The sequence below is a fragment of the Lepisma saccharinum genome, chromosome 29 (genome assembly GCF_977018435.1).
Source record: "Lepisma saccharinum chromosome 29, izLepSacc3.1, whole genome shotgun sequence".
NCBI classification, from domain to species: domain Eukaryota; kingdom Metazoa; phylum Arthropoda; class Insecta; order Zygentoma; family Lepismatidae; genus Lepisma; species Lepisma saccharinum.
Window position 1 is genome coordinate 48,355,701 of NC_139257.1, and position 56,872 is coordinate 48,412,572.

At 37.7% G+C, this 56,872-nt stretch overlaps 1 protein-coding gene across 2 annotated transcripts; it reads left to right on the forward strand.

The window, feature by feature from the left end:
- Positions 1-1,812: 1,812 nt before the first annotated feature.
- Positions 1,813-46,128, forward strand: LOC145981526 (beta-alanyl-bioamine nonribosomal peptide synthetase ebony-like). Of its 2 annotated transcripts, none has more exons than XM_083114826.1 (12): positions 1,813-2,009; positions 21,192-22,306; positions 24,422-24,589; positions 27,332-27,528; positions 33,681-33,776; positions 34,305-34,392; positions 36,072-36,287; positions 39,107-39,269; positions 41,005-41,130; positions 42,701-42,838; positions 43,690-43,873; positions 45,835-46,128. In XM_083114826.1, exons 1-12 carry the CDS (start codon positions 1,912-1,914, stop codon positions 45,970-45,972), a joined length of 2,727 nt encoding a protein of 908 aa, XP_082970952.1. In that variant the 5' UTR covers positions 1,813-1,911; the 3' UTR covers positions 45,973-46,128. The 2 variants fall into 2 exon arrangements, with proteins under 2 accessions (XP_082970952.1, XP_082970954.1); XM_083114828.1 differs by lacking the exon at positions 1,813-2,009 and adding an exon at positions 9,058-9,106.
- Positions 46,129-56,872: the final 10,744 nt, after the last annotated feature.

Sequence of the window (56,872 nt, forward strand, 5' to 3'; positions counted from 1 at the left end):
CTTTCCCCCATATATTCGATCTCTGAAACATGATGAAGATAATTCGTAGCTCATGTGATGTCATATTGTTAAATCAATGGGATTCATGTTTAATCAATGGGATGCATAGTGCATACGGTCCCCTAAAATTGACTGCCAAGTCAAGTCGAAAGACAGGTTGAAGAAAAACCCTGGAACTGTTATAGAGAGGAGAAGGTCTAAATATGGGCGAAGGTTTAAATATGGGTTTTGGAGTTATCAGCGCTCCCGGGTGCTGCAGCCTGGCAGAAGCTATTGGAACTGGTTATCTGTCAAGGACAAAGGTTGCGGCGCCAATTCGCAAGAGAAAGTGGTGGTTAGTATCGGCTTTGGACGCTGTTATAGAATTGCGACCTCCGAAAACTTTTTGCAGGTATGTCTTAACTCGGCGTTTTCTTAATTCTCATCTGCTTTGTATAGGTTATGATATTAGCGGTACATAAAAGAAATGTGGGCTTGATTTGTTTGTGAAATATGTACCGCAGAGAGCGAAAATAAATTGAAGAAGGAAAATAGCGTGATGGTCTAAATATGGGCTATGACATGAGGTCTAATGTTGAGATCACATTTTCAACAAATATTTGGATGTTTTCCTTAATTTCGATTTTTCCCATTCCGCGTGATTTTCAAAACAACAGATTATTCAGAAATATGAATTTTATAATGTTTTAGCGATAAATGACTTTTACTTTTAAATTTTAATTGATTTTTGTGATATTGCCACTAGTAGCCCATATTTAGACCACAATTTTGAAATACATCATTTTACCATTTTTTTGGAAATTGCTTCTTTTTTAAAAAAAATAGGGACCTTCTATACTTTAGCATGCTATTACATTTAAGTATATGTTTCATAGATATGAAACATTAATTTTTTTCCTCCGAAAATGACAACATAAAAAGGGGGTCCCATATTTAGACCTTTTCCTCTATCGAAAGAGATGCCCCTTCAGCCGCCGCCGACGACGGAAGTGTATGACAGCTGAATACATGGAAAAGTACGTAGTCGTTTATTCGGTAACATAACATAAGTAAGTTCTGTATGCATTAAGTCTTCTTCAATCTGCTCCCACATGTACATATTCTATAATAATTTGCGATGTGAAAAGTAATTATAGTTCACAAAATTGGTTTCTTAAATATGTATATGTTGCTGTCCTTTTTTTGGTTTATAAATTTGATACAAATTTTAATTTGAGCAACTAACTAATGTCCTTAAAATTGTTAAAAATGTTCAAATAAAATAAATATCTAGCAGAACTCTTCAATTTGGTTGGATACTCGATTAATTTTAATATTACATATTCTTTGATACTACATATTTAGCTTCATATCCTTTTTTAATACATATTTAGGTACATATTTTATCAATTATTTTTACACGTAACAGTTTTAAATTCACCCCAAAAAATTAAAAGCACATTAAGTTTTATATGACCCAGAACATGAATATGAAACAGAAGATGAGGCATTTTTATTTTGGGTAAAGGAAGATTAGTGTTACAGGATTATATTTTTACGTTTCTCGCGTATGAGAAATGTAATAATAAAGTGATAAATTACAAACTGCCTGCAACCCTGAATCAGCGATTTCTTTTTATGCTTTGAGGTATGTAAACAAAACAAGCAGCTCTTTTTTGTAAGGGAAAGTGATGACGTAATGGGGAATTGAATTGTAACTTCTTCAACAGCTCCAGGGGAATTTCCACCCTTGAGACGCTGCTAATAGATGGCGCTGCGAATAAAAAGAAAACAATTGATAGCTAGAACGCAACGGGGGAGGGGAGGCGTAACGCATGCTAATCACTGTCCGTGAGAATTGCTTCCCGTCTTGTGCTTTCCGCGGTGATTCCGATCGCATTTCATAAGCAGAAGGAGAGACCTTGTGACAAGATGTCTTGCAGCAAGCTGTGCACGGAGTTCAGCCTTCTCAAGGTGTATCAGGATTTGGTTCGGAACGAGACGAAGGAAAATGGTGCAGAAACTGAAAGGTAAGTGAACGAATCGGGCGCTTTTGGTCGGTGGGAACTGTCGAATGGACAATCGGTAGTGGCAAAGTTTTAGCCCATGGGGACTGGACCTGTACTTTAAAAGTTCGATACGGACCCCTACGCAATGTGCTTCCACCCGGAGCATCTTGATTACAAGGCGACAGTAGTGTTGGAATTGAACCAAATGTGTCGCGGTAGTCTGAATGCTTCTGACTGCCACGCGGGAGACCCAGGTTCGATTCCCATTGTGGATGATCTAAGGTCGGAATTTTTCCTGCCTTGTCCCAGCATAAAGCGGCTCTTTGGCTCACGCAGCCTCAAATCAATGGGGGGGGGATAAAGGCGACCCCTCTCCGATTTTCTTCATATTTGACATACTCACTAATTGAGGCCTCCTAATCAAGAATCTGAAGTTAAAAATTTGTCTGTCACGTCTAGAAATTGCGAACCATTGACGCTAGCCCCACGAACCATTGGTGCGTGGTTAGGTTAGTTCGGTTAGGTTAGGCAAACATAGTTAAAATTTGATGTCGTGGTAGTATCAGGAATATATATATTCCGAAAACTAACGCCTTATTTTCGCTTATTTTGCAATTTCTAGACGTTTCCGACAAATTTTAACTTCAGATTCGTGATTAGGAGGCCTCAATTAGTGAGTATGCCAAATAAGAAGAAAATCGGAGAGGGGTCCGGTCATCTCAAGTCGTTCCCATTTGCTTGGTTTGGTCACGAAAAAATTGAAACGTACTAGGCCTATCTGTCGATATCCCTTCCTTCAAGTCCATGGTAATTCTTCAAAGCTCTAAACAAAGCAAAATGTCTGGTGCCACTGTTACCTGTACAATCCAAAGTGGTCTGATCTGTGTGGTCTTGCTCACTTTCGCGTCACTTCGGTGATTTGTGGCATTCACGCCTTGCAAACTTAACATTTCAGCATTGAAGTTTGCACCACTGACTATGCTTGTGTTGAAAGATTATTTTCAGCATATAAGATGATCCTCACAGGCAAAATTGCGGAGTTTGACTGTGAGTAACATGAAACACGATTGTTGCCTTACTATACGTCGAAGAGTGGAATTTATAGCAAATTTTTAAGGGAAAGTTCTGCCATCGCCGTAGGGTTAGGCAACACACATAACGTTATGCAAGATATATACCTATTTCAGGATATAGGTATCTCATTTTCACAGTATTTACAAATTTTGAACTATTTTAAGATCTTTGAACCTCAGGCTCGGCTGGACCATTGGCATGCAAATGGGCGAATTTTTTCAAATTTTCCTCTCCATTCGAAAAACTTCTGGGATATTTCAAAATATGAAACATTACATCAGCTTAGAATTCCTTCTAGACATTGACGTGAATTTTCATTTAGTTTTCTTTCATTGTTGTCTAGATATTATCAATAGTTTTGTGATTACATAAGTCTATTAAACTATTGATAATATCTAGACAACAATGAAAGAAAACTAAATGAAAATTCACGACAATGCTCTAGAAGGAATTCTAAGCTGATGTAATGTTTCATATTTTGAAATATCCAAGAAGTTTTTCGAATGGAGAGGAAAATTTGAAAAAATTCGCCCATTTGCATGCCAATGGTCCAGCCGAGCCTTAAGATTTTTAGAACCTATTTTAGGATTTTAGAGCCTATTTTAGGAACCTAAAAGTACACTTTTTAGAACCTAAAAAAATGACTTCTAGTAATCACTAAAACTCCGCAGTATGTGTTAACAGAAGTAAATCGAAATCGAACAATGTTAAAATTGCATTCGTGGCATCATGAAATCGCAATAAAACAAAGGATCTAGGGCCATCCATTTCTGCGCGTGTAAAATATAAAGAATACAGGAAATACGTTTTCCGGAAACTTGTAACTTTCCAACACTTCTCTCCACGCGCTAGACGTGCGCATGGTGCACACGGCACTGTGTAATTGATCGCTCTCAAATTTCAATCCGATTATCATTGTTATTACGAGAATGGCTTGTGTACACTGCATCTCATCCGACAGTTCATCGGAGTACAGTCGCTTGTATATAGTTCGTGTCACGACCATCGCTACATTTTTCTTTTCAATGTGAACTAAATTATCGTACATAGCATTCATATAAGATTCTCCTATGTACAGAAATGTTTTGTTGTCGCGGAGGTTTAACAGAGTATGACAGCGTCTATGTTCCCTAGACAACACAGACAAACAACGAACACTATAGAACTGCAACCAGCACACCATCTGCAGTATTTCTTTTTTCAATTTTCCCTCTTCGATGTTTTTCTGTCCTTCCATCTTTGCCCCGATTAACCAAAGAGTAAAATTTCAAGTAGTCAGACAATAAATCCAGTCCTTATCACAAGTAAACTAACAATATGGAAATATCTTTCACTTAACAAATTGATTTTTAGAGTACAGTAAAACCTCGTTAATCCGAACCCCGATAAGCCAGACTTTGCTTAATCCGGACAGGCCAAAAAAAAAAAAAAAAATGAGCAGAATGCAAGGTTTTAAATGTGCCTAGAAGTCAACAAGAGAACTTCCCAAACAAAAGGCAATCACTGATTAAATTCTCTTTCCAGCAGACTTTGTACTGTACTGTATAGTGTATTTAGGCCAATGCCCTTTAAATATACCATAGGTTAATAAACGTGTTTTGTTGCTATAAACTTGAGTTTTAATGCACTTTCTACTGTTCTGTTAGGTTACTTCAGTTAACTTTTCGTTAAACCGGTCAACTTATCCCCTACATTAGTCCGGATTAACAAACTTTAACTGTATTAACATAAAATATTGAGAATAAATGTATTCTTTATTCCCCTTCTTGGTAGATCTGATTATCATTAACGTTTTCAGTCTATTAAAATATTAAAAAGACAATTCAAGAAGTCTCGTGCCCAAAGTATTTTTCATTACATTATACGTATTATAACACCATTAAGCCTTGTTTCCATGATATCAAAAACTCAATATGCTGACCAAGGCAGAAATTTATTTTATTATAAAACATAAACTAAACGTAACGTTTCAACCTTCTAGCAAGGTCTTCTTCAGACTCTGCACCAAGTACAAATGTAACAAGGTACAAAACAGGACGATATATTCCAGAACAACTTTCTAATAATCTGGAGGGGAATATTTTTGTGTATATATATCGTCCTGTTTTGTACCTTGTTACATTTGTACTTGGTGCAGAGTCTGAAGAAGACCTTGCTAGAAGGTTGAAAAGTTACGTTTAGTTTGTTTTATAATAAAATAAATTTCTGCCTTGGTCAGCATATTGTTTTTCATTATACGTATATAAATTTTGAAGTATAATTTAAAATATATGTTAAAACTATTATTAATTTACGACAGGGCATCATTTCACTAGTTGTTATTATCGTCGCTGTAGTAATCTGAGACGAGAAAGACAGCACCATGTTAACGAAAATAAAGCGTTCAGTTTCGCGAGAATTTTTCGAGACCTGCTTCTTCGTATGAGTTACGCTTCTTCTCATCTTTAATGTCCTTATAATGTGCACCTTACAAAGGCTCTCATGTACGACCTGGAGCACAAGAATAAACTTCCTAAGTCCCCCTTCGTAATTCACTGCTAAAAATACAGACTCCTTGTAAAATTGTGATTGTTGTAGCAAAACAGATTTGTAGGGAAGAAAAATGTGTTGACTTTTTTTTTTCGGTAAAGCTGAGGAAAATATTGCATGTTGAAATTGACAAATACTTCTCTGTAATACAGTAATACCGTGGTATAATTATAAACAATATACTTCGATATCAATGTTGCCACCAAATCCAAGGCACAACTAAACTTTCAACATCCAAAACCCGAAGAAAAGGTGCGCGTTATATTCGAGGAAATACGGTAGTTTGGTTCTTCCTTTCGAATTAACCAATTCTCCCTCGTACACCGAACGGCGAAAGAAACAGTAGGCGAATTGTCCACCACCATTTTCATTCGTTCTGAATTACACAGTGTGATGAGAATGAATTGAAATAAAGACGTCAATTAGCAGAGAACAATGCCTGCTTCGAACCAACATAGTTTCATTCCTTAAAGAAACACAGGATGTAGAATAAAAAAGTAATGAAAATAGCGGTGGACAATTTGCTTACCATTATCTTTGCCGTTGACTGTACAATCAGTACGCAAGAATAAAATGCTCGCACACACATGGAGCAAATAGTTCAATCATGGGTGCTAAGGGAGGTTACGTGTCGCTTGAGGTTTTCACCAATCGAAAGAAGGCTTGTGTGGCCTGTCATGTCGCTTCGGTCTGATATGTCCCTAAGATACTAGTAGTAGTATATTATTTTTACTAAGGGCTGACCCTTCCACGTAGTACTAATTTTTCAACCTCACATCCACGTAGTACAATGGGATCCATGAGTATTACCGTGCAAATTGTCCATGATTTTATTAATTTTTCTCTTACATCCTGTGTGTTTTTAAGCGATGGATTTTTATGTATGCTGCAGAAGTTGTCAACAGCTTGTTTTGAGTTTTCTTTTAATTCTTGAAGCTCTTATTGGGTCACATAAAGTGCACGGACAATTTGCATGGTAATACTCATGGATCCCACTATACACCCTGGACTGCATTTTGCAGACTAACGAGGCTCTGGTGACTGGCCCTATGGTCAGTATAATTCTGTGTTTTGTCCTTACGTGTGCTGAGAGCTCCTTTACAACCTCAGCTTTTAAACCAAGTGAGAATATTTTAGTCATCGGACATTACAGTTTCGTTATATAAGTTATATTTTAGTTATGGTAAGGGGCTGGACCACGTATAACGTGACTGATAGCCTAAGTGCTGACGCACCCAAAATTTCAAATTCAATCAATCATTTATTAACTTCTCTAATTGGAAAGAAGTTGTACATTGTTTTTGTCTAAAACTTGGGTCAAGGACACACGACACGTACATCTTCACGTGAATTTCATTTATTTGCACTGGCTGGAATAGCGGAAATCTGTCGTGCTTTGGAAGACACGCATAAGGTTAATACAGATTTTGTTAGTTTCAATATTGCATATCAGGATATGGAAGATAAGGGGTATCCTGTAGTAGGGGTCCACAATAGTTGCTCCAAGGATTTCCTGATACTATTTCAGGCCTTTTGATTTCGTGAACGGCTGTTACAGATTGCACGGTGCAGTGGCTGAAGCAGAAAATGAGTGTCGGTCAACTCATTGGAAAGGATCGAAAGCTCCGTCCGGCCTTCGAGAAATGCGGTCATTTTCACTTCCCCAACATCCATGAAACTAAAAAGGTTTGCCTCTGGTTTCGTCACCAACTTTTGGTATCGCATTCACTGTTTTTATTTCCTCCAGGACCATTTAAGTGTCTTCTACAAAATGTTAAGTTCTTCATCGTAGAAAAGAGTTGCAATTTCCAAAAGTCCTGTCACTGTGCACATGTACCGGGTGTTTCATAAATAATTGACGGGTTACAAAAATTTATTTGCAAGTAAACTATTGAACTTACGTTAATGAAGCCAGTCCAGAACGATCAAGTAACTCAAATAGTTTGTGTGTATGTTTTGTTAAGCTGAGAGTTCACATCCCTGCCGCTAGGCTACGCTCAAATCAGCCACATCACTCAGTGTTTTGTGCAATGATTTGGTCCCCAAGATCACCAGTCCTTAACACCGTGTGACTTCCTTTTGTGGGGTTGCATCAAAGACAGATCATTGTTCGCTGTAATGCATTGTAAATCACTAGACAGAGAAATAAGACTTGTCTTAATTGATTGTGTTTTAAATGCATGAACAATTGTTTTGAGGAAAGAGAGCGTAGAGACAATTTATGTAATTTTTGCTGTTGGTTTATTGTGAGAGGATGAATTGGTTGTGTAATGTATTTAAATAATATAAGATGTATATAATATGTATTAAACAAACTTTGAAAACTAACAAAATGTAGTGTTCACGTCGCTCCATGTTGCATATATGCGAAACATATAACGTGCATGAAAATTATAAATGTTAATGTAAAAAAGAATTATATTTGGAATGCATTTATCAAGCATTTTCTGTCTTTGAAAAATAGTTTGTGTGCTTCTTTTCCATTAGTAATGTCAAATAGAACTGTTGAAAAAATAATTCAAATCTTTTGTTCGAACACAAATGCTTTAGCACCAACTTCTACCTCCTTTTTGCAAAATTCACAAGGGTAATAACATCTTTGATGATACTACTACTACTAATAATGTTGGTCCCGGGTTCTAAACCCGGCTTGGGCATGGATGTTTGTGAGTGTCCATTCACCAATTTCATCATACCATCACTCATCCCAATCTTTGCAAATTAGCCAAATGTGGCACAAGAAGCGAAGCAAAATAAAGCAAATCAATAATAATAATAATGTTATAATATTGTTAACATTATTATTATTATTGGCACGTTTATCCTAGTACTTGCCCCCCCCCCCCCCCGACAAAAAATCGTTGTTTCGCCTCTGGTGGTGACCACATTTAACATTTGTAGGTGTAAAAAAAAAGTTTCTCGTTCGTTCTGGACTGGTTTCATTAACGTAAGTTCAATAGTTTACTTAACAATAAATTCTTGTAATCCCTCAATTATTTATGAAACACCCGGTATAATGTAAGGACCCCATAACTACTTCCATCGTCCATGCATTTTTTTTTTCCGGCGGCATTATTGTGCAGTTTCCAGGGCATGGTTTTTATGGAAGTTCGTACGAAGTGGAAAAATCTTACCACCAAGAACCTGAATGTTCTTGCTCCAAACACCCGTCAATCCTATCTGGAAAATCGTTTCAATTCGCTATCACAGGCAATGGTTTAGGTGGATGCCTACTTGCTTGCAGGTTCATACACATACAATTAAGCGTTTTGGAATTGGAACTAGTGTAGGTTTTGTCTTTCCTAAAAAGTTTACAGAAAACGATTAAGGACAACTGCAAGTTGTGAGGAAGCGGATACTTTCACTCCGTCCAAATATTTCCTGAGGCGGAACGCGCAGCCCAAAAAAAGAAAAAAAGAACACCATGACATAATATTTTCACGCTTGCTGAGCAGTCCTTGTGTACCAGTGCAGTCGCGAGGGGAGGCTGTGCAGTTGGCAAAGGACCTCCACAGGTAAGTACTTCCTCTTTGGTGATGGGACTGGACAAGTCTTTGAAAACTTAAGATTTTCTCACGTAGCATGTCCGAGCATGAACGCTCTCAGCTAGCTTGTCAAATTACATAACAGTTCGATCCGAGAACGTGTTGCCAACTGAACTTAGACAGAGCACGTGGACGTAGAACCAGAAAACGTTGCATCAGCAGGCATCTTTCTTGATACTCCAATGTGGAAAAAGAGACAGACGTTTTATACTGGAGAGTTTGTGGTGCACCCAAACCTTGTCTCGCAATGACGTAGCAGCAGGTTGAATTATATTTCCCAGAATTGCCACGGAAGTCGCTATGCCATTGTTAGAGGCATCCATATTTAGTTTTTGACGAAAACACGAAATGTGAAATTAACATTACAATGTGTGATACACGTTGGAGTATGAAGAACAGGATAATTCGAACTTCAGAAAGTGTCACGTCGGTAAATAAGTCTTATTTCGCATTTAGCAGTTAATTTCGTGACAAAACAGGGTAGGAAAATGCACCATTAAGGGGGTGTGGAGGGGGCAGCTGTCCCCCACACTTTTTGCTTCTGCAGTATGGCTTCTTAATGCTAAGCCATGTCTACAAAGAAAAATTGTTCTTCATCCTCTCCCTACTTTTGTCACTCAATCTCCGCTACTGGTTCCCAATGTATGAGCAATTTATTCTGCAAACACATGGAGGTAACACAAATTTGCTACAGAACGAAGTTGGATAGTTCAATTAGACAGGAACTGATAACACCTTCCTTCCCCTCCGAAGTTGCTTGGAACTTGCGTCGGTTGGAAAATTCTTAGTTTTGTAAAAAGTATAATATTCAAAATGGTAACTTGAAGTATTGGCCGCCTCTTGTGTAAATCCTTTCGGGATGTGGATTCAAGGTGTGTGTGTACAGACGGTTCAGATATCAGGCCTGAGCAGAAAGGCATTACAGGTGCATATGCTGTACCTATATTTCCATATTTGCGAAAGAAATTATCCATGCAGATGGCGTGTGGTCACTAAGCTGATTTGGCCGTACTATTGTTAATCTGGCTTTAGGCATATTTCTCTCCCATTTCTTTGATAATAACCACAATTAACTTATAGGTAAATTCCCCGTGCATATTGCAGTGTCATGAAGGCACACATGGGAGGTTTGTGGAGGTACGACTCCAAATACATTCTCGATGTCGGCCTTTTTGGAGGTGATGTAATGAGCACCGTGCTCCAACGATTGACTTAAGCGACCTAAAATAAGATTGTAAATTCACCTGACCTACTTAGGATAGAAGCTTTTTTTTTTTAAAAAAAAAAAATTCGTTCGTAGGAAGCAAGCCCATTTTCCAAACTTCGGACACAATTAGACAAATTCACAATTTTAGAGCAACACAACCTTAGTTTGGGTTTCGCCGTTGTATGGGAAAGGCATGGCCCAGGACTCGAACCAGGCCCACACCCAGGGGAGGGGCCATGGCCCCCCTTGATCTATGAAATATTTAAATGTCAACCTATAAAAAACTACGAAAATAACATACACGATATTTCAAATTTGTTCTTGCATAAATTAAAGTGTTACCACACTCAACAAACATTTCCATAGTAGGTTCATATGTACAGTATCAGAAACATAAAAATGTGTATCTACATGTATTTTTTATTTGTTTTAATGAAACTGTTCAAAATATTTTAAAGGGCAGTTTACCAGAAAAGCATTTTTATTTCTATAAAAAAGATATATCTATACGTACGGTGCCAACAAACATACAAGGGATTTTAAGCGTGCTTTTTAAAAAATAAAAAATGAATTCAAATTACAAAACTCCAATGTAAAAAAATCATCAAAAATGTTATAAAATTAAAATCTTGATTTTTTTACGCACGCTGATTTCAATTCTTTTGTAATCGATCTTTCTCTCTCTCTCTCTCTCTCTCTCTCTCTCTCTCTCTCTCTCTCTCTCTCTCTACACACACACACACAGGGTGTCTCATAAGTAATTGCGCAAACTGACACAGGTGAAAGTACACGATAATAGAAACAAAAGGATCTCAGTAAATATGGGTCTGGAAACGAGCAGTTTTCGAGATAATCGCGAATGTGTGATTACAAGCCGCTACTTACTTCATTGTTTGTAAACGACGTCCTAGTTGGTAAAATGCTAATAATGTGTGCGAATAAGCCGTACTACCTCTCGGAAATGTTCTGTTTTGTAATCAAAGAGCAAACCTCTGACCGCACAAGGGGTAAAATACTCGGTGTTTACAAAATGCAATCAGTGACGGCTTCCACACATTCGCACACATTATTAGCATTTTACCAACTAGGACGACGTTTACAAACAATGAAGTAAGTAGCGGCTTGTAATCACACATTCGCGATTATCTCGAAAACTGCTAGTTTGCAGACCCATGTTTATTGACTTTTTTGCTTCTACTATCGTGGACTTCACCTGTCAGTTTGCGCTATTACTTATGAGACACCCTGTATATTTATACGGTACTCAAAATATTGTGGTATGTTGATAAATGATCATGCATCCATTTAGTCTCTCACGCGCACACATTTCGTTAAAATGTTACATACTACGTATAAATTTCAGCGAACAATGAAGGCTCGACAAAGACTCGAACTTGGGTCTTAGCTATCCGTGCCATTGCGATCCGGGTTCAGATCTGGTAGAGCCTTAAATATCTACGCAGAACATCTCGTACGTCATAAGTAGGGAGCGGAAGTTGATGACCTAAAAAATATAGGTATATGACCTATAGAATGTCCTAAAAAATGGGAGAATGTGACGTAAAAAATGCAAAAAATGACCATTAAATTTCTTAGTTTCAGGTTAAAAATTGAAATGAAAAGGAAATTAAACAAAATGCAATCTGCCTTTAAAAAAAGGGTACCAAATGATACCACATGCATATTCAACATATGCAACGAGGATTTCCAATGGAAACAACCGAATAATGGTGCTTTCCCCCGACACAAGACTGTCACCAGTTCAGCATTTCTTTTGTTCGTAAATTGCAATCCTGCGAGATTATATATATATATATATATATATATATATATATATATATATATATATATAGGTCTATGTTCACCTTGTTGAAAAGACTCAAGAATATCACCAAAATGAAAGAAGTGACAAAATATGACAAAACAATACACCGAAAATTGCGAAAAATTACTAAAAAATGCCGAAGATTGGGGCAAATGATCTAAAACCTGAAAAGTAGACGAAGTGTAATATTGTGTATATTTAATGGGCATTGTGTCCGAGATGTCAGAAAAAGATGACATTTCATCAACTTCCGCTCCCTAGTCTTAAGCTTCTATATTTTAAATCATCTTTGAAGTTGTTTACCAAATGCTTTATAAAGACAATCTACATACTTCCGTTTAGATTCTTGTCTCCTTGACCTTCTGCGATTTCCGCACTCGGCCAGCTTTATTGACAAGTGACAATCAACTCTTTATCGTTGGTTCCCGTTTAAGAGGGAAGTTTAGCTTTCCCCCCCTCTCCCCTATAAAGCCTCTTCCGCTGAGGCAGTCGGTTCAGTCAGTCCCAGGCCGAGATTGCCTTTACGCAGGGGAGCGTGGCGCTGGTGTCGGGAGATTTCCAGTTTCTAGGTTTCAACTATTCAGGTCAGTGCAGCTCTTGAGTTTGTGCAAGTCCACTTTATGCACACACAGGCCGATCGGGACTGGATCTGTTTAAAGTGGAATCCGAACCACCGCGTATCGAACCCGGGACCCTTTGATTAGTGCAACTATTGCTGGAACACGTAGTAATTACAAGAACGCATTTAGAGGGTCCAGGGGTTTCAAGCCACCCTCCGAAAGACTTAGGTCCAAAATTATATGAGCAAAACACTTGTTTGCTGTTGTATACTTTGAAGTTTGTTTATTTCCGCAGAACTTACATAAGGGTACTGAATAGATTGCGATTATAGTGCTTTGCGTTGAATGTTCCTGCGAGAATTTATACGTGCCATAAGAAATACGCATAAAAATAATGATAGAGGACTTAAAACGTTTTGGTATTCAAACATTTTCTTCACATTCTCTTTGATAGGACAGTTCTTTGATACACATTTTAGTGATATTAGCTACACACAAGCTATATAATGTACACCAGTGTCCAAAATTAAAGCAGCAAACAGAAATACTTTCCTCGTGTGATGTATTTTTTTTGATAAATTGGCCAAGTTTAACCTGTTGCTGTTTTTTTGTTGATAAATCCTGGCACATTAAGGTTAGTTTATTTTCTATCTTAAACTAGTGGTCTATGACATCATAAATGTTACTATCACCTGATCGTATTATGTGGTCAAATGGACACACGGGAAAGAATTTCAGTTTTGTTGCTTTAATTTTGGACATTAGTGTATATATGATGTTATGTCTTTATTCTTATATCATCTTTTTAGCTATTCGTGTAATAACAATTATTAATAATCGATGCTTATCTCCGTGGCGGAATGTTAAGGACAGCGCGTTACGACGCCAAGGGTCTCTGTTCGAATCCCGGCCTAGAAATGGGTATTCTTGTTAACTTCCCTTCCATAATTTCATAATGTCGTCAGTAATCCTCATGACCGCGATTAGCCAAAACTGGCAGAAACGAAAGCTAAATAACAAAATCAATCAACTAACTAATGGTATGAAGCTCGATTTTTTTTTAAAAAAAAAACTGCACACATCTCTAGAAGTTAGGCTGCTTGACAGTCTTAAAATATTTTTAAGTCCGGAAATAGTTAATGCGGCAACATAGCAATCTGAGAGTAACCAAATTTAAGACAGATCCCTTTACCAGATGAGAAATAGTGATTGAATATTTACACTCGCATATAACATGTCAAGAACATAATATTGGATAATATAATATAAAACAGAAACGTGAAATGAAGGATTATGGCGATTCACCTGAATGAAATAGTGTGTGCTATAATTACGAATAGTTTGAGACAACATTGCAGAAAACTCTATTTAGAAATCGGGCCTCCTCGATGGCGCAGTGGTAGCGTCGTCGCCTTGTAATCAAGGGGTCCCGGGTTCGATACCCGGTGGAGGCACATGGCACAGTGGTTCGGATCCCACCTTAAACAGTAGGTCCAGTCCCGATTAGCCTTACTGTGCATAAAGTGGACTTAAAACTCAAACCAAACCAACCCTATTTAGAAATGTCAGCACAAGAACACCCTGCTTACGTAACAAGACACTTGTGACGTAATAGAATTACACACAAGCATTGAGATGTAAAAATAAACATAATTTACGAATGGAACTTATTTCTTGTTAATCACTGAAGTGCTCAACGCTGATAGATATTTTTTTCTTTACAATAGTAAAATATACTCCCCCCTTCCTCAGTTTAGTTGGGAGTATGGGAGTATACTAATGCGAAGATAAATGAAATGAAAATTTGTAGAATAATACGAGATTGTTAATATCAATACAGAAAATGTAATTTTTGTATCTAATGTGCTTTTAAAATTATTCCAAATTAATTTCGCCTTCGGACTTTAGTAGACAAATTGATGTCTCGTTTAGCACAAATCTGTAATCTTAAAAAAGTTTAACGTCATAATTATAATTTCAATTATGATATAAACTCAATCACGTGCAAATTACAGAAATGAGCTTCATGGTATTGCATTTATCCATTCAATCTGAGAACTTTCCCCAAGGGTGGCGAGTGGACCGCTCTCTAAATACGCCCTTGGTCTAGGCACAGCCCTGCACCCTAGAACACCCTTGAGACTGAAGAATCGAGTTGAAGAGTCATGTAGCTGGTTCTGTGGGGAAAGATGGGGCTATATCCCCTTCATATTTTAACTTTGGTTCGATTCCTTGGATTCGTGAGTTCGGGTGGGAATTTTGTTGATGTCCTTGTATAAAAGACTCTGGGGTTCACCCAACCTCTAATTAGTACAACTGGAAGCAAGTAAAGGTAAGTAAGGTGATGCTGATCACATGAATCTAGGAGAGTTGCGATGAAGCCAAAATCGCGGACAATCTCGATGATTTTTGACTGTGAAGGTCATTTTACAAGTTAATGGTAGGACAGTTGCGACGATCAGGGCCTAACCTAACCACAGAACTAATAATGCTGTAGAAGGTTGGAACAACAAAATAAATAGTTGGCCTGGAAGACCGCATCCAAAAATTCATGCTGTCCTGGCCTGCCTCAAGAGCCAAGCAGAAGACACCAACATGAAGTACATGCGGATGGAACTTAATCTAGAAGGTCAGAAAAGGAAGAAGCGTGTCATTAAAATCGAGGAGAGAGTTGGGAAGTGTATTCGGACATATGAGCAAACTGGTGACTTCAAAAGGTGTCTGTTGGCTCTAGCCCATGATTGAACCAAATTCCCAGCCGAAAATATCAATATTTCACATAGTTCTCTTGTAGGAGGTATTATAGGGGGTGTTAAAGTCACCCTTCAATTTGATAGAATATCACCGCAATTGTCCACCCGTCATTTCACTTCTATGTTCATCGCTATTGTCCGCCATCGCAAATGTCCGGCTACGGATCACAGCACCTCCACTAGCAAGAGAAAGTATGTAGGCACTACCCCCCCCTCCCCCAATTGTCATATACCTACATGGCACCGACAATTCACAGGGGACAGTATAATTTCTGTCTTTATATCTTAGAACAAAAAGGACGTTAATGCAGGAATTACTTAAGAGAACAGCTGAAGGAAGCTTACACTAACCGGGAACAGAGTTGCATTTAAAAATAGAAGCATATTGCTGCAACTGTCTGCTGATATTCATAAGAAAGACGGGGGACTCCTAAAGTAGCCCAACCCCCACCCGTACACATTCAGTGGTATGCATTTAGAGCAGTGGTTTCCAATTTCAAAAGGTCTGAGGGCCAAAATTATATCCAGCAGTTGATTGGGGTGGGGAATTAAAAATTACAAAGTACTGAACTGAAAATGTAGTACTTTCGCATGACCTAAATTTCTAAAATGAGGCAATAAAAACAATAGAATCACAAATAAAAATTGCATAATTACAATTTATTTCACAAAAACCCAATACTTATGGATGAATTGAAAGAAATGAAAAACACACCATACAATGAGAATCCTTCATAGTAAGTGTTCAATGTAAAAATTGAGGCCGATCTGCTTCTTTTATTAAAGTTGGAATGTCCACTTCAATTTCTGTATTTGAAAGTCTCAGAAGGTGAAGCAGTGAAGAATCTGCCAGTCGGCTTCTGTAGCGGTTCTTGATGAACTTCATTGAAGAAAAAACACTTTCACACGTTCAGGAGCGAGTTCATTCCGCATAGCGAAGGGATGGAATGCATGGTGTGAAGAGAAAGTTACGTCACTTTAGATTCTTCTGATGATCATTATTGACTGCAAAATCAATTCTACCTGTGATGATCTTTCTTCACAGAGCTTACGTTCCTTCAGTAAAAATAGAACGTATTTTAATAAAAATACATAAAATTAATGTATTTTGCAAACTGGCTTCGCGGGCCGCAAAGAAAGGCGTCGCTGGCCGCCAGTTGGAAACCCCTGATTTAGAGCATTGGTGCGTTATATACGCCAAATTTTATAGTTTTAATTTTTTTTCTATTTCAAAATGTGTAATACAATGAACAAAGTAGTAATGAAAAATGCATAGTGCATAAAGTGGACATTGACGGTGCTGTGCATGCGATAATTTACTACATGATGCATAGAGAGACAAATTTATGGTAAATAAAAACTAAGAGCGGTAAATAAAATGTTAGATTAGCGGTATATACCAGCGGTGGAAAAATTAAATTGGCACACGCTTTTTCATCATGAGAGGAAACAACATACAAAAGAGCTATAAATTGATAAACTACTTCATTTTTATATACTGTACACATACACAAGTACTTAGCTGTCCAACGAAAAAGAAAACATCAACACAAAATCACTTCATTTCTAAATTGCATATTCGGGGGAAGAAAGGAATGCAGCTTGACAGGGAGCGAAGTTTTCGAACTAAGATTAAGTGCATGGGAAATCCCAATGTGATGTGATCGAAGATAAAACGTTCTTCAGCTGCAAGTGGAAAGAAAATTTAGGCAAACGTTTCGTTACAAATCGACAGTTTGCGCGCACAACTGTGATTGCCGGTTTTTGCGTGTTTTCTACTTAATTTGATGATATTTCACGGTTATTTCGCGAAAAAGCGTTCATTTCGTGGAAAAGCAGACATTTCGCATTACTTCGCAAATAAAACTCATGCATATTTCATCACTGGGGGTGAAGTTACGTGCAGAATGTTCAAAATTGCATCTTTTTTCACACTTCGCGATTTCGCGCATCGCGAAAATTCAATGTCCCTAATGATGCATTATGCTGATGCTCTTGGATCACCATTTGGTAGTTCCTATATACTTTACACCACGTAAGAAATGCTACAGTTAGATTACAGGCCAGGAAAGACCAAGAAAACACCTTCGTTTCTCCTAACGGTACTAAACCTACGGTGTCGCTGACCTCCGTCTCGGGTTGCTGTGAAAATTCGTTTTTGCCATTATCTGATGGTTACGGAAAATCTGTTCTTGGAATCGAATTTCTTCGAGATCCATTCCTATAATCCTCACATTCTGAAAATCAGAAACAGAAGAAAAAATAAGATAATGACGTTTCCAGCTTTTGTCGTGTCCTGTTTAGACCCCCCCCAAAAAATAGCTATAGGGGTCGCTGGAAATATTTTGTTGGGGTCAGAACTTGAATATAGTAAAGTACAGAAAGGTAAAGTGCTCCCCTGTGCTTAGCATGAAGGCGTATAGGGGCTTGTGGGGGTAACGCCTCACACCCCTGACCGCCTTTACCCCCCAGGGTTTCCCCCAGGTACCCATGTCATTCGACGCTGGGTGGGCGCCGGGGCCGCTTCCAACGTTAGAAAAGTTCTCGGATTTGAACCTGCCGGGGATCGAACCCGGGATCTTTAGCGTGGTAGTCAGACGCGTTACCGACTGATAGAAATAATAATAATGATCATGGTTATGATTAGGGCAGAGCTGATACCACTTTGAACGATACTCACACAGATACCCACAGATACATACTTTGAAAATTGCAATAATCAAAATTCGTTCAAAATATTGGTGTGTAAATATTTTCCAATTTTATGCATCAATTTATTAAGATATTTGCTTCATGATATTCCAGAATTCCATTAAAATAGATGTTATGTAATCACAAAATACGGGTTTTCGTGCAAAATTGGTGCAAAATAAAAGGAAAGTTCGAATTTTGCATAATTTCCAGGATAATTACTCCTCGAAAGTGTCGCGCCGCATTTTTGCTGACACTCTGAATGACCAGTAAACCGGAAAAGTATCTGCTGGTATCGGCCGATACATCGGCATCGGTATTGGCTCAGCTCTAGTTGTGATTGTTTATTATGCAATATTAACTACAGTAAACCCTCGTTAACACAAACTCGCTTAAGACGAACGCTCGGTTAACATGAACAAAATGTTGGTCCCGGCAGGGATGTACAGGGTTATTATAAATGATGGACCCATTTTCAAAACATCATATTTATTGAGGTACAAATCCAAAGTGAACAAGCTATATACCAATGGAAAGAGGAAGGTTCAAAGTTTGTTACCACAATGTTTGTAACTGTTATGTTCAATGTGGCCACCGTTGGACATCGTCCTCTTGACACACGCGGTCGGCCTGTGCTTTTTCCTTTGCACACACTTCCAGTCGCTTGAAATTGCTGAAACCAACTGCTAATGCTTTTCCTAGTTGGTGGTTTGCTACCGAATTTGGTACGGAATGCCCGCTGCACTGCAATTTGCGACTCACTTTTCGCGAACTCAAGCACGCAGAAAACCTTGTGCTCAAAGGTCGCCATCTCGCTCACAACTGACAGACGGTCCTCTCGCGAACTCTACCGGCCGCTTCCGCTAGCACCACCGGCCGCTGCCCGCCAGAAACTTTGAACCTTCCTCTTTCCATTGGTATATAGCTTGTTCAATTTGGATCTGTACTTCCCTACCTATGACGTTTTGAAAATGGGTCCATCATTTATAATAACCCTGTATTACATCTTATAGAAAGTTTTATCGGTTAACGCGAATTTCGGTTACCACGAATTACGAACTGTTTTTTAGTCCGTTGCGACATTAGATCTCGGTTAACACGAACTTTCAAACTTTTTCATATTTTTTTTCTGTTCCTCTGCTAGGTATGTAAGAAATCGCTCAACAATCTCTATCATCTTGTCAACAATCAACTTATATAGTATTGTAACCAACAGATTCAGATCACAATGTGTTCAAATGTGTTTTTTCTATTCTTTAAAACATATCCAGTACGAGTAACATAAAGATTAAAACTTGGGTGCAATTGCTCGACAATCGCCATCATTGCGTCAACAATGAGCTTATACGTATTTAACCAACAAATTCAGTTGTGTGTTCAGATGTGTTTTTCTATTCTTTAAAATGTATAAGATTGAAACCCCAAGTAGGAGTGTGCTTGATACAATAAAAGCTATCGCCGCATCCTGGGAATCTGTCATCACAACACATACAGAACTGTTTTTCACCAGAAAATGATCTGAGAGTACTTTTTTTAAAAAAATAATTACTGTAGTACTGTAGCAGTGTCTTCTATGATGACATACATAATACGTATTGTAAATGGTTAATGTGTAGAAAGAACTGTGTTGCAACAATAAAATTTGAGTCCCCGGTTAGCACGATTTTTTTAACACGAACTCTTGATTTTTCTGTCCCTTGGGATTCGTGTTAACGAGGGTTTACTGTATTACAAACTAATAAAAATTAACCAAGTTTATTATATCCTTGGCCCTTGGGGAAACTTCTGTACTCGATCTAGCAGATGAGTAAATATCGAGCACAAATATTTTCATTATTTTATACATTATTACAGTTAGAGCATTCAAATGGTTATTGCATTTGTTATAAACTCCCATACATCTCGTTCAAGAAGGGCTTTAGAAGTTAGGGGAAAATTTAGTCAAAGTTTATCATTTCTCAGAAAAAAAAACTTTTTGAAATTTTGAAAACCGTGGAATATATTATTTCGATTAAGTGGCAGAATATGAAAAGATAAGTATTTCCTTTTGTTATTCTGATTAAATACTAACTGAACTTAGTTTCCTTTTGGAACAGAAATTATTAAGCTTTCTGCTCTTTATCTAAAATGAACTGGAGGGGACTGGTTCAATCCCCTACGCGTGGGCCTGTAGCAACTCCCATCCATGTTTTTGTTTCGCTTCTATAGTCAACAACCTCTGTATTTCCTGCATATTAATATCGGAAATGAGACAGTAGAAAGAGGAAATGTGTCAGTGTAATATTTCCGAAACTTGTGGCTAAGATTTCTTTGTCAAGAGAGGCTGATTCCGCGGAAGTGGATTGGCGCGGGAAAACCTAGAAGGGCACTTTGCTCTAATAAGTCACTCGCATCACAACTTGAGGCGAAGCCACGGGACATTATGCATAATTCTGTAAACTTCCCAATTATAGAGGCTCTTATTTTTGGAATGTGGGTTCAATTGTTCTGGCATATTTCGGCCTGGCTCGTAGTTCGGCCATCATCTTTCGAGATTGTGTGTTGTGTACAGATTACCCTTGTACAGAATAAGATTGTATCGGAGGTCTATAGATTTTAATCCTCGGGCATTTTATAGCTTTCAGTCTTAATAGTGAGTTCAAATCCACATAAAGATAATTGTTTTAATTCGAACCTAACGTTGCGGATGCAAATAGCCTGAGCGCTGAATAATCTATTGAAATTAAACACCCTAGCAATACATTCTAAGTACCGATGCGAATTTGGACTTAGTAAATTTATTGGAATACGCAACCCCCATGGTGTCAGCTACCCTAACTCATATCAAACTTGGTTATACGGTGGCATATTTTTTAATAACCAAGACAAAGAACGGTATCATAGCCCTGTGACGTGCAGCGGATGTGAAAAAAGTTTACTTTCTAAGTTAATCTCTGGCATCTCCTTGAAGTATTAGGAAGTAAGAAGTCTTGTTACAGTCGTAGCCATCAACTTAATTGACCTTCCTGTTTCTTTGCAGAAGAGCGGAGATGGGTACGATTCCAGCTCTGTCCATTGCCTTCGGAGACAAGCATGCCCTCACAGGTCCCCACTTGCTGCACCGCATATTCGAGGCCGTGGCCCAGAACAACAGCCTCTTCGAGAAGACGGCCCTGGTTTTCAAGAGCTCCCACACGACATTCGGGACCCTCGACAATTCCTCGTCCCGCCTGGCCAGGGTCCTCCTGCGCCATGTGCGGGAGAAGAAGCTGCCTTCGAACCCCGACGGAGACTTCTTGGTGGCGGTGAACATGGCTCCCGGCGACGACCTCGTGGTCCTCCTGATGGCAATCCTCAAGATGGGAGCCGCTTACGTCCCTCTGGACCCCAGCTTCCCAGAGGAGCGCGTGGCTCACATCCTGAGGGATTCTGCTCCCGTCTTCGTCGTGGCTGCCTCCGACAAAAGGGAGACCCTGGATGCTTCCTTGAAACTCATGGGGAGTCCTGTCCCGATGCTTCTCTACGAGAAGATCCTGCAGGAATCTTTAGACCAGGAGGAGGGTCCCATACTCGACACCCAAATGCTCCCTGCTGCCAGGGAACGACTGGCTGTCGTACTGTACACTTCCGGAAGCACGGGGACTCCGAAAGGGGTTAGACTCCCGCACAAGGCCATCCTGAACCGTCTGCGTTGGCAATGGAGGACTTTCCCGTACACCAACGACGAGGTGTCCTGCTTCAAGACTGCGCTCACCTTCGTCGACTCCCTCAGCGAGATCTTCGGGCCTCTGCTCCAGGGACACCCTGTCCTCGTCGTCCCCAAGGAGGTCATCCAGAACCCAGAGTCCTTCGTGCGAATCCTGGACGACTACGGCATCTCCCGGCTGGTGCTGGTCCCTTCTCTCCTGAGGAGCATCCTCCTCTACCTCTCTCTTCCCGGCGCCCAGGGGAGGCTGGGGAAACTCCGCCTGTGGGTGTGCAGTGGGGAGATCTTCCCCGTGGATCTCTTACGGGAGTTCTTCGAGCGGTTCCCTGCCAACCACGTTATCTGCAATTTCTACGGCAGCACGGAGGTGATGGGCGACGTCACGTACGAGGTCTTCTCCTCGAAGGATGACGTCAGGAACAAAGTCGTTGACAATAAGGTCCCAATCGGTAAGTTCATTCATTTTTCACATTCAGATCCAAAAACTCAATATGCTGACCAAGGCAGAAATTTATTTTATTATAAAACATAAACTAAACTTAACGTTTCAATCTTCTAACAACGTCGTCTTCATACTCTGCACCAAGTACAAATGTACCTTGTTACATTTGTACTTGGTGCAGAGTCTGAAGAAGACCTTGCTAGAAGGTTGAAACGTTACGTTTAGTTTGTTTTATAATAAAATATATTTCTGCCTTGGTCAGCATATAGAGTTTTTCATATCATGGAAACAAGGCTTAATGGTGTTATAATTCAGATCCACATTCCTCTTCGATGTGCCTGCTACTAATTGAACTTTGCCATCACTGTAGTCGAAGACAAACATTAATCGATGGATTATTTGGTTATACTACCTCGCTTTTCTGCCACTTTGGATACTCGTGACGATGAGGATTAATGCTAAGATAAAACTGATGAAAGGTGCAATCACAAACGCACATGGACAAAAGCCCCTCAGAGGTAATGCAACTAGTTTTGCGATTGCTTAATAAATTCACTTTTTGGAATTTTATTCGCATGTTGAGCACTATACAATATAAAACACAGCTAAAGAAATGTTTTAATGTAGGATGTTTTTCACTTTATCTAGTATTACTAAAAAGTTAGAAATTTTTCGCACTATTGATTGCATTCATAGCCGTATTTAGAGGGGGTGGGTTTCAAGGGTTCAACCCCCTCCCGAAACTTCAAACATGTTGGATTAATGGAAGTTCAGAAACCAAAATCTGTAACTCATTTTCATTTTTTTTTTTTTTTTTTTCGAAGCATCACAAAAATACAAGGAGACAATGTTGAAACGATCGAGCTAGAATTTTCATACATTTGGAATTTTGAAACTTAAGTGAAACAGGATTTATTCTCGGAATCATAGCCCACCCGCGACCCCTCCATTTTCACTTCTGTTGTCATCTTTCCAGTGTTGTTCCTGCGTCACAAGAAATATAGACTGAAAATTCCCTTTCCAAGTTTTAAATTCCCTGTTCGAAGAAGTGGAAATTCCCCCTTGATAGGAGTTCAAACCTAGGATCTCCAGTTTCTTAGAGCATTACGTTCGCGATTGAGGTTACAATCCATGCACCAGGCTGTTTCTTTTAAAAGAATAACTGGCTCCAGACTTTTCAAAATTCCAAAAATTAAGTTTTAAGGTCACCCAACAAAAACTTCGACTAAAATTTCCATAACTTTTAAAGCTTTTTCTTGGAAGTTATCTAAAATTTAATAAAAAAGTATAATAATTGTGCATTTTAGTACACACTGTATGAAACGTTAAAAGGAAAACTTGTGCTGGATATTCACTCATCTGCTGGATTGAGTAACCCCACTCATGGATATAATAATAATAATAATAATTATATTATGGAATAAAATTGTTTTATTATGAAATTTTAATTATTATTTATAATTGTTATTTCTATAATTCAAATTTCTGGCGACGCCCATGGGAACAATTATGAACGAAACCACCCGATTTTTTTTTACTACCTACGGCCATGATTTCATTACCTGCTTTTTTTATAATTTTCTTACTTTTCGTTAATCATGAAAATGAAGTAGAATTATGTTTTTCTGTTCTGAATCCTAATGATTAAGACTAGGAAGTTGATGATTTGAAGACTATGCTAAACAAACCTGGTAGTAGCCAGTTTCACTTCAGTTGCAACCAGAAAACATTTTTTCTAGTTTGCCTTTTTTTGTATTTCATTTTCCGGCCTTTTGGGTTTTTAGCTAATTTTTCAGTATTTTTTGCAGTTTTTATTGCATTTATAATTTTTGAAGTTTCTATTGTCCTTTTGCTTGTATAATTTAAACCACTAAACAGATTCTTATCAAATCATTCAACTTGTATCTTGTAATTTATGAAAAGTGAAGCTTTCATTTTAAGGGCAGAAATTATTTTAAGGTATTTTTTTAAAAAAGGTTGTCATGTTTTGAAAATTTTAGATAATTTTAGAAAATTGTAGGTCATTTTAAAATAATTTTAAGGTCATTTCATTCTACAGGTATTTTTTTGAGATTTTTTTAGGTAATCAACTTTCGAGCCCTACTAATGACTCTTTCTGCAGGGCGTGCCATCGACAACACGCACCTTTACCTTCTGGACAAGCAGCAGCGGCCGGTGCCCCTGGGAGAGACGGGGGAGCTGTACGTCGCCGGCAGAAACCTCGCAGCTGGATACGTGGGAGGCTGCAACACGGGGAAGTTCATGCAGAACCTTCTCACCACGGATGCAGGTGTGTCTTTTACATCAATAGAGCATTGTATGAGCATTGTTGGGGGAGTTATTTTCACCAAAATATGGAGTTAAGTATGGACTTATTTTTTTTTTTAAATAAGTTTTTAATAATCTGAAAGACTACACGAGCTACATAAAATACAGTACGCTTACACTGACATTCATTGTAAAACAACACAAAATGTGTTTTCATTTTCTGTTACCAAAACAATGCATAACGAAATTTTGTTGTATGTGTTCGAACGTGAAATTCCTTCTGTCGTCTCCCGGTGGAGGCACATAGTGGTTTGGATTCTAGTTTAAACTGTAGGTCCAGTCCTGGTTAGCGTTACTATGCATAAAGTGGACTTAAAGCACCAAATCAATCAATCAATCAATCAATCCTTCTGTTGTCTCTTAAAATGGATTTATATTGACTAAAACTGCGTTCAATATCGCAAGAAGTAATGGGAATGTATTTCAAGTTTGCCAGTTATTCGCAAGATAATCACCCAACTCTTTCGGTCACACGGGGACATGTAGTTATTGCCCGAATATGGAATATATGTTGATAAATGTTCTGAAATATGATGTAAAAATAACTATAATATGTAAAATATGGACCAAAATCTAATAATGTAAAATTTTGGAAAATAGAAACTGAATTTTTCAAGTATACATGCCATGATACGGAAAGATAATACAAAATATAACTGATTTCAGCTTCAGATATAAATATGTATTTACATAAAGTCTAAACCAGTTCCCTATTCATTACCCAAAAAGCAGAAAGCTTGATATTAATGTTAATAACCGAAATAAAGTTAACTTTCTTTGCAATCGAACAGAATAATGAAAGTATAAACTGCGTTAGATCGGGAAAATTGAGTATATATAGGAACCAGTTTGCTTTTCCATATTCTACCATTCAATCCAAACAATAAATGGTTCCATAATTTTCAACATTCCAAAAATTAATTTTGTGAGAGATCTCAAACAAGAAACAAGACAAACCTGGACTAAAATGTAGCCCTAACTTCTAAAACATTTTCTTGAATGAGGTAGGCTATGTAAAAATTAATAACAAAATATAATAACTATGCATTTCAGCACACTAACTTTGACATTTAAAAAGATCATGAAAAAAACAGTTAGGCTAGATATTCACTCATCTGGTGGAACGAGTTGAAAGGTCTTCTCAAGGATATTATGACGATGATGATGAAAATAATAATAAATTGGAATATTTTTATTAATAATAGCTATTGTATTGTACAATAATGATTATTGTCTAATTGTTACATGCGTGAGTGATTACGAATGTTAAAGTGAGATGACAGTACAAAGTGTGCAAGATAGAAGATTGCTGTAATATACATAAATGACAGTGTAAATTAGCGCCAAAGTTAATTAGGAAGATTAATAATAATATAATAAGGTATAAGATAATAAAGGTTATAAATTAATAAAAATGCTTGTGAAATGAAACTTGTACTCATATGTAAATTTGTACGAAGTTTAAAGTAGTGAAAGTACCGATATAAATTTGGGTCTTTAACAAATTTTGTGAAAATATCCATGTCCAAATTGCAAAAACATGAAACTGAAAACCCTGTTTTCAAAAACAGATAAGGTAGTGAAGCAGAGAGACATCTGGTTTGACGAACAATAATAGCCAATCTGATTGACTTACCGTGGTCTTCTACTTTGTAAATCCCTCCAAGGTCATTTCACCCTTCCAGTCTGTCGACGTAGACGTTCATTCCTGTGTTAATGACTCGAAGTGGAACTGCTTCAACAGGAAGCACCAGGTAAATAATGTAGTGGAGGTATGGAACCACAAAATCAACAGAGAGATAGGTTGTCCTCATCCGAAGATGGAAGACCTTATATAAAGCTTCAATTCTGAGGCAGAAAAGTCTAGTGGCATGATTCTTAGGAAGGAAGATGCAAAACGGAAGAAATAAATGTGTGTCTGTTTTTTTGTGAAGTAACAAGTATAAAAAGATTGAAGGTATTCCTAAATTTTTAAGAACAGTGTCATATGCTTTGAAATTTGAATTTGAAATTTAGGTAAAGTTTATAATCGTATAATTACGAAGCTCTTTTCTGTTGTGCAGTACGTATTCCTATAAAAGAAGGCCACACTCTTATTATTAAATTATATATTATATATGCTTTGGCGACTACTTTAATCATGTCGAATTTTCTATGATCCAACAAAACACTGACCAGTCAGAAACTGAGTCCCTTTAAAAAGAAAATCGTTAAATATACTTGGGAAGTGTGAGAGAAAGTTCTGGGGAGGAAAATGTATTCGCGATTAGGACATAGACCTTCGAGTATATTCCTGTTCAGGCAGCAAGTGTTCGCAATTAGGACGACACCCCCTAAATACGTCCTGTGGAGAGATGTCCTTCGAACATTGATGCTCACTTATTGACCATTTACACGAGCCCAATTGTGAAGCCATTCCACTAAGCCAATCCAATGACTACTGGCGCCGAAAACTTTGAAACCATTCTAATTTAGTGGAGTGGCTTGAGACAATGGCTGGTTGCCTCTATTCACACGATGCCAATGTTGGGTTGGTTTAGTGGAATGTCTTACAATTGGCCTCGTGTAAATGGTCCATTAAGTGTCATGTATTTAATTGTCCAGCACAGTCATTCCAAATCTTGTCTGGAAAATTTCTGATGAAGCCGAATATTGAACATTTTCGAGATTAGCATGAAGTTGATAGAATGTGTTTCTGTTGCAGAGATAGCAGAGATGTTCAGGACGGGAGACTTTGCCCGCTTCGTGAAGGACTCTCTCATATACGAGGGGCGGGCTGATTCTCAGGTCAAGGTCCGGGGCCACCGCGTGGACCTCACGGAGGTGGAGAGGGCCGTGCAGAACGTGGATGGGGTGGACAAAACCGTGACGCTGTGCTACAAACCGGGTGAAGTGAATCAGGTAGGTGCGAATAATTTAGCTTGAGAATAATTTCAGAGTTGAGCACAGCGCGTTACGACGCCAGGGATCCCGGGTTTGAGAAAGGCTTTCTCACTTCAGAAAACTTTCAAAAATTATAATTACAATTAAGTAGCTCTGAAAACACGAACTTATACATCAAGGTATATCAAACTTTATTAGCTTGACAAAAATTAACTATATTTTGATTATATAATTATACAACACAATATGTAACTTGTAACATTCTTATTCGTACACACAGATTTTCAAAGAAAATGCTTTAATATCTGAAAGGAAATACTCTTTTGAAATTGTTTCTTTACAATTCGATAACTAATATCATTAGGAACATAAAATCTTACCCAAATTCTGTATAACCAATGACAATAATAAATTAAATGAAACTGAAAGAGAAACGTGCCATTTTTTGTAAAACTTTTCTATTCGTACCCTTAATAATATAAAAGAAAAAAGTATATTCAGAGCAAATTGACTGACAGTTCTAATACTTTGATGCGTATCCTTTGGCTTTAATTACTGCTTGACACCTGTTCTTCTTAGAATTAACTAGTTTCCGACATGTTTCAGAGCTTATTTTATTCCACTCTGCTTGCACAACAGTTTTCAACTCTAGTTTGGACTTGACGCCTGCTTTATGGACTCGCCTCTTCAAAATTGCCCATAAATGCTCAATGGGATTTAAGTCTGGACTTTGAGCTGGTGTTTGTAGTAGTTTTGGCACATTCCATATTAGCCAATTAATGTTAACTCGCGCCTTATGCTTACTGTCATTGTCTTGTTGGAATCTGTAGATAGGCGGGATGTCCATTTTTTGGGCACTCTGCTTTACATTGTTCTTCAATATGTCCAAATAGACATATGCATCCATGATACCATCAATAAACTGGATGGTACCAACATCTTTGGACGACGTACAGTCCCAAATCATTAATGACCCACCACCGTGTTTAACTGTTGGAACTGTGTTAATGTGATCATTGTCTTTATTTGATTTTCTTCAGACCCGTATATATTAATCTTGGACTCGTCTGACCATATGACACTATCCCAAAATTCCTGGTCCTTGTGGATGTGCTCTTTCGCGAATGAAAGTCTATTCCTGCGATTCACCTTATTTACATACGGGTCATTCCACATCAAATCAACGCAAAAACTAAGATTTTGACACCCATAAATTCAGATTTCTATGAAATTTGGTATACACCCTTCCTTTATGGTTGAAAGAAACCCCCTAAATTTTTTTCACTCTATCTCAAACGGTTCTCATTTTACAGCACTTTGAAATGTCATCAAATCAGTGTTGTCTGTCACTCTTGAGACCCTCGACACAAGATACCCCTTGCTTACATTTTATTTATTTCTCCTTAACCAATCATCAGATCTCTTTGAAATTTTACACAAAGTTCAATGAAATAATGAGGATTTCAGAAAAAAAATACATCAGCACTCAAAAATTTTTACAAATGCCTATAAGAAGACTAATAATGGATTTGTAGCCTAATTTTTGTGGTGGGAAAACTAGGTTACGAAAATCTGAATTTTCATCATGTGGGTATGATGGAACCAAAAACTTTTGATGATGAAAATCATTGCAAAGACATGCTCTTTCGTTACAATTTTTTTTTTTTTATTCCTTCTAACGAAAATTTTACGATTTTTGGAAATTGCCTAAAATTTCAGGGTCAATCCGTACCAAATGGTCCAGCACTGGTCGCTCGACCATTTTTAAAATTTTCATTTGTTTGTCGTTGTAACCTCTGTACAAGGGTAGTTCAAAACAGGCATTATTTTTCTAAAACTAGACTTCGTTTGAAAATGGCGGCCATTTTTGTTTCATAACTTGTAACATTTTTGGCCTATTCGGACAAGTTGCGATAATTATGATAACTCAGCTAAGAAAAATTATAGAAATCTGGGGTAAGAAACATTGTTTTCAGTACATTTCAGACTACATTTGACCCTAAATTTCAGCTATTTGCATTAGATGTGGTGAAAAAAGATACGGAACATAAAATACGGATTGACCCTGAAATTTTAGGCAATTTCCAAAAATCGTAAAATTTTCGTTAGAAGGAATAAAAAACAAAAAAAAAATTTGTAACGAAAGAGCATGTCTTTGCAATGATTTTCATCATCAAAAGTTTTTGGTTCCATCATACCCACATGATGAAAATTCAGATTTTCGTAACCTAGTTTTCCCACCACAAAAATTAGGCTACAAATCCATTATTAGTCTTCTTATAGGCATTTGTAAAAATTTTTGAGTGCTGATGTATTTTTTTTCTGAAATCCTCATTATTTCATTGAACTTTGTGTAAAATTTCAAAGAGATCTGATGATTGGTTAAGGAGAAATAAATAAAATGTAAGCAAGGGGTATCTTGTGTCGAGGGTCTCAAGAGTGACAGACAACACTGATTTGATGACATTTCAAAGTGCTGTAAAATGAGAACCGTTTGAGATAGAGTGAAAAAAATTTAGGGGGTTTCTTTCAACCATAAAGGAAGGGTGTATACCAAATTTCATCAAAATCGGAGTTGGTGGGTGTCATGACCTCGTTGAAATGGCGTGGAATGACCCATACGCCTCTTTTGTGGTATTCTGCCATGATATCCATGCTTCCACAAGGCACGTCGGACAGTTTGAACGGACACCATCTTGCCAGGAATATTTTCTATTAAGGGTCGTAACTGAGGAACATTTAGTCGGGGGTTTTCTCGAACTCTTTTTAAAATAAAGCGTTCATCACTTTTATTCAACCATCTCTCTTTTGGTTTTCTCGGCACATTCTGTGTTGAACCTTTCTCTCTAAATTTGTTTACTATATATTGAACTGTGAAATGTGATTTATTGACTGTTTGTCCAATTTTTCGTAACGCATAACCTCTAATGGCCAAATTTATAATAACATCCTTCACATCGGAACTTAGTTCCTTCACCTTGCCCATTTCGAACACGCTGATGGATAGACGATAGGCGTACAACAATACATACGCCAGCATTCCGCTTGACGGGGAGCGCGCCTGCATGTTCAAACTTGTTCCGAAGTTGCAAACTGCACGAAATCGCCCGAATAGCGGTGGCGCTGTATGCGAGGAAGATTGAAACTCTTGCCTGTACGAATAACAATGTTGCGTGAAACACCGTGTTTTTATCTTTTCACACAAATTATATGCTCTGTTTATACACTTTGAACATACATTTTTATTGACATTTGTTGGTGAAACCTTCATTGACATTAATTTCCAGGTACATATGAAAATGATTATATTTACTAGTATAGATATGACATTTTCTCCACGGAAATTCTATGTGTACGAATAATAATGTTACATACTGTATCTCGTTGGCCAAAGAGTTTTATTTGATCAAAATCTATCAAATAATGCGTAAATGCAGCAAAGGCGTTCTCATGTCAATGCAAGCAGTGGCGTGCCCAAGATATTCGAAAGGGAGGTTGTATACATACTTTAGTAGTCAGTTCTAATTTTGCCATCTTTTCCTTGCCTTTAATGTTCTTTTTTTAGGAATACTATATCAAACCCTTGGACACGCCACTGAATGTAATTAATTCACTTATCACAAAGTTTAAATCAAAATAATATAACATATTCTTTTCTAAATTCACTGTGTACTAGAAATAGTAAATGCCCAGGCATGCTGGATACTATATAGACTAGCTGGGTGATAAGACTCCATATTGTTGACACAGCCATTTTATGTGCGTCCTTCGATATTTTCTACTTAAGCCATGGTTTGTGACATTTACATTCTACAAATTTTGAAATGAGGAAACAAAGAACGACTCATTAAATAATATATAGGTTATATTTAAAGGTTCTTATTTAAGGATATTTCAGTTGTCTTACTGCCTAAAGAACATCTTAAAAAAAACGTACTATTACTACTGCCTTGGTTAATGAAAATTCCAGCAGCGTGTTAATGTAGCTCTGCCAAGTGTAAATTTCTCTGTCGCGTACTATTAAATATAATTTTCGTCAGAAATTATGGGATCGAATAACATGGGTACCTGGGGGAAACCCTGGGGGTAAAGGCGGTCAGGGGCGTGATGATGATCACATCACCCCCACTCACGACCGGATCAAGAAAGTGTGGGGCGTTACCCCCACACCCCCTATACGCCTTCATGGCGTGGTGCTATGCACAGGGGAACACTTTACTTTTTTTTACTTTAATTATTTATTATAGGCTATTATACAAATATAATAATTTGCTGACGTTTCCTTGATGACTGTATATCGATTCACATTGATATTTCAAACTTGAAGAACGGATGGAGCCTTGCATTCTAATCTCGCCCAGGGCCTCGCGATATGTTGCTACGCCACTGTAGCTAAGATTTTTGTAACTTCTCAAATTAGTTTAATTATTATGTCAAACCAACTACCACATATTTTCCAAATTTGTTTCGAAGGTCTTCAAATCTTCAAATCTCTCTTGTTCATTTTATGTCACTTTTCTGGTCTTGAAATCGTAAATCTCCTCTCGGTTTCATTTTTACGTTGTTCGTTTGTTGGAATGTGTAAGTAGCATTGCCTGCTATTTGCACACGTATCAAGATACAAGCTAACAATAATTATATTTTGCATCGTATTACTATCAATGCGGTCTGTAGAACTAGATAACTAGTAACAACATTTTTTTTTTTTGTACTGGGTACAGAGTCTGAAGAAAACCTTGCTAGAAGGTTGAAACGTTATGTTTAGTTTATGTTTTAAAATAAAATAAATTTCTGCGTTGGTCAGCATATTGAGTTTTTCATATCATGGAAACAACATGAGCGAACGACGATTTGTTGAAAGAGATGACAATATTCAAAAACCTTTTTATAATGCAAATTCTGATTTCATGTTCCATTTTATGGACCATCGTGCCTAAGTGCTCTGGGGGGGGGGGGGGGTTGAGCAACTAATTCGGATATTAAATTGGCAAAATTACACCAGAGAAAATCTGTTTGATTGATTGATTCATTTATTTGGTCAATTTATGCACAATAAGGCTAATCGGGACTGGACCTATAGTTTAAAGTGGGAACCGAACCACTATGTGCCTCCACCGGGTATCGAACCCGGTACCCCCTTGATTTCAAGGCGACGACACTACCATTGCGCCATAGGGGAGCACCCCCCAAAAAAAAGTATATTGTAGAACAGCTACCAGTAACACAAAGTTCCAAAATATTTACGATGGCACTTTTTGCGAAACTTGGTTCGTACTCCTTTACAGGTGTCAGCAGTGGCGGCAATTAGGGGCGGGGCCGAGAGAGTGCAGTTGCCTCCCCCCCCCCCCGACTTTTTGATACTTTTGCACCACGCTAACCTCATGTATCAAGGGAAATTAAACTGTCCTTGCCCCCCCCCCCCTTTTGCACCTTGGCCCCTTAGTTTTGGAACCCAATCGCCACCACTGGGTTTGAGTGATACAAATGTTTTCTACCAAGGAATAAATGTCTGCAATTTCAAATTGATAAAAGTGATGAACATTTTAAGTGCTCCTAGAACAGATTAGAATCTAAAAGTTGGCAACGGTGACTGCGTGACTCATGTATCTGGAGACTGTGCAAAACCGGAATGAGCGTACGCTGAAGATAAGCGAGCTTCGTCTTGCAAGGCCTTCCAGTTACCCGTGGGCTTTCGATGCTTGACGGGTCAAAACTCAGGTATATAGTTTTACTCGCCCGCCCGACCAGCCAGGCGGGCCTAGTAAGAGATTCTGACAGATATGCAGCCCTCTGGGCGTGACGTATTAACATGGCGGCGGTGTGTTTTCAGCGCAACGCTAGCCTCGCAACTTTGGAAGTCTCGTTTCTGCCTTAAACTGGACGCAGAGAAACGCGAGAACTTGCAGGGGTCATTTTTCAAGGGTGTAATTTTTAAAATTGTTGCAAAAAAAATTGAGTGGAAATGTCAATTGTAGACTATGCAATCCCTAAAGCCCTAAAGATCAAGGTAGGCAGGCTACCTGATACAGTATCGACGTGACTGCCTAAACCTTGTTTTATACACAACTCCCAAATAATTACCTTCTATAACGGTGCTTGCTCTCATAATGAACGAAGCTCGTTCCTTGGACCGATTTCTCACTAACGACTCTCTACTGTTCTTTCCGCAGGCAATTGTTGCATTTGTAACACTCAAGGACCCACTTTCGAAGCAGAACGTCACAGAGGCTCTAAGGCACAGCCTTCCTCCGTATATGATGCCACAGGTAAGCGTTTAGAACTGCAATTGCGAAATACTATAGGTAGGCCCTTGGCAACCGATATATAATCCTTCATATTTAGATTAAAAGTGCACGTGGAATCCAACTAAAAATTAACCAGTATACCAACAGTGTTTCTCTTCTCTTCATATAATTTTATCTTCTCGTACAATGTCAAAGAAACTAAAAGTTAAATTGTACAATACAGTAACTTTGCCTGTAGTATTATATATATGTGAAACGTGGTCCCTTACATTAAAGGAGAAACATGAATTAAGAGTATCTGAAACTAAAATCCTTAGAAAAACATTTGGACCGAAAAGGGATGAGGACACAGGTGGGTGGAGAAGGTTACATAATTTAGAATTGCATAATTTGTATTCATGTGCAGATATATGTATGCGTGTATATGTTTGTATATATAATATGTGTGTGTGTGTGTGTATACGTATGTGTATGTATATAATAATAATAATAATATATTACACACACTAACATGGAAAGTAAAATTCTGCTTACCTTTTGCATTTCCAGGTGAAGATAATGAACACAATTCCAGTCCTGGTTAACGGAAAGACTGACCGACAGAGGCTCCTCAGGATATTTGAGGAAGAAGTAGCAGGTAGATCTGCGTCAGAGGTTTTCCTAAATATAAAATATAAAGATAATATAGAGTATAGGGGAATATAAATTAAATTAACATACATATATACATTTATGGTTAGATTAGAGTAGTTCTCGAAGTGGAAATTCCTAGGTGGAGGAAGGCTTGGTGAGATGAGTGTACGATTGAACGTGGATACAGTGAAGCAGTTGGCTGGAATGCTTAAGCAAGTAATCCTGGCTGAGAGGGATGCTTCACGAAAATATTACTGAGAATATTTCATCACCCATAGCTTTCTACATATAATTTGCTCCACACTGATCAAAATCAAAATCTATCAAATAATGCGTAAATGCAGCAAAATAATTCTCATGTCAATGCAAGCAGTGTAGTGCCCAGGATATTCGAAGGAAGGGAAGGGGGGGTTCTATACATACTTTAGTAGTCAATTCTCATTTTGCCATCTTTTCCTGCCTTAAATATTTTTTTTTTTAGGAATACTGTATCAAACCCTTGGACACGCCACTGAATGTAATTAATTCACTTATTTAGGAAACTATAAGCTAAGATAAAATTGCTTTTACAGTGGGATGCACTAGTATTGATCGGCAAATCGTCCATGACTATTTTCATGATTTTTTTTCTCGCATCTGTGTTTTTAAGTGATGGATTTTTATGTATGTTGGTGCAGAAGTTGTCAACAGCTTGCTTTGAGTTTTCTTTTAATTCTTGAAGCTCTCATTGGATCATATAAAGTGCACGAGCATAGTGATGGACAATTTGCACGGTAATACTCATGGATCCCACTGTACAATTCTCAGTGTAACATGGAGCAACCTGGGCTGTCCATACTAATAAAAAATTTAATATATGTGTGTAACCAAAAGTTTGGCACGAGTTTTTCAATTTTGGATTAACACTTGCTGTCTTGCTTGTAATTTATCATTAAAAATATATATTTTAGTCTTTAGATTAATAGGAAGAATGAGAATTTGTGGTGGTTAGAAGAAAGTAGAAAATGGATCACTCCTGAACTCGAAACCACAATTTACATCATCTATCTTGTAGAATATGGTTGGAAGCAGGGTTGCCCAAAGGGGGGGGATTCATGACGCGCGTGCGTCATGAGAATTTGGGGGGAGACAAAATGTTATAGTTTATCTATCATATATATTCACACAAAAATGGGCGAGATAGTTTCGTTTGATTGACTTGTTATTGATTTTTAGTTATGGATATTACGTACAGTGTTACGATGGGGTTGAAGTGAAACACCACCTATTATGCCCTTAGAATCGGTTTAGAAGAGGAGGCGCGTGCTATTCGCATTAATACAAGGTTAATCAAGCAGACAAACAGTTAAGAATAAGGTTCAGTACATCAGTTTTAGTGTTGGATGATTACAGGCACCATATGTTTCACTTGCATGTATTCGTGTGCTACGACTGACTGGGTAATTGTAAGATACTGCCAGTTCCCATTGGTATTTCGAAAATTTAATTTAAAACAAATGAAATCAAATTATCTCTATTCAAACAAAAATCAATCACTTCTTGTTTGCTTCATAAACTCTGCTCTATATTATTTTTGAATGTGTGTAGGCTTAAGGTGTTCATGGTGAGGATATATAGAATACAACCCATTTGGAAGCAGCTTTGGAGCTCTTAAGTATGTTTCACTTGAAATCCTCGTTGCAGGATCAGAAGACTTTCGCCAGGTGAGCTTTAACTACGGAAAAGTTCCAGACGCCAAAATTCCCGCAGCCAAAGCTTTGTTTGAAACCATAGCGTCTGTGCTTGGGACGGGAGTCGCGGCCAAGCTGTCTCCGGAATCCAACTTCTACGAAATGGGAGGCAACTCCTTGAATTCCATCTACGTGGTCACCAAAGTGAGAGACCAAGGATACGTGATTGGTAAGTGTCGTTCTTGGCGTGATAGCAAAGATTGATTGAGTTGCTTTAATTGACTTCACCTTTTGTGCCACTTTTGGCTAATTTGAAAGATGGGGTGAGTGATGATATGATGAAATTGATGAATGGACACTCCAAAACATCCATGTTGAGGCCAGGATTCGAGCCCGGGACACCTGGTGTCGTAGCGCGATGTGCTAAAGGCCCGTGATAGTAAAGAATTTGCCATAGCGGAAATGGAATGGATCTGTGTTGTCTATTTCAAAACACATTAAGCAATTACGTTAGTAAAGCTTATCACACACTATCGTGCCAAATGTTTTTCAGAAAAAACAAAGCAAGAAATTTTGTAGAAATGTTGTACTTGCCTTTCTAATGAGCATACTAAAACTCCACTGAAATCTAATCTGTGCTAGGGCCGCCATATTTAAATATGACGCCCAATTTTCGATTTCTTGCCAAGATTTCATTAACCGTTGGATTAAGTTTGACAAAAAGGTGTTGTACTAGATAATTAAAGAAACTCAATATGCTGACCAAGGCAGAAATTTATTTTATTATAAAACATAAACTAAACGTAACGTTTCAACCTTCTAGCAAGGTCTTCTTCAGACACTGCACCAAGTACAAATGTAACAAGATACAAAAACAGGACGATATATATACACAAAAATTACTCCCCTCCAGACCATTAGAAAGTTATTCTGGAACATTCTAGCAGGTAGCTTTCCCTTGTCAACTGTACTTTCACCTAAAAGACTAAACATATTTTCTTCCATCTAGAATGTGGTTGGACTCTTTATCTCATGCTCTTTTTCCTTCATTCTTCTTCTCTCCTCTTTCTCTCTTGTCCTTTCCACTCTAACACCTTCTTCCATTCTTTGTTTAACTTCAGTCCCCCATTCCAGTTCATTGTGTCTTCTTCACCTTTCTTCTCTATTTCCTTGGCCTCCTTCCATTTTCTCACTAGTATTCTCTTCTCCCTTCCTATCTGCTTAGCCTCATCCCACTCTGTCATGTCCTGTTTCTCTCATGTGTTTAAATATCTCATTTCTCTCTCTTAAGTCGTACATCATCCCTATGTTGTTTCAACCTGTCTTTCAGCCTCTTTTTCGTTTCTCCTATGCACACACTCAGACATGATTTACATTTCACTTCGTAGATGATCCCTTCCTCTTCCCTGTTTTCTTTTCTTTTTTGCATTCCTCGATATTCTTAAGATGCTTCTCCCTCCATTCCTGTAAGTTTTAATGCCTGCTTTCCTAAGCACTTTGCATATCTTTTCTGTGGTCTTCCCCATACTCCTTATTCCAAACCTCCTATATTTTTCGTCCTCTTCCTCTTCCAATTCTCCCCTGCCACTTTTCTTCCTTGTAAAGTTGACAAGGGAAAGCCACCTGCTAGAATGTTCCAGAATAACTTTCTAATGGTCTGGAGGGGAGTAATGTTTGTGTATATATATCGTCCTGTTTTGTACCTCCTTACATTTGTACTTGATACAGTCTGAAGAAGACCTTGCTAGAAGGTTGAAACGTTACGTTTAGTTTATGTTTTATAATAAAATAAATTTCTGCCTTGGTCAGCATATTGAGTTTTTCATATCATGGAAACAAGGCTTAATGGTGTGATAATATTTCTTCATAGTAGACATTACACTGCGAACGCCTATTTCTTCAGATAACAGTAAGAAAGAGACAGAAATAATTTTCTAGAGAAAGTTTGGTAAGTTAGTCACTTTCCTTCCAGAAGTAGCACATTGTCGTGCAATAAAGACATTTAATTCCTTAACATAATTTTACAATATAACAAAGGAAATTAAACCATGGGCGTGTCGCAAGAAATTTTTGTACGGGGGTCGGGCAAATGATAAAAGTTGAATAGTAAAAAAAAAATAAGTATTATTACCACGGTTATAAATGATGTTATACAGCAATAAATATCATAAAACAAAAATAAATTTTATTAGAAATTATTATTATAATATAAATGGGGAGACTCGATCCACCAAAAGAGTGATTACCAACACAACTATTTTCCATTATTTATTTTGCATTTTATGCAGTTAGTATCTGAAATGCATTTTGATTAACTTTTGCACGTCTCGTTCAAGGAAAGACTTTAAATGTTAGTGATTTTCTTTCATAAAGTTTGTTGTGTGACCTCTCGCCAACAACTGTAATTATTAGAATTTTGAAAACTGTGGAGCCATTTGTTCTTTGGTTGAAATGATAGAATATAACCTTGTTGCTGTATTTTTCACTCAATGTTCTCGATCCAATGCATTTTTAGTTTGATTATTCTCTTCGAATCCTAACTAAATGAACTTTATTATATTTTTAACAATAAGAGTAACAAACTTTCGGCTTTCTTGTATCTTTAAATGAACGATGTCAATTTCCGGGGGGGGGGTCCACCGACCCGTTCGAACCCACCCCCCTCCCGACGCCCATGAATGAAACCACGAGATCTGAATTTATCCAGTCATCGTAAGATAAGCAAAATAACATTAACCGAAAAGGTAAGGCGTTTTACACTTCAAAATTCAGAGGAGATAAACTATACAACTTTTCCGGAATGTCTGAAGTAGCGACGCGCAGAAGCGAAAGCTTGTGTGCGGGGCCAGACTAGGTGGAGAAGGGTGCGATTGGCTAGTCGAGTCGCCCTGCCGCGCGACACCTCCCCCCGTGCGTTCATTGAACGAGGCACACACCCGCAACGTGCGCCCAGCATGAGTTCGCGTTCTCTTACTCCAGACATTCCAGAAAAGGAATATAATTGTTGAATGCTTTATGCAGTGCTTTATTATCTAACCTCCTTTGTAGAAATCGGCGACTTCATATCTGCCAAAAGCCTGCGCCAGATAATAGACAAAATGGTTCCTGAAGGAGAGTGGGAGAAAACAGGGTCTGCCAAGAATGCCATAGCGTCCAGGGGGAACTACTCAGCAGAGATGTTGAACGACAGTCACCGCGATGACGTATACAGGTCAGTGTTCGGAAGTAACTGTACGATAACTAGCTACATTGAAAGTAGCTGTAACTATAACAGATTAACTCTTTTGCAACTGAAGTAATCTTATAAAAAGTTTTGAAAGTTTGTAACGTGCGGAAAGATCTAAATTTGTCAATATTGTTTGTGTCTTCTCTGGATGCTAAGTTGATATAATCTTCCTGGAGTATCCTCAGGCAAGGAAGCAAGGCTTCGTTGCGTGCTGTGTAAAACAGCCAATTCATTTATTTACGCAACTTCGGTGTTTTGTTCCAGGATGTTCTTATTTGCTGTAATATTAACATATAAAGACACATGCACCGGACATAACTTTTCATTTATTTTGTTAGTTAATGACCTTTGCTTGTATGTAATTTCTTTGCAAGATTTCCGGCAGAAAGTAACTGTAAACTTCACTGTAAAAGCTGTAAGTCTATTACTTTTAAAAAGTAACTTCCCGATCACTGATACAGGTTTAACTTTCTGAATGGTTTAGGAAGTGGGAAATAAGATTGGAAGTTATTCATGTGTAGTCGGGATTGATGAAACCGAAGGAAACGCAAAGGAATTATTGTGAACCTTTGTCTGAAGAAGACCCTGTTAGAGGGTGGAAACGTTACGTTTTAGTGTATAATTTCATTCTACAATAAATTTTGCCTTGGTTGTCATTTCATTGTTTTATTAACTGAAGTATTTTGCAAGAGGCTCGCGTTTCTTTCCTATTCTGTGTGTTCCATTCTTTTTACCTTCTTCGCATGGTCTCCAACCAGGGGTCATCCAGAATTTTCCAGACTGTTTATGGTCGACAATATGAATTGATTTAAATCAGGTTGATTTATATCACTTTAAAGAAATATTTTATTGAATAATGCGCATAAGGATTTTGTAAATATCAGAATCGCTTTTGGTGAAAGTACATAAATCTCGTAGTCATTCAATGGTGGAAACAAAATATATGTACTGATGTTGTGAAGCTCATAAGAAAGGAAATGTAATATATTTACTGTAAACACACTTTGAATTTTAAATAAAGAGAAATCTATCTTTTTATGGGCAAAAGTTCTGTGTAGAATAATAAACAAGATCCTAATATGTTAAACCGTAAATACTATCTTTATCATTAAACTGTAAATAGACATGGCAAACTATTAAAAGAATTACCAAAATTCAGCTATAAAAACTAAAGAAAAATATTTTAAATACAATTACATAGTAAATCCAGAATGTTTCATTTTCAATGGAAGAAAAGTTACTGATATTATTATGGTTTCATTAACACACTCAACCAACATTTCTATAGTAGGTTCGTATATACAGTATCAGAGACAGAAAAATGTATACTTACAAGTATTTGCTTTAATCAAACTATTAAAACATTCTACAAGGCCATTTACCAGAAAAAGCATTTCTATAAGAAAAACATATGTATATGTATGGTGCCAAAAACCATACAAGCAATTTTAAGAATGTTTTTTTAAAGAATAAAAAAAATATTTAAATCAAACAAAATCAGATTTGAATCAATAAATAATAATTATGATTTTTAACTACTCTGGGTGCAAACGAATGTTTAAACTAACATAAATTGGAATTTTATGAAAAAAGTTTGGGAATGGGATATTGGAGGTGTGTAGAAAACCACTGTCTCTAACCAAGGAGTGCCAGGTTTTTCTCCAACGAAGTGAAAGCGTTTCTGAAATACTTCAACCCACTGTAACTTCTCATTTTGCAGGATAATCGTGAGCAGTTTCTACGAGAAGGCAGACTTGGAGCACTGGTTGATGCCTCATGTCGTCAAGGCGGACTATGTCGAACTCTTGGATAAGCTATGGGAAAACCTGGTGGAGAAGAACTTCAGGTAAAGATTTCCAACATCTGGTACAATGACACGCTTACACACTGTTCCCGAGCATGTGCAACATTCATCAATAGGGAAATGATTTTAAGGTTCAAAATTATGGTCGGGTAAGGGAAGAAAAGGTTTTGAAAATGTTTTCAAAAGCAAAAAAAGGTGCTGATAAAATGCCTTTACTCAATGCTCTTTTTTTCTGCGCCTTCTGTATATAATTCGCGCGGACCGCAGAGAGAACTGTTGTTCTGCCGAATAGGTTTTGTTGAAGATTGTTTTCTCTCGCGGGTTTTGCTACATTATCTTGGGAACTATTGGAGCTGCAATGATTGATTATATTATACCATTTTATAGCTCTCGGTCTACCCTACAAAATGTGGCTATAGGATTTCATGTAGCTGCTGAAGAAGTGAAAATCATTTATATTTCTCCATTTTTTAACAAAACATGCAAGAAAAGGAAGGAAAAATGTGCTGATGAATCAACAGTTGTTAAAAGGGGATAAATGTGCTAATCTCACAAAAAGGTGCAACAACATTTTACTTGATTTCATGTCCTAAAATACATCTCAAACTATCGGTATGAAAACAACTACATTTTTGGAAAGATGCTGCACCTTAAAATCCGTTCCGTGTTGATCATTTATATTGATATATTAGGTTCCGAATATCAAGACAATTGTTGTGTGGTGCTCAGATTTCTCTTAGACCGTGTTGGAGATTGCACCGGCTTCTTTGTAAGTACACAACGAATGTCACACACACACAAAACAAGTACTGGTTTGAGGCAGTACTTGGGTTTAGCGAAGGGAGCATGGAACCCTCCCGAAAAGGACCAGTTACCAAAAGTAATGATGATATCGTTATATCCTGACACAAAAATGATCGAGCAACGTAACATAGAATCCTTCAACAACTTCCTTTAGTAATATTATTTTCCAGTGTGAAAGATTCTTTTTAAAAAAATGCACGTATAAGGTAATTGGAACTAGATTTGCTGCACACTGACATTTATGCGAACGGAAATCGAATGCAAGACTCCTTCATTACAAAATGATTACGTTATTGTGAACACCCTCAAAGAATAAACTACGTCCCCAAAACTGTTAGCGATATCTCCTTGTAATCAAGTGTTTGATATCCAGTGGAAGTACGTTGAACTGAGGATTGTGTACTATTTTAAACTGTAGGTTCGGTTCAAATTCTTATTTCATCACAAGTGGACCTAAGACAAACCTTTTTATTGAAAAAAATTGCAATACGTTATAGTTTGTTTACATTTAATATGTATAAAATATGCACATTATAATTGCAATGCGACATCCGAAGATATGCGTATGGATATTCTGTGGCTCTCCCAGAAAAAGTTCTGGATCCTTATGTTACTGAGTACCACAGTCTCATCATATGAAGCTTTCCTAGATATCACTTTCTTTATACTACAACTGTTACTGCATCCAATAGTTTACGTATATTACTTGTAATCACATGACTTTGTAGTAAGTATATGCTTGCTTCTTATTATTTGGATATTCAACCTCGGATCTTTTGGAGATAATGCTGGTGCTTATTTCTTGCAGCTTCATCGTGAGGGCCAGCAGCGGAAAGGTTGTGGGGGCAGCCTTCAACTATGACATCCACGATGAACCGGAAGTGGTCATCCAAAGCAAACTCAGCATCGTCTTTGAGTTCCTGGAGTCGCTGGAAGGCCCTATCAGGTGTGCATACGCATTGTATTTAGTGAATAGTGTATTACTACATTCATCAACGACGAGGTTTTGAAATACATGTTCAAAATTAATAACTGATTTGCTTCGTTCAACTCTGTACTTCTATAGTTCTATTACTCGCCATTTACTCTGAGACTTCAAAAAAGGTAAAGTGCTCCCCTGTGCATAGCACCACGCCATGAAGGCGTATAGGGGGTGTGGGGGTAACGCACCACACTTTCTTGATCCGGTCGTGAGTGGGGGTGATGTGACTTCACTCTAGTACAAAAACTATTTTCATTCTGTATACAGGCAAAGAAGATTCTTTTCAATGGTAGCCTACTGCACGCTTTGTATACACAAATAACTTTCCAGTTTCCATATTTGCAGTTCACTAGTTGCGTTCATAAATTAACATTCTAGTTCTATATTTCAGTTCTTCCCATGGCATGATTTTGTAATCCAGTACTATCCACAGGTATAAAATTGCTTAGTTTGGTTTGTTCCTGTGTGGTTATAGTTAACTTCACTCATTTACAACTGCTACAGCTCAGAAGTACTCAGTCTATAGAAACTTGGACGATGAACTAATGCTGTATTTGTCTAAACAGTTATTCCTTTGAAATTATTACAAACAATTATCTTGAAAAATTGGACCTAATTGCGTAGTTCCCAAGTCTGGTTCCTACCAAGGTTATCAAAAAGGCCAGATTTTCAAATGATCAGTTGCTGCCTTGTAAATATATTTCTGTGCTTATTCTATTTATAGAGCATCTTGGACAACTGGAGAGAGATGAAGCGATTTTGTATTTAAGTAGTCATGAATGTGAGACAATCTACAGAATGTACTTTCCTTCCAGGGACCACAAGCTGCCCCAAGGGATAGGACACGTCCTCCACAGTTTCATGATGGGGACTGGCCCAGACCTCGGCTTTCAAGAAAATATCGACGTCATCAACTTCATGGAAGAGGAGGTGTTGAAGATCACCAAGCAGAGAGGATTCACAGGGGTGTTCACCACAAACACAAGCCCTCTCACACAGGTACGGGGGGGATTAGCTATCTTTATCCACTGTAAGAATGAAGTGGATGTAAACTAAGGCACGTGACTCGTGGGAAATTTTAATGATTAATGCCAATGTCGGCTGCTGTGCACAAATCTTTGTATGAAGCAAGCTGTACCTAGGGTGGCTAAATCTCCTGTACCTCCCGTAGACCTATTTTCTTTATCCTTCCGGCTCAAGTATTGATATTCTACTTCTCCAGTATATTTGACTAACAACCAAGATCTCTAAATTTCAATTCATTCAGAGTTCAGCGAGCCACACACAACTTCAAGTCGACTGCAAGATCTTGCATGTTTAACTTTTGGCGGGCGGAAGTGACGTCATATCTTGCATGTTTAACTTTTGGCGGGCGGAAGTGACGTCATATCTTGCACGTTTAACTTTTGGCGGGCGGAAGTGACGTCATATCTTGCAGCAGAATTCTGGGTTAAGACTAAGGTAGATTGTTTCAAATCACTTTGAAGAAATAATTTATAGAATAATGTACTTAATGATTTTGTAGATATCAGAATCACTTTTAGTGAAAGTGCATTAACCACGTAATAGTATTTATTAGGCTCTAAGAAAGGAAATAAAATATATGTGGTGATGGGGTGAAGCTCATACGAAAGGAAATGTTGTATGTAAACTGTAAACATACTTAAATTTCTCTTGATTTAAAATTCAGTAAAACATTTTGTGTAGAAAAACATGCAAAATACTAATCATGTTAAACAGTAAATAGTCTCATTATCATTAAATTGCACACAAACATGGCAGCTAATATTATGCAAACTATCAGTAAAAATTGCCAAAATTTAGCTACAAACGCTATACAAATATTTGTTACAATTATAGTGCATCCAGAATGTCTTATTTTCACTGAAAGAAAAGTTACTGAAATCATTATACTTTCATTAACACACTCAACAAACCTTTCCTTAGTAGGTTCATATATACAGAAACATGTATATTTACATATATTTTTTTATTTGCTTTAATCAAACTGTTCAAATATTTTTCAGAGTTGTTGACTAGAAGAAAGCCTTTCTAGGTCGTTCAATATATGTTTCCCTATACTATAAAAAAAATCTATTTTTAAGATGCATAAGAAAACTATAAATACATGTGTAGGAGGATCCTTCCTCACTTCTCCACATAATCCCCATAGATATTCAGGCATTTGTCCCACCGTTGCACCAATTTGTCCATACCCTTTGCAAGAAAATCAGGGCTCTGGCTATTGAGCATTATTCTCACATTCCACTTCACTTCTTCTTCATCTGTTTCGAAACGGTAACCTTGCAATTCAGAGTTTAACACCGGAAAAAGATGGAAATCACTCTGCGCTAAATCGGGGCTGTATGGAGGGTGGGGCAGCCGTTCCCACCCCAATTCTTCAATTTTGTGTTGTGTTTGCACTGGTGAGTGGGGGCGAGCATCATCGTCAAGAAGAATGACATCAGCTGACAGGAGACCTGGTCGCTTATGTCGAATTGCGTTTTTAGTTTATCCAATGTTTGACAGCATTAATTGTTCTTCCTCGTTCCAAAAAAGTCCATAAGCAGAACGCCCTTAGCATCCATGCTTCTGAACTCCTTATGACGCGAGCCCGCGTTTTCCGAACAAGCATTTACTTTTCGCCCTTGAGCTCATGCGCCTTCAAGTCGGATAACGAATCGATTGTTGTTCCTTGTAGACGAAGGATGGCGCTTGTCAACCATGTGCTTTTTAATGGCATTGCTTATACAATATTTCATAGCACAGGGGAACTTTTATATTGAACGTCCCTAGTATATGAAACTTATATATGTGCATGTTGCCAAAAACTATACAAGCTATTTTAAGCATGTTTTTAAAGAAAATAAAAAGAATAATCAAACCTGATCTTCTTTTTAAAAAAAATCATGATTTGTATCCATCCCGGTTGTGTAATCAATTCTTACTTTATCTCGCAGCAATTGGGCATGGACGTGTACAACTACGATGTCCTCCTGGATTACCAGGTGAACCAGTACGTGGCACCAGACGGCACCAAACCGTTCGGAGCGGCACCGGATTCCCAGAGAGCAGTCTGCCAGTGGAAGGAAGTTTGAAGTATCTGCTGATTTGCGGAGGAACCAGTGGAAGGCGGTGAAGAATGTTACTATATCTGTGCTGAATTTTATATGATATTTGTACAGTCATTTCCAGTATTATGTCACATACTTTTTTACTTCATAAATATAAATAAATGTATATATTTAAATGAATTTGGAGGGTTTCATTTCTGTGTATTCTAACAGTAGAAATAAATCCTAACTTAATACAAAAGAAAACAACTGGAGAGGCTTGGATTTGAACCTGCGACCTCTCATTCATTGAAAGTAAGGTCAGAGCATTTTACAAACTACGCCTTTGGAAATGTAGTGACTTGAAATGTCCATAATTTTGCATGTTACTACTTTTTTCATTTCCAGCATATTTCCGTGGCACAGAAAAATATTAAGTTTTGCGCATTGCACACTACTTTGCAAGGTACTATTAAATTTATTTCGCCTAAATTATTCGTAACTAATACTCGGTGTTTAGACTTGGAGATATCCTCCAGGTGGACTACAGAGTGCAGTGTTTCCAACCTCACCAAAGAGCCTCTGGATTCAATTTCAGTATAGGGTCAATCCATATGAAATCATACAACCTGGTTGCTTGACCATTTTTAAAAAAGTTTATTTTTTGAGTGGTGTGAGCCTCATATATTGAAAGTTCAGAACCACTCTTATTTTATTTTTACTATCACCGATTTTAAGATGGCGGGCATTTTTTTTATCATGGCGCGTCATTTTCTCCATTCGTAAGCATCAGCAGCAACTTTTTTTTCTCAGCTCTGGTAAGTCCTACGACAATGAGACAAAATCTGTGATGTTAAGCACATTATAGGCTACAATTATATTTGTGTAATTTTCTAAATATTATTCCTTCATAATAAATTTTAAGGTTAAAATTGTGTATTTTAATCGCTCAAAATGACATTTTCGGACATTTTTTTTGAGGGGGAAGGCAGTTTGCTTGACACTTGAATTTTTTTGCGCAAGTACATGTGTACCAATAGAGTATGTCAAAATTATTTGAAGCTTGGGACTTTAATATTTGTTTTTCTACAGGGTCATAAACATGTACGTTTTGTTAAAAAATTCCAAGTTCATGGTTAAATATCTCTGGTGGGCAGTTGTTTAAAAATCTAAAATTTGTACACAATACAGTACTTCAGGATAAGTAACTTCAGTAAAAATTTTGAGTTTGAGATTTAATTGGTTTATGGGATACAAAACTCTTGAAAAATTAAACATTTTGCATTAAATATGGCATGCCTAATTTCATTTCTTATTAACATTTTGTGTTGAAATTCTGCAAACTGTAATTTGGAAAGTCAATGAACAACATTCCAATCCTGAAATGGCTCTGCAATAAAGTATATATACGAGGGCGTGCTGAAAAGTAACGCTTCCTATGTTTTATTTTCTTTGTTACCTTGTAAACGCATTTTGGATTTTGAGCAACCATACATTGCACTTATAAGACTTTCCCGCTTCTCCATTGAAGGTTTCAAACTTCTATCGCCAGGGGGTGCTGAACTATTGCGAGGAAAATGTCAGCATGTAACCATGCAATGTTGGTGAATCGCCTGAAGTAGCGTGCCGTGATCGAGTTTCTAAACGCAGAAAATGTGCTACATATTGACATTCATCTGAGACTGAGGGAATATTATGGGGATGAATGTGTTAGACATCAGTACTGCGCGATCTTGAGTTTATCATGCTCTTAAAGAAAACCCACAGCTGAACAAGATTCCGATGACCCCCATCAGTTCTACTTCCTGGCCTTTCACTCCATTCTCTCACATAGCTGAGATTTTTTCAGCTGTGGGTTTTCTTTAAGAGCATGATAAACTCAAGATCGCGCAGTACTGATGTCTAACACATTCATCCCCATAATATTCCCTCAGTCTCAGATGAATGTCAATATGTAGCACATTTTCTGCGTTTAGAAACTCGATCACGGCACGCTACTTCAGGCGATTCACCAACATTGCATGGTTACATGCTGACATTTTCCTCGCAATAGTTCAGCACCCCCTGGCGATAGAAGTTTGAAACCTTCAATGGAGAAGCGGGAAAGTCTTATAAGTGCAATGTATGGTTGCTCAAAATCCAAAATGCGTTTACAAGGTAACAAAGAAAATAAAACATAGGAAGCGTTACTTTTCAGCACGCCCTCGTATATATACTTTATTGCAGAGCCATTTCAGGATTGTAATGTTGTTCATTGACTTTCCAAATTACAGTTTGCAGAATTTCAACACAAAATGTTAATAAGAAATGAAATTAGACATGCCATATTTAATGCAAAATGTTTAATTTTTCAAGAGTTTTGTATCCCATAAACCAATTAAATCTCAAACTCAAAATTTTTACTGAAGTTACTTATCCTGAAGTACTGTATTGTGTACAAATTTTAGATTTTTAAACAACTACCCACCAGAGATATTTAACCATGAACTTGGAATTTTTTGACAAAACGTACATGTTTATGACCCTGTAGAAAAACAAATATTAAAGTCTCAAGCTTCAAATAATTTTGACATACTCTATTGGTACACATGTACTTGCGCAAAAAAATTCAAGTGTCAAGCAAACTGCCTTCCCCCTCAAAAAAAATGTCCGAAAATGTCATTTTGAGCGATTAAAATACACAATTTTAACCTTAAAATTTATTATGAAGGAATAATATTTAGAAAATTACACAAATATAATTGTAGCCTATAATGTGCTTAACATCACAGATTTTGTCTCATTGTCGTAGGACTTACCAGAGCTGAGAAAAAAAAGTTGCTGCTGATGCTTACGAATGGAGAAAATGACGCGCGCCATGATAAAAAAAAATGCCAGCCATCTTAAAATCGGTGATAGTAAAAATAAAATAAGAGTGGTTCTGAACTGTAATATATGAGGCTCACACCACTAAAAAAATAAACTTTTTTAAAAGTGGTCAAGCAACCAGGTTGTATGATTTCATATGGATTGACCCTATACAGAATCATAAACATTATTTCTCATTCAAATTTTACTATTTGGTCTCGTATTAATGTTGAACGCACATATATTCTGATTTTATGTGACAAGCATGAATGGAAATATTTCGCCACTCTTCTTTTCCGTAGGAATCTGTAGTAAAGTTGGCTACTCAACGATTTCTGACTTAGAAATATTTCAGGTCGGTCAGACAACTTTTGGAGAAATACTACAATCACGACCATGGTACTCGACGCCAGGCGTCTCGGGTTCGAATCCCGGCATGGGTGTTTGTGAGTGTCCCTTCATCAGTTTCATCATATCATCACGCATCCAAATCTTCGCCTTTAGCCAAAAGTGGCAGAAAAACGCTAGTAAAATAAAACAAATCAATCATTCAACGACCATGGTATATCATATCGTATCCGATACGTAAATACGCAACATTGCAACAGAATCCACATTCACTGAGGATACTTGAAAATCAAAAGCTGGTTTCTATGTATCGAACAGCTTTAATTAAGAACAATCCAGAAACAATTTTATTTTCATGGTTTTCTTTCCATCCTGGTTATGTTACAAATGCGTACTTTCTCTCGCAACAATTGGGCATGGATGTGTATAACTACGATGCCTTTCTAACTATGAAAGGTCGGTAATTAAAAATATGAAAATCTAATACTGACTTACGAAGTGCCGGATCTACATATCTTGGGCTCCCCCGCAAAATATTACCAAAGGCCCCCTTCTAGCTACCTGCCTTCACACTCATTATTGATTGATTGCTTGAGTTAGTGTTTTAAGTCCACTTTATGCACAGTAAGGCTAATCTGGACTGGACCTACAGTTTAAAGTGGGATCCGAACCACTGTGTGCCTCCACCGGGTATCGAACCCGGGACCACCTGATTACAATGCGACGACGCTACCACTGCGCCATCGGCGAGGCACTATGTATGTAACACATATATAATTTATGTATGTGTGTATAATTCTTGATCTCAAGTTCACACACATACAAGGGGCCTACAGGGTGATTCAAAAGTTCCTTAACACCGCCTATAAAAAGTAAAGGAGTTAGGCTGGTCATGATAGAAACAGGTTAGGCTTAGAGGGAACCAAACTACATTGGTGCGTTTTAAGCGGACGTCCACCACATTGGTGGCCGTCATATTGAATTCAACTCAAAGTTATTAAATGGGAAGGGGGTGATGTGTATAGGCGCCGATTTCTTCAGAGATTTAGGGGAGGCAAAGCTAAGTAAAGCATAAATACTGACTTCTTTCTGAAGTTGTGACCTAATATTAACCTTTAAAAAATTGTAAATCCAATAACTAGCTTTGATAACAAAACATCTATATCAGGCTACATCGAACTTTATTTGCTGGACAAAATTCACTGTACAGTGATCATGTAATAATACAACATATTACTTTACATGTAACTTTTGACATAATTTGATTGTCATATTCGGATTAGAATATTTATTCCTACAATCCTTTATAGGAGTTTGATATCTTCACTCATATTTACATAAAAAAAGGGAAGGCAAGATACAATTTCATACAGGCGACGTCGATTTGGCACCCCAAATGTCTACTGTCACCCACCCTGCCTCAAGCACAAGAAAGACACCGAAACTGAGTGATAGTCCCACATTATTGATTCTGCCCATTTCAGAGCAGAATCCTGCGTAATTTCCCGCCTGTTGTGTGCGAAGTTTCTGTGTGCAAAAGTTGTGTAATATATTGAAAGTTATAGTACATTGGGCCCCCTATAGGGGGAGCCAAACTAAAACACTAGTGGGAGCCCGGCCCCTGTCTCCTCTCCCCGCCCGCGGTTTCGGCGCCCGTGGTAAAGATATACATATGTTTTCAAACACCTGGAAAGTGATACATTTTTTAAAATCATGCAGTCGTAACTTTTCCCTGATTAAAGATTGGTTGAAGAAACCTTCGCCACTGCATTTCAAGTGAAATTCCAGCCTGATTTGATTCTAGTCTGACTGCCACGCGAGGGAGGCGCTTTTTCTTTTTCCAGTTAACTTGTGAATGCGGTTTTATTTCTTGCTCTCTGATTGGTTGTTGGAAAGTTACGGTGCTCTGATTGTGAGAATATCTTATTTGCGCTGTATGTTAGGTTATGTTAGATTAGATTAGAAAGCAGCAAATTTGCGCTGAAAATAGGAATTAAAATATTCTCACAATCAGAGCACCGTAACTTTCCAACGGCCAATTACACAGCAAGAAATGAACCCGCATTCACAAGTTGACTGGAAAAAAAATCGCACGCGGGAGTCCCAGGGTGGGTGATCAAAGGTCGGAATTTTTCCGGCTTTGTTCCCGCATAAAGCGGCTACAGGGCCCATGGTATCCGGTGGGGAGTAAAGGCGGCTGGAGCGTGGAGCTGATCACATCACCTCCAAGATGTCCTACATCAAAAATATGTGGGGGCCCTAGCCCAACATACCCTAAATGTGCCGTCATGGCACGGTGCTAAATGCACAGGGAACTTTAACTTTACCTTTACCTGTATGTATAAATTGTATTCGTTTCTGTAATCCTGAGTAACTACGTTTATTTTTTACATACTCATATACGAACCCTCTGCTATCTCAATGGCTGAGGGTTCCCTAGAGGCTTACTTCTCTCCGGGCCCCCCGCACTGCGGAGTTTTGCGGCTTGTAGATCCGGCACTGGACTTACGTATTGTCATGAGAAACACTACTAAAAAAAAATACCTAGTTTTTTAGGAACTGGATTGGGCAAAAAAAAAGCGAAGACCGAATGTGTGAAACCTTGTGCAACACTGAAATATGAATAGTACGTGTGGTCCTACCTGTGGAATACAGGCAAACATTCGTTCAGGAATTTATCTACATATTCTTTGGCCATTGTGATACTTCGGCCTTCAACTCTTGCAAAAGCTATGTAAGAATTCAAATAGTACAGATGTCACGTACACAAACTGCATTGTTGGTGTTTGAGGTAGAGGATCATAGATGGCAGCATGCAAAAAGAACGACACTTATGTTTGATGATGCATAAAGCAGTTTAGAAAGTGGGCCAGAGATGGCAGCACTCAAGAAAACGTATACAATTGTAAAAAGAGAAAAAGGAAAGCGCTGATGTGGTGAAATAATGATTGTAGATATTAATACTAATTATAATGGAAGAAATAAATGAACTTAGCACAATAACAGGATATAAATAAGGTGGAAAGGGTAATTAATATTCAGTAATAGCATAAGTGATCATTTTATAAAAGTAAAGAAGTCGAATTGTAATTACGATTCTGGGTCTACTACGATTCCCACGAACTGAGAGTTTCGTGTGAGTTTTGGGTTGTTTTTCCCAGGTGTAGCGTCATCTCACGGCAGGCACCCAAGCACTTTTGGTAGGCGCATCTATTGCAGCTTCAAGTTAAGGTTAGCGCCAGCCAGGCGGCGATCTTTAACTAACCCCTTTCTCTTTGTTTGTCTGGGAGATCGATTTTCTTAATATTTCCGTCAATTTGGATAAGATCGACAAAGAAGCCCAAAGAAGAAAAAAATACACAATATGTAATAATTACGAGAAGAATAATTATTAGTAATTACAAGAAGATGAAGCCTTAAGAAGAAGATGCCTTATTAATTACAAGAAGAAGAAGCCTTAGCAATTATAAGAAGAAGAAGCCTCAGCGATAACAAGAAGAAGAAGCCCAAAGAAGAAGATTGGCTACAATTAATAAGAAATAAAAATAGAAGAAAAATATTGTATGAAAAGATTTCCAAAGTTATCTAATATTTGTACAGATTATTCAAGAATATATTACGAATTGTACCCTCCGTAGTGGGTTAAATCTATTGTTTCTTTCCATATATTCGTAGTGTTAGTCACCATGATCTGTACCCAGAGGTATCTCATCGTTTCTACCCTGTGCTAAGCTGGTAGATTCTCACGTGAGAGGACGTGGCACAGAACGCGTTGTACAGTCAACGGCAAAGATAATGGTAGGCAAAGTGTCCACTGCTATTTTAATTACTTTTATATTCTACATCCTGTGTTGTTTTAAGGAATGAAACTATGTTGGTTCGAAGCAGGCATTGTTCTCTGATTATTGACGTCATTATTTTAATTCACTGTCATCACATTGCGTAATACAGACCGAATGAAAATGGTGGTGGACAATTCGCCTAATGTTTCTTTCGCCGTTGGGTGCACTAGATAACTTTATGAACAAGTTTGCGTTTGAGAAACATTGTTACAAATGTAACTATTATATTGTTTCTTTTAGGGGAGGATAAAATCATTTAGTGTAGAGGAATCTTATCGCCGTTATTAAACTATATTATACTCTTAAAGAAAAAGAAGAATTTTGAAGCCAATGAAAGCATTGACCCCCAACCTTCGACGGAAATCAATTCTAGGGGGCAGGGGGTGGGGTAAACATTGAAGTAAAAGAAAGCAAGTCTAGCAGAATCTAAGAGTAGCAGGACAAAAGGGTACTCGAGATGGAATTAGTTTTCACGTTCTTCTTGCATTATTTCTTCCAGACGGCCAAGAGCACCTGCAATGGGGAAGGGGGGGCATAGAGGTGCAATTGCCCGACTCGATTTCTTAAAATTTTCTTAGTCTTATCAAGTTCAGAGCCGTTGCTAAGGGGCAGGGGGAGTCGCCCCAACCACCGAACGATCTAAATTTAAAAAGTTGGAGAAGATAGAATGCCATGGTACTCCATGAATTTCTTTTGCGCCATATTAAATCAATATTCTTTTCAGTTTGCAAATATTTGGATCTAAGAATTTTCTACCTCGCTTCTCTCGCAATTCGTTTTCTGTAATGCACTGTAAATTACCAACAAGAGGAAAGGGCGCCAATGCAAGGGAAGAGCGGGGAAAGACTTGGAGGCAAGTGTGCTACGGGGTTATTCATATGCCTGTTTAGGGGCCTTGTTGCCGCTGCGGCCTACCGGATCAGCAAGTGTTGCCACATTGGATTTCCAGAAAAGAGCTAAATCCCGCCTAAAACGGGGATACTATTTCTCTGAAGCAACAAGAGCTAGACTGCAAAGCCAAAGCTGGATTTAACTACAACTGAGACCGTTTACGTAATAGACGAAAAGATAAGTACTTGATGCTATTGGTGATTTGGACAAACCTTGTTCCAAAAAACTAAGTTGGCAACAGTAGTACGTACTTCCTCCCACCGCTGGAGGAGGGGAATTCTGTCGTCTGCTCAACGCAGAAATGTCAAACTGAACCGAGAAATGTGTGGTTCTTCTTCCCCTTTCCACCTCTTTGCAAAGAAACAGAGATGGTTGACAAGGCTCGACTACTATTCACTGTATTTTGCGGTAACTCTCTCATGAGTGGTAGTTCTTTCTAGAAGTGATTGTGGCTAAATAAATCATTGAGCGGATTGCAAAAAAAAGAAGAAAAATCCAGATCAAAGGCATGTTTTTTTTTGTGGGAGGCGGTAGGGTGGAGATGATAACGTCTGATGGCCGGTAACACTTTTGAAAAAGTCACACCACACCACGCCATTGTTATAATGAGAATAATATAAAACTAGATGATATTTCTGCAATTCAGAGTTTATACCTGCACCTAAACCTACAACATCAACTCAACCACATGGGTCTACTGACAACCCCCTACCGCAATCGGCCCCTAAGTTGTGTGACTTCATCAATGTCCAAAAATTGTTAATCGTGGACCAATTTATGTACGTATTTTACAAATAGTGGTTTTGGATGATTGATACCAAGGAGACCACGTATAACGAACCGCCACAACTGATAACTGATTTGTTAATATTTTTACTATCCGGATTCAAAGTAATATCCGAAATATATCAAAGACCATCCGCAGAAATTATGTTTGTTGCCGATCAGATGTACATAATCGAGTTTCCCAGTTTAAGACTTGTTACTGGATACCCTAAACACGTATACAGTATAAATGCGTTAGGTGTAACCCAAAAGAGCAAAATTAACGCTGTGATAAACAAATACGCTGGCAAAACATTCATGTTCTACAACGACAATTACTATATGGAAGTAGATGAATGGGCAATGAGAGCAAAATCGTTTCCCGGCGTGCCTCCAAGCATCAATTCAGCCTTTAGGTTTACTAACGGCAAAATGTACTTCTTTAAAGATGCTCCGTTTTACGAATTTAGTGAGTTTAATAATACAGTCATAAGAGCTGCTGAAAATATATTATTTTTGTTTGGAATGAAGTGCTCAAGACTTCCAACGTTGTATATAGACATAGTAGAGCAAATGACGAAACGTCTGTCTAATTTGGGTGAGCTTCTCGCATGAAAATTATTCTTAATATATTACTCGGTCTGCGATTAATTATAAAAGACCGGTCGTTAAGGAAGCGGATACATTAATAAAATTACGAGATCAACTAATAGATGAGTTTAAGTGTGTTCAAAAATCCAAACATAAACAACAACGCCTACGTCTACGTCTGCTCCCAATTCAATTACTCAGTATGCCATGACATCAATAGGACCCATCATATCAAAATATTTAGCCACATCTAAGAGAAAGAAACAAGCTGATGAAATATTTGGTCCTGTTGGTAGTGATGAAGTTAAAATTTATATGGGTGATTCTGAAGTAACTTTTGATGATGATAATTTTATTATTAGGGGGACAAAGTATAAAGCAACAGAAGGATTATCAACTTGGTTAACGTTAAATGGCATTTCAAATAATCTTGGAACGTCAGAAGACAAATTAAACTATGAAACATTTTTACTTGATACCAATGCTATTTATCATCATAAACGATCCTAGTACCGGAAGACCTAAATCAAGTACAGGTAAAAAAATATTTAACATGTGGGAAAGAATAAATAACGCCCATAGCAGCTGCACCACCGTTCGAGCTGCAAAGAACTCCATCGGGTAAAGCCATAAAGAAAGATTATTCGAGCGGAAAGGGAATACGTGCATACAGCGAAGTGCCAGAAAAATTTATATGGATGAATGATACTAGAAAACTAGTTGATAGATTGATATGGGTGAAAAAGAAGCTGGTAATGATATTTTTTACAACAAAAAGGCGAGCATGTGGGAAATGGTCGGTAGTTTTATTTTAGAAAAACCAAAAACCTTGAAATATTTAATACAATTTATCAGCTTGCTACCTCCTAGATTCTGGGACGCGCCACGTAAGGGTAAAGGTACATATTGTAAATAATGCCATAAACAAATGAGGCGAGCTAGGAACCGAATTACACATCCCTGGCTATCAGTGGTGTGGCCCTGGTACTACCAACGTTGATAAACGAGAAGCAAGAGGTGATCCAGGAATAAACCCAACAGATGCATTTGGTAAAGAACACCACATTGCTTACAGAGATAACAAAGATTTAGAAAGAGTTAGAACATCAATCTTGGGGAAGAGTAATCAATAGGGAGCGGAAGTTGATGACCTAAAAAATATAGGTATATGACCTATAGAATGTCCTAAAAAAATGGGAAAAATGACGTAAAAAATGCAAAAAATGACCATTAAATTTGTTAGTTTCAGGTTAAAAATTGAAATGAAAATTAAACAAAATGCAATCTTGTTTTTTTAAAAATAAACGGCACCAAATGATACTACATGCACATTCAATTAAAATATGCAACGAGGATTTCCAATGGAAACAACCGAATAATTTTTAAACAATTTAATGAAAAAGTCGTATACACTGACTGAATTGGTGTAAAATGCATTAATTTCCCGCATCTGTGCTTCTAAAATGCAATCTTGCGAGATATACTGTATATAAGCCTATGTTCACCTTGGTGAAAAAACTCAAGAATATTACAAAACTGAAAGAAGTGATAAAGTATGACGAAACAATACACCGAACATAGCGAAAAATGACGGTGAAATACCAAAAATCGGGGAAAATGACCTAAAACTGAAAATTGGCAAAAAACTGTACTTTAAAATT

Bases quoted from the DNA above. Each gene is read 5' to 3' on its own strand.
- LOC145981526 (XM_083114826.1), top strand. From the start codon at position 1,912: ATGTCTTGCAGCAAGCTGTGCACGGAGTTCAGCCTTCTCAAGGTGTAT. The intron at 24,590-27,331 runs GTGTGTCTTTTA...TTTCTGTTGCAG, and splicing joins CCTTCTCACCACGGATGCAG to AGATAGCAGAGATGTTCAGG. The intron at 33,777-34,304 runs GTAAGCGTTTAG...TTGCATTTCCAG, and splicing joins CTCCGTATATGATGCCACAG to GTGAAGATAATGAACACAAT.